The sequence below is a fragment of the Homalodisca vitripennis genome, chromosome 2, assembly GCF_021130785.1.
Source record: "Homalodisca vitripennis isolate AUS2020 chromosome 2, UT_GWSS_2.1, whole genome shotgun sequence".
NCBI classification, from domain to species: Eukaryota; Metazoa; Arthropoda; class Insecta; order Hemiptera; family Cicadellidae; genus Homalodisca; species Homalodisca vitripennis.
Genome location: NC_060208.1, coordinates 39,375,536 through 39,447,624, shown reverse-complemented (window position 1 = coordinate 39,447,624; position 72,089 = coordinate 39,375,536). Strand labels below are relative to the sequence as shown.

At 33.0% G+C, this 72,089-nt stretch overlaps 1 protein-coding gene across 1 annotated transcript; it reads right to left on the bottom strand.

Annotated features, from left to right (window-relative positions):
* Positions 1-15,028: 15,028 nt before the first annotated feature.
* Positions 15,029-35,543, bottom strand: LOC124355594 (nose resistant to fluoxetine protein 6-like). The gene is made up of 10 exons (XM_046806756.1): positions 34,851-35,543; positions 32,862-33,043; positions 30,749-30,909; positions 28,789-28,948; positions 25,724-25,917; positions 25,277-25,418; positions 22,722-22,911; positions 22,154-22,296; positions 18,736-18,841; positions 15,029-15,110 (listed from the first exon to the last, which is right to left on the bottom strand). Exons 1-10 carry the CDS (start codon positions 34,930-34,932, stop codon positions 15,094-15,096), a joined length of 1,377 nt encoding a protein of 458 aa, XP_046662712.1. The 5' UTR covers positions 34,933-35,543; the 3' UTR covers positions 15,029-15,093.
* Positions 35,544-72,089: the final 36,546 nt, after the last annotated feature.

The window sequence follows — 72,089 nt, the reverse complement described above, 5'->3', positions numbered from 1 at the left end:
CTAAAAGCAATCTTGACCGTTAAGCACCTAACTATGTTTTTCTTTAAATTAATCCAAGAACTATTTTTAGAAAGATATTCATCATCAACTGCGCAAACTATGGTGGAGGTTGAAATAGGAGGCCATCGACAGGGTTCAAATATGACATTATTATTTTTCTCAACTACTGTACATAAACCCTTCCACAGTTTCCAACAAAACCAATTTCGAATATCCTTCATGTTCACATTTACAAAACACGTTAAAGTACAATACGTTCCTCCCAATCCTGGTTCACTATATCCGTTTTTGTTACTTTAAATACTGTAAATAAGCTCTCTTGCAATTACAAAACATGATAAAGTGCAATAGATTCCTTCAAATCCTGTTTCACTATATCCGTTTTTGTTACTTTAAATACTGTAAATAAGCTCTCTTGCAATTACAAAACATGATAAAGTGCAATATGTTCCTTCAAATCCTGGTTCACTATATACGTTTTTGTTACTTTAAATACTGTAAATAAGCTCTCTTGCAATTACAAAACATGATAAAGTGCAATAGGTTCCTTCAAATCCTGGTTCACTATATCCGTTTTTGTTACTTTATATACTGTAAATAAGCTATGTTACAATTACAAAACATGTTAAAGTACAATAGCTTTCTTTAAATCCTGGTTCACTATATCCGTTTTAGTTACTTAAAATGCTGTAAATAAGCCCTCTCACAGTTCCCAAGAAAACCAACCTTGAATATCATTCATGTTCAAATTTACAATGGTATTTATTAAAGAATACATTAACTGGTCAGAATCTTTCATGTATGTTATATATAATGCACATTATATAATGCTGCATGTAACGAATATTTTTGTCACTCTGCGGTGCCATAAATTTATTTTTATTGCTTTTACTTACTGTAAGGAAAACTAATATTTCTTTAACTTCAACGCACAAAAAGTGAGAGTATTGCGGAAAACCCCCTTGACCTGTGTTAGATTTTCAAGAGTTAATATTTTACACAGGACAGATCTAGATTGACCTATAACTAGATATTCCCCCACTCCCCCGATAAAAGTGACCCAATCCAACAGTATGTTGACCTTGTGGGAGCCCTTAACGAAGATGCTACTCCTGAGTCATGTCGTGCTGTGTGTGCAGACAGGTGAATACGACTTCGGTGAGTGGTATTAAACTGGCAATATCAAACTTTCTAGCCATTCTGTTTCATAACAAAACTAGTTTGTCTACATATCATGTATTAAATCTCTAGTTAATCTCTGTCCTACGAGCCAGAGTCACTCTTTATTTCATTCTTTATTCTTGCACAGGTACTGTTAATATATGCGTCAAAAGAAATAGTAAATACATAATAGTCGTGTTGGATTACAAATTTAAGGTTAAGAAACCTTTTTGAGGTAACTTGTGAAGATGAGGTGCCAGACAAGGATGAAAGAGACAAGGTTCAAAATCATAATGAGATACGACGAAAGAGCAATGTTTTTTTATAATATAGCTGTTGATGAATAAATCTAGGTATAGTATTGGTAAGAATTTCATAAGTAATATAACTTACCAATGTTTAGACAGCACGATTGGAAGACCTGAAATAAAATGGAATTTATTAATTTAAGACTTTTATTTCATTACAAAGCCTTGTTAGCACAACATGTATTTTATTAGTTATTCCTAAGGACAAGATAATACTTTTTTAAGATTATTTCTCAGATCACTGTAATTTCGTTTATTTCTGAGAATTTTAGAAACTGTAACACTCATCTCATTAATAAATCACAGTTACTGATGTATTATATAAAATTTGGTGTTTAATACATACATTAGGTTTAACTATTTTGTATTTTTCCATGGGACTAGAATTAATATTTTAATCTGTGACATTTTATATTAATTTGAAAAATATTTTACAAATGTGGTGCTGTTACACCTGACTAGAGTGTTTTAACTTATATAAAAGTATCTACAAAGAAGGCCGAGAAACAAACAAAGTGTAATTTATTAGAAAATAACTTTTATCTACAGCAAAAAGGGACAGCCATGGGAACAAGAATGGCTCCTTCTTATGCTAATCTTGTGATGGGCAAGCTTGACCATGATTTTCTAGAAACACAAATATACAAACCCATATTTTGGAAACGTTACATTGACGATATCTTCATGATATGCACATATAGTAACGAACAATTACAACATTTTTTACAATCACTGAATACTTTATGCAACTTAAAATTTACGTGGGAGATATCTGATACAATTTTGAGTTTCCTGGATATAGATATTTTTATTGAAAATTAGAAGTTGAAAACTAAGATCAATATCAAAAACACCAACACATTTCAATATCTACATTATGACAGTTGTCATCCGTCCCATGTCAAAAAAGCCATTCCAAAGAGTTTAGCTAAAAGAGCCCAAAATTTATGCAGTGAGAAATATTACTTAGAACAATATATTGATAATTTATTATCAGCATTTTCCAAAAGGGGTTATCCACGCAAACCTTTAAACAACAAACTGAACACTAAATCACTATCAATTGGAACAAATAAATCTAAATTTGACAATAATGATCCTAAGTTTTTAACAAAATACCACCCAGGACTTTTAAAAATTAACAATATACTTCGAGTAGCATACAGTTTATTGGACAGCTCTGCTTCAACTAAAAACATTTTCAAATACATTCCAAAAATAAGATTTAGAAAACCACCAGTTTTGAAAGATATTTTAGTCCATCCAAAATTGCCTAAGCACAAAGACCAAGAAAACATGACAGTTGGGTCACATACTTGCAATAAACCCTGGTGTTTAGTTTGCAACATGTGCTCTACTTCAAAAACATTTACAAGCAGTTCTATACAAAAATCATACAGTATATTTGAAGACTTAACATGCGAATCAAAAAATATTGTTTACCAAATTCAGTGCAATTTATGCCCTAAAGAATCTATTGGCTCAACGATAAATACTCTCAGAACAAGGATGACAGGGCACAGGTATGCATATAAACATAAAAAGACAGAGCAACCTGTAGTGGTACATGGCTTAATACATAATTTAAATTTTGAAGAAATATATTCAGTAAAACCAATTAGAAAAATATCAGAAAATTTAAGTACACACAGCCTTAGAACCATGGAACAAGCCCATCAACTCGTCACTAAATCAAAATTTCCAAGTGGATTAAATTTAAGGTGACTTAGTCAACAAAGTGAATTAATAAAATTAAATCATATGTTTACCATTGTACATAATTCATTCTTAATTTTCATTTTCTGTGTTGATGTTTTATGTTAGTCTGTTCTTATAGCCCTATTTATATTTTTGTAATTTCCTGAAGACGGCTTAAGACGAAATATAGAAACTGTTTAATATATTTGAAGAATTCTTATTGAAGATTAATATATATTATATATATATATATAATATATATTTATTATATATATATATATATATATATATATATATATATATAATAATATATATATATATATATATATATATATATATATATATATATATATATATAAAAGCAAGTGAGAGATCCGGGTTCGAGTCCCGGCGGAGCAAGTACTTTTTGCGATTCAATGTTTATTGAAATTAAATAAGGCTATTGCCATTTATACAAATTTAATGTAAATAAAGTCATTTGACAGGTATTTGGTCTTCCGATCATATGTTAGTTTGGTTATTTAAACACATATGTGAAAGAAACAGCCAAATACAAAATAATTGAATCGTAAAAAGTGAGGGCTCTGTGGTGTAATGGTAGCACATTCACCCGGCAAGTGAGAGATCCGGGTTCGAGTCCCGGCGGAGCAAGTACTTTTTGCGATTCAATGTTTATTGAAATTATATATATATATATATATATATATATATATATATATAATTTCAATATATATATATATATATATATATATATATATATGCCTACATTACTCCATTTCTTTTGAAACTTTGAATATTTCCAGATTCCTACTGATTATTCTCATATAGATATATAAAAAATTTGTATTTATGACGCCTAATAGTATACTGTATAATAACAATATAAGTATACTGTAACATTCTTTGAATTTATAGTAAACTTTAGATAGATACATTTTATCTATACTACTTAATACATCCTAAAATGTACACTAAATAGTATATTTTTCTAAAACATTGATTTCTTTTATCTGGATTTTTTTTACTCTGCAAAGTTGCAGAAAGGGTTGATATAAGAATTTTTAGTACCGTTATGCTTACTCTATACTTTTAAATTATAAATTCAAATAAACTCTACATAGTAAGTAAGTTAACTAAATATAAGGTTTTGATATGAAAAAACAATGTTTGCACAAAACTCCTGATTACATTTAAGAGGCTATTTTATATAATAATATATGGACTCTGTAATACAAAATTAGAGCCCAGAGTGGCGTATCTTGGTCGATTCTTTAAACTATAAATAATTTAAGGACAATCGGTAGAATAGTTTACTCGTGAACGTAATAAACTTCATTTCGCATTTATAAAGTTATTAAGATTGAAAGAGAATTTTTCTTGAGAAATATCAAAAATCCAATCTGATTAATGATTTTTTTTGTATCGGGTTTAGTAGGTATTCCTACTATTACGATTAGGTACTATAAGTATTATAGGGAATACCTACAAATCATGTACGGGAACCCTTTTCAAGATTACTTCATGGCTGGCTGCGTGTATTAATCCGTGTATTAATGCTACTTTTCCAGGATACTAAGAGTCAGTAAGGCAACCCTTTTTTGTGTGAAGGACAACATGGACGGACGCAGAGACGGCATTCTGCAATTTGCTTCGTAGCATTATCTCTACCACATTTTCTGCGGAGACATCACTGATAAGCGTTATATTGTGTTAGGCGCAATGCCCGCACTCGAGAAACGAATAGAGAACGTCATCATCGTATTCCGTACAGTACGATCACTGAAGGGACCAAACCTTCCCTATCTTAGTGAAGGCACTTCCTAAAGTAGCCGTGTCCCATCTGTTACTGACACAGGTAGAAGATACTCTCCCCGTGGTTGTCGTTCAACAAAGCGTTTAGGTGTCTGATGAGATGAAAGATACAACAACCGCCGTTACACTCATCCCGCATTTGCTGCCATAGTGGCATGGCTTCTCTGCTCGTTGATCTAGATGCTCCCTCTGCTTAGAGGCATGAGAAAGATCATCAGTATCTCAACAGTGAACAGGTTGAGGTGAATGTCTTAAGCTACAACTTAGAGTCTCTGTCTGTTCCCGCACTTTGCGTTTTTCAGGATCATTCCTCCAGTGGCCGTCTTAGAATTTGTCACACCTAGGTACCGGATTCCTTCTTCGAGCAGACTTATCACTTCAAGAATTTCGGCGTAAGTCCTGCCAATACTAGGTTGTATCTGTACTATCTGACTCTTGGGTGTTGAGGGCTTAAAAAGGGCTGATAAAACCTGTTTATCAAAATATATAACTTGTAATAAACGTTTTTTGAAAACATAAATAATGTTACATTAACTGATAAGAATTAAGTAATAGCTTTTTAATTTCAAAAAGCAGAATGAGTTGAGTAAGTCAAAAGATTATCGTATAATTATTCGTTCATGTAATTGTATTACATCCTTGCATGACCATATTAAAATATTTAATGAACTGAATATAATTATGAGTTTGATAATTTATACGTTAGACAATTTTTGATGGAGTGTAAAAATAGTTAGTGAATGATGATAAAATATTTATAAATTATTTTTGTAAAATTAATGAAAAAAACTTTTAAATCTTCAAGGGTTGCAAATATTTAAAGACGGTTCAGAGTTAAATTAACAAAGAGCACAATTTAGTTTTGAACATTCGAAAATATATAAACATAATAATTACCAGAACTGAATTACAAATTATATTTGATTATGTTTTTTAATTATTTATCATTGTAGTACATAAGATTGTATATTTGTACTTTTAGAATAGTTTTTCATTCTTTACATTGTCTAATTAGTTTCTAGTAATCACTCTATTTTGTACAATAGTCTGGTATACGTATTTTAGTTTGGTTGTAGTATTGTTTGTAGTCTTGTGCAGACGTCACGGTGCAGTCTGTTGACTTTTTGTTTTAAGTTTTTTTTTATGGGAGACCAAGTTATAAACTGTTTATTTGTGTATTGTTTATCTGTTAAACTGACCAGCTACTTGTTTTTGGTCAGTGACTTCCTAAGTTTTTCATTTATCGTAAATATAAATGTAAATGGTAGAAAAAAATTATAAATATGCTATAACAACCGATGTAACGTTTAAGACTGTATTTTTGATTCCTTGGAGACCGTCCATCTGAGGAAGTAGCATATCTCTGAATATGCGCTAAATTATATTTTTGCGCTCAGTTAATTTGTACCAGGTTTAGTGGCTCTATCTTAATCTTTTAAAAAATTATTAACAGTAGCCGGACTTGTATACCAGTATTTATTGTAAATTCAAGCCATCTTTAACTGATTGCAATTCCAGCTAAGTGGTCCGTTTTAGAGCAACTTTGGAGCAGTGTACTCTACTAATTTTATGTGCTCTACTAACCTTAAAATTTTTGTGTATAACAATCTATGCTTAAATTTAAGATTTGATTTAGACTCTTTGTTGACCGTCCCCAGTATGATAGAAAACACTGATATTTGATAAAAATTTCATTTTTTTTGGTATGTGTAAATATTTGTTGCGTTATCTGCTGTTGTAAACAAAATTCGTTCCTGGACATTTTATGGACCACGTACATTTTAAATGCAAAATTATTTACTGTTTTCCAAATAATCAGATACAGCCAGCTATAGTTATAAGACATCAAATGCTTTTTAGATGTAAGAACTTAAAACTAGTTTTTTGCAATAATAATAAAAGATAGAAGGTAATTAATCAATTCATTGCATACCATATTAAGAAATATTGATAGATATCCAAGGTACATCTTGCAGTATTACAAGATCTATATCCTTAAGTTTACATAGGTGATCACTGTATTATGTCCACACTTTAGAGATGTACGAACAGTATGCTACAGGAAACAGAACTGTTAATGTCTATGTGTTTGTGTACTTTGTATGTTTGATTTAAGTAACAGACTATGATAAGAAAATAATAAGAAGAGTATGTTACGTACATACCATATCTTGGTACAGAGTTTTTCTTCTGATTTTGTGTTATATTGTAACGGTAGCAAATATGAAATAAAAGTTATTTTGCTATTGTAATATCACCGCTAAAATAACGTTAATCTGATAATTAGAAAATTCATTATTAATATGAAACATTATGTTTTTTTTTTTCAATGAGCCTCTTTGTTCTTAAGACCTTGTAATAAAAATCTTTGCCAGTTTTACCAATATAAGAGCTATCTTATTCACTACAGTTAGTTTTGTTTACTCCACATTTTTAAAATTCTTGTTTGTGATCGTTTTCTTTACTATATTCTTAATGAGTTTAAATTAGTTTGCCAAACATGAAATCATGGATTTAACCCATTTAAAAGAATGTAAATCAAAGTTATCATAATTTAAATGTAGTGACTAACATATAGTATTGGGTACGATTAAAGCACTCATCTTAATATTCATTTAATAAATCTAATTGTTTTGGAAATAACTTTTGCTTTGTTAGTTTAATTACAGTAAAAAAATTATTCCATACATGCAGAGCTTTCATTTCAGCATACTAACGCAATAAAAAATATATTGACATATTTTAATTCTAGGTTACTCGTTATGTACAGTTAAAGTTCTTTAAAAAAGTAAAAAAGTGCTTCGCCCAGAAAAAACTATGCTTTTTAAAAAATATTAATTTTTTATGTTTGTTTATTTTTTAAATAACTTTTTTATGATGTCGCTTTGTAAGTTCTCTAAATAGCTAGTTTGTGAATGTTTATCTCAGTTAAAATAACTTTGAATGTAACTTAAGCTTGAGCCGGGGCTCAGTTTGAATGTTTTTGTCTTACCTTTCCCACCTCGGCCACTCTTGTCAGTCGGTGGGGGAGTCTCTCCATCAAGTATTGATTTTCTGCCTGGTTGGACTGATTGGTCGAGGTCAGCTGGTTGACCTTGACTAGTTTACCGACCAGCTGTTCACCGGCACCGGCACTGGCACCGGCTACTGTTCGGAGCGGTCAGGCACGTTCGGAGAAGCTACTGTGTTTCTGGCTGTTCTCTGCTCTTCCCGTTTCCCCATGGCTGGCTAACTCCACTACTTTCGGCAGGTAATTGTCTTTTTCACCCTCTTTACTTAGTTAGTTGGCGGTTTTTCTCTCCCTCCCAGACACATATTTTCGTAGCTTAGTTAATAGTAGTTTATATATTATTTTGTAACTTGTGTTCCTCGTGTACGTTGTTCGTGTCGCAAAGTGTTCCTTCCTGTCTATCGTACGTTCAAAATTGTTAATTTATTAACTATGCCAGTTAAGTTTATACTTTCGCTCTTGTGCTTTCTAACTGATCCGTTCGGCGAACGGAAATTATTTATTCCGTGTACACACTTTGTCTTTATTTAGTGTAAGCAAGACGGTACAGACTTTGCAAATTTTTGTTACCTCGTGTTTTGTGTTGCGTGCAAAATTGGGTGGCAACATTCATGATTTCAATTTTATTATTTAATTATTGGCTTTATAGTAGCGTGAACGGAGTATAATTTAATTATTGTTATTTGGGAAATAATGTATTGTTATCATTTGTAAATTACATAATTATTATTACATTACAATTAATATTCTATAATGATTAAATACAGTGATTTATTGTTACAAGTAATAATTAACAAGCTGAATAATTTAGTATGGCTGTTCTAGCCTAGAAATAAATGTTTAAATATTTGAAAATTTGTTTTGTACATAATATTTAATATTGTCACCAAGTAGTGTATTTTATAATACTTGGTGTCTTGAGCTATTTTTAGGAAATAGTCTTTGATACTTAAAAGGTACTGTTAGTTACAGATGGTTATTTTTAGTTGTTAAATTTAAATATTTTATATATACTTTGTGGCAAACATAATTAAGTTTTTATTATTTCTCAGGTTGCAATAACATTTTTCTAAATATCTACTGGTTATGTTGGGATTCTATAGGGTCCCCGTGAGTGCCGTCAACAGACTGGTGCGGCGAGTCTGCCCAATGGTAACAATACTGAAACCAAAATGGAATGCCCGCGCCCTGCCAGGGCTACTGTACCGGCATCCAACCGGAGCGCCTGTATTCATCTTGAACAAGGTTGGATCAAAAATGTTTTTTTTTCTTCTTCTTATACCACTTGAGAGGATTGGCTTGTATGGAGCGCTGCCAGATGTTAGATCTGGAGGAGGGCCAGTATATTAGCCAGTGTTTATTTAGTTTAGTTACATGAACTGAAGGGGAGGATTTCATCTTTAATTCGGATTCGTGGAGGCAACTAAGCCCCCGCCTCCTTCGAAAATTGGCTTTAAATATTTTTTTTAATTTTAGGCTATAAACTTGAAATCAAATTACTTTTTTTAAATTAGTGGGCCTAGAAATTCTACATCCTTTTCCCTCCCCTCAGTTCATAAAAAAATTACCTGTTAACATTTTTATATTTACTATTGCCGTACCTGAAATTGTTATTTATATATCAAATTTCTATATTATATTATTTATTTATTATGTTATTGTTTCTATTTATTATGTTATTGTCTATATTGGAATTTTATCTATTGTTATTTAGTTTGTAAGTTACACGGTGCACCGTGGTGCTGCAGTTAATTGTATTTTGCATGGAAATATTTGCCACCTACTAATTATATCATGTACTCGAAATCTTGTCTCGCTTTTTGTCTCTTCCCACTAGTGGCATGTGATTGTTTTTTTTCTTTGCTCCGAGTTTGGGAGGGGCGCGCTTCCGAGACCTCCTGTCTATTTTCGCTAACTCGGGACAAAATGGTAGCAGAGCGTGGTTTCGTGTTTTACCCTCTGCGGGCCAGGGGTTTTTGTTTTGCCACTGGTGGTGAGAGGAATGAGTTGGAGTTGGTAGATTGTGACTTCCTGCGCCTGTACCGTCTCGCTGTGCTATTTTCCGCCGATCGACAGGAAGTGTGTGAACTTGTTTATTATTTTCTGATTATTGTTACTTGTGTGTTTTTGTTATACTTTGTCATCGTTGTTTGTTTTTCCTGGTTTTGTTCTGGTACGGCGTAGTGTTTTGTTGCGGTATTTTGGTTTCGCTGCCGTGTTTCGTGGACGGCAGGAATTCTGGGGACCCTGCTGAGAGTGTTGTTTCACTGCATTCACTTGTAGCCTTAGTTTTTGCTTAGTTAGTCGTTGACTTCGAGTCAATGTGTTGTTTGTTAGTTTTTTGTTACTCATTGTTATCATGCCTGTCTCTCTGGTGCCTGAATACTTGTTGAAGGAGGATCTCCATTTTGAGTTGTTGGCTCGTGGGCTTACTCCGGGTTCCGACTGCGAGTCCATGCGGAAGCAACTGCGTGATAATATGGAACTGGACACGACCTGGCCTAGAGATTTGACGTTCCAGAAGCAGAGGCCTATTTTGGAGGCTAAGTTGGAGACGTTTGAGAATAGTCAGGAGGACTGGTTGGAGTCGCCGCCTACTGGCCGAGAGAGGGCTAGGTATTTGTCCCGGCTTACCCATCCACATATGAGGCTGTCGCTACTTAGAGCCAAGCTTACCAGTTCTGGTGATAAGGAGTGGTTGGAGGAACGCGTCACCTTGGTTGACGGCCTGCTGACTGTACTCGAGAGGGACGAGGGGGCAAAGGCTCCTGAAAAAACTTTGTCTGCGATTTACTCTGCTGCGGCTGTTAAGGGTGAATGCCGGATCCCTGGGTCAGTTGTTGCTGATTTTTATGAGGGCGTGGCGTCGGGGGTGTCTGGTGTGGACGGGGTCCGGGGGCCTGTGACCCAAATGCCTGCTGGATCTGGAGGACTGGGGACTGTGGTGACGGGATCCTTTGTTCAGTAACACAAGCTTCCAAACCCACTTACCCCGTTGCTGCAGCGACTACCTACGGTGGATGGTCTAGATACTGAAGCTTTGCTGCGATTTCTATCTGAGATCCTGCGACTGCATGACTTGCCTGGTCTTCAGGGAGCGAGCTTCCTGCATGTCATCTCTCCGTTTTGAATGCCACCTTTGGGTGACTGTCTGGTTCGAGTTCTCCAGAGGGGTGGTACCCTGGAGGATTTTCATAGGGAGGCATTGGATTTCTTTGTTCCTGGTCCGTTGAGGGAACGTCTCCGTGTGGAGAAATTCTTTAGGCCTCAGGGCAACGAAGAGAGTTTTGAAAAGTTTGTGGCCAAGGTGAGGGACACTGATAGGATGTTAAGGCTCGATATCCCTGAAGGTACTGTGGTCACCACCATTCTTGAGGGTCTCAATCCTGAAGAGAGGTCCCGTCTAGTTTTTGCTGGTCGCCCTTCCACCTTTTCTGAACTGGACCGTCTGTGCATTGCTTCGCGCAGCGTGCAGTTTGCTGACCGGCAGAGGGCGGAGAGGAACAATCATCGTTCCATCCAGACCTCCAGGGCTGTCACGGCCGAACAGAATCCCGTGGATGGGCCACATCACTCTGGTGGGCTTCGTCTACCCATCTGCTATGCCTGTGGTGAACGAGGTCATACTCGTCGGGAGTGTCCTAGAAGATATCGCACTGGTCCAAAAAACTAGATCAAAGGGGGGTTTTATCTGAAGTTCCCCCGAGGTCTAAGAAAAAATTTCAAAAATATAGTACCTGTGCGAAAAATTTGATTAATAGTTTGGACACTATGAGCCTAGCAGAAAAGGGAAACCTACGGCTTAGGACAGCATCTTCGGTGTGGCCTTATATCAATATCTTAGTGGGAGACTCAGTGCATAAGGCCCTAGTTGATTCCGGGTCAGCCTGTAGCCTCATCTCTTCCCGTCTTTTTGAAGCCAATTTAAGGTTAGGTTTGGTGAAGCACACCGAGGAGTCTTCTTTAACTTGCTGGACTGCTTCTAATTCCCCTCTTCCAATTTCGAGGAAGGCTTCAATCAAGTTTAAGGTTGAATGTTTTTCATGGGTGTGGAGCTTCCTTGTGGCCCAGGACCTGAGCATGGACTGTATTTTGGGGGCGGATTTTATTCAAAAGACTGGTTTGGTGCTGGATCTTCAGGCGGGCCAGTCTTATTTCAAATTCAATCGGCTAGTGTCAGTCCCCTTTTCTAATAATTTCAAATCGACACCGCAGGTTGGTGAGGTGGAGTGTGAGGAAGGTTCTGCCCCTGGGGACCCGTTCGGTCACTTGGATGAGGAGCAAGCTGGGGTTCTCCGTGAGCTTTGCTCAAGATTTCCGGAGGTCCTCACACCCAAGCTCGGTTCTACCCATCTTATTGAATATGAAATTCGTCTGACTGACACTCAGCCAGTACGCTCCCACCCATACAAGTTGGCTCCTCCAAAGATGGAGGTTATGCGTGGTATCATCAAGGATCTCTTGGATCAAGGAGTTATTGAGCCCTCAAACTCATCGTATGCCAGTCCAGCGTTCTTGGTTCCAAAGCCTAATGGAAAAAATCGTATGGTGGTCGACCTAAGAAAACTTAATGCCAAGATTGAAATAGAGAAATAGAGGCACTGAGCCTCTCCCCGATCTCCATTCTGCTTTTGATTGGTTCGGTAAGGCCAAATTTTTCACTATATTTGATTTGAACCAAGCCTATCATCAGATTCCGTTGAAGAAGGAATCACGTCCTCTCACGGCCTTCTGTGTTCCGTGGAATTGTATCAGTACCGATCTGTGCCGATGGGGCTAGCTGTGGGAACCCAAACGTTAACTAGGTTGCTTGACTCGATCTTCCACGATGTGAAGTTCAGGTATGTCTTTAATTATCTTGATGACCTTCTGGTCTACAGTGAGTCTTTCACGGAACAAGTTAAACACCTTGAGGAGGTATTGGTTAGGTTGGGTAGGGCTGGCCTTACAGTCAATCCGGAAAAGGTGTCTTACGCCAAGTCTAAAATATCGTTTCTTGGTCAGAAATATGACTTTCGTGAAGAGGAAAATTTTCGCTAACTCGGGACAAAATTTAACAAAGTGGGTGTTTTATACAAAAATTTAACTTTACCAGCTGGGTTCATTTGGACCAGCAATACACCACGACTAAGTGCAAATTATAGTATCATGGTTTTAAATTTCATTAAATCAAATAGCTGAATACGTCATTTAAGGGTCTTCTGGATATGGGGCAATCGCTGAATAAAATAAGCTACTAGCCTTTAGTATCCCTGTCAATCGGGAGCTACAAGAACTGCACATTTTCCAGGCTAATTTTGACTAAAAATAAAAATTTATTATAGTTGGCACCAAATCTACACGTTTACTAATGTTATCACAACTTTTATCTGTAGAACTTGTGCATACTGTAAAAAGATTGTGACGACAAACCTCATGATATGATGTTCGTACCATCAATGATAGAAATGTACTTGTAAAATTGATTCTTCATATTGATTATGTATTTATATTCTTATAGTATAAATTTCCAACGAATATTTCATAGTAACTATTGATTAAACACTCGCACATTTTGCTCTAGGAGGTATCTCGATCATAGTTCTGAAACTGTAACATATGGTTTCAATCTTATTGAAATAATTGTTCATTTATATTTTTGTTATGACTTACACGGGTATTTTAAATAAAGGTGATTAGTAATTCATAAATATTTATTTACACTTACATAAAATTTAATAAAAAAGTATAAATAAACAAACTAAAACAATAAAATAAGACAATATTTATATACTTAATGAAATATTATAACATTTAGAATTAGTTTTAATGGCTTTTTCCTCCTGTATTTTTTTTAAATTTTTTTACAATGTTAAATCGGTCTGAATTGAGCATAGTGAGATATAGTTTGAGCATAGAATCCTCAATATCTGTTTTCTGTTAATCCTACATAATGCTTCGTTATTTGTTCATTAATAAGCCAAAATACAAGAGATTATTTTCTTAAAAGTTCAATAAATAATTTATTGAATATGAAATGTTCAACGATATGCGTGTGTATTAATCGATTGAAAAAAGCAGAGCCAAATCCCAAGACCAAAACTTATGCAGGATTCTAAATTTATTGGTTTTTCTCCACAAAAGTGCCTATATAGTTTCCACAGAAATGACAGTATTATTTAAGAAAATGTACATGCAGACGTTTCCATGTCTTAGCATATGGAGTAATGAATAAACCACAAACAAACTGTATTAAACACACACACACACACACACACACACACACACACACACACACACACACACACACACACACACACATATAATATATATACACACACATACATAGCACTTTGCAACGTAAATTTTATAAATTTTTATGAAATATGAATTATATAAACCCTTTTACAAATTATTCGTACCGAATGTCATATCCACGTTCTTGTTTTTACACATTCAAGTACTACAGAGGATATTGTACTAGAATCAAATTAAAATTCAAAAATCTGTTTCTAACGAACGATTTTGAATTTAAGCGCTAATTTGTTTACGCTTGAATATTCTTTATAGTAGTTTACTATAAAGCCTGAAACTAGAGTAGTTGAATAGTATAATGCCGGAGGGAAGAGATTGGGAATTATTGTAAGTTATGATAGAAGATTATACTAAGTTTAACATTGCATTTTCGATATTAAGTCAACCAGTACGACTGATTATCTTAATATTGTGCTGACTTTGAATCTTACAGAACACTCAACGTTGACACACTATTACACTACTATCAGTATCAATACATTCAGGTCCTAGCATTTTCAGGACATATAGGGTGACTGATATCTGAATTATACATTTTCAGTGTTATGCCAGTTCTAACCAAAAGTATAAAGCCACCATATCCATAACGGTAACAGCATCATGGCAATCATGACTTGACTGTAAAGGTACATCTTCACAACTTTTTAACTAACGTTCCTCTTACCAAGCATCCTTAATCTTAACTTTGTAACGTAACCTTAAAAAGTGAAAGGAAAAGTAAATCAAATTAATTTACAGGACGAAATAATAAGAACATTAATATATTTTCCAATTTTTAGCAGAATAAATTTCTTAGAGCCAATTTCGTCTTCATTTCGTGCTTTTGCCTAAAACAGAAAATCATGTTTAAATTAGTTAATCAAAGCAATTCATCATTATTGATTTTATACGTCATCAAACTATCACTTTGGTATGTTAGATTATTAGGGCACCACTGAGGGCCGTTTTGTCACTTTGAATTGTTTTATATTATTATTTTGACCTAGGTTAGATAGATGTTATTCTTTATCATATTTGGTTAAAGAGAATAGTTTCATAAATTGCGTGTAAAACAGTGAGGAACGTCTAGTAGTGCATATATAAAATACAATGAGTTCTAATATTTACTGTACATTTAAAATCTCTTATGGACTCTATCTTAATTGCCTTTAGATATAATAAGGCTTCTCAGAGCTTTGTATGTAAATCAATTTATCATATAAGAAATAAGGCAAAACAAATTATCTATCGAACAAATATACTAACACCGTAATATTGCAATAGCTATAAATATACACTTTAAACATCCAAAATCCTACGAAACCGCACCTAAATTCTAGTACTATATAAATACCACTGTATTTATAGTAATGCACTTTCTGCAGTGGGTAAAAATACAATAAAGTTACTTTATAAAATACGTTTTTAATAGTAACACGTAGCTAAACTGTCCTAATCCTATAATAAGTCTGTTTTGTATAAAAATTGTATTAATATTGTCTTAATTAAATTTGTTTTCATTAGCGTGACATTACCTTTGTGATTACCTCTAGAAATTTATGGAAGTGTTTATATAATATAAAGCATTGTTTACGAGTATTATATTACATAGTTGATTAAAGCAAAACGAAAATTATGTCGTGAATGAATATACAATATAAATACAATAGGTTATTGCCTTTATATGTTGATACAACTGTACCTATATTATTAATTACAAGCAACTTAGACAGTAGTTTTGAGAGTAAAAAAACGTGTTAGATCACTGATTGAAATAATACTTATTCATCCATTTAATTTTTACTCTGCTCTTCCTTTTAATAGACCATAGGCCTCTGCGAGGTACTTATCAAATAGAATATGAACGAGGCAATGAATTACAACATATATTTACTGGTAATCAATTATTGTTTACCAGTAGAATTTTACCATATAATTATTCTGCGGCTAAGTGTTTCCATCCCACATCAATTCTAACTTACATCCGATGACCAAAGTGATAAGCCGAGTTAGTATTGGCACTGTTTGTATTTATTTATTTACATTCCCACGGTATAACAATTTTGCAAAATTACAATACTTAAGATGACTAGAACAGTAATAAATTCTCATAAAAAACAGTACAGTATGAAAAATAAAGTTCAGCAATTGACCATGCCTACGACATATTGAAATAAACAGATATAACAAAGATAAAACTAAAACAATGTGAAACATAACGAAAGTGGTACCAATAACAATAGTGCAATAACAATAACAAGCAGTGATATAACAAGTAATAAAAAATAATGATACAACAATAACAATAATGATAACAGTAATAGACTAAATCATCAAAGATAACAATTGAGCAACTATTAATGTAATACTGTGCGGGACTCGGCAAGCTCACTCTGACTCAAATGTCTCCAGCCTCGCTGTCAACACAGCACGTCTCAAAGCTCCCAGTCGATTGCAGAAAAAGTCTACTTCACTGCACACCTGGTTGCCAAGCCGAAGTATTCTTGGGATAGAGCTGAACTGGAGATAGTTGCGGTTTAAGTGGCTCAGCTCGAAGAGGCGGCGCGACCTTGTGGCAGAAGGGAGACGAAGGCAATTCGCTCCAAAAGAGGGTGGCAGACTACCACAAAGTTGAGAATCTTATAATGAAAGAGAACATCTGCAACCTCCCTTCTAACGACCAGTAGATGTAGCCGAAGCAAGTTCAGAGTCCTATCAGGCTCTCTCCCGTGCAAATACCTAAGGAATTTATTTTGCACGGACTGCAGTCTGTCAATGAGGCCCACTTGGTAAGGAGACCAAACAACTGAAGCGTACTCGAGCAGCTGGAGGACAAGGGACTTGTAGAGGAGTAGAGTATTAGAGCCGAGGCCTTGCCTAGCAGTTCTCATAATCAGCCCCATCATACCAGACGCTCGGCAGCATAATTGGTATGATACTGCCGGTTTATGGAGACTGTAGCCAAAAGAGGAGTCGAAAACTATTGCAAGATGTTTGATGGATGTACAATGATCAAGAAGCTTGTCATCAAAGGAGTAGTTGAAATCAATTGTGGAGGTGGTTCTTTTGAATGTCATAAGCTTGGTCTTGCTGGTATTAACAAACATCCCGTAGCACTGACACCATTTCGATATACAGTTAAGAGCTTGCTGAAGATGTTCGCAGTCTGCGCTGGAGGACACTTCAAGAAAAAGTTTTATGTCGTCAGCAAACAGTAAGAAAGGAACTGTGGTGACCTCCTTGATGTCATTAATAAATATGGAAAATAAAAGCGGGCCAAGGTGGGAACCCTGGAGGCACACCAGAAGATAAGACAAAGGCGTCAGAAGTCTGATTTGCAAAGCGAACCACCAGATTGCGGTCGGTAAGATAGCTACGGAACCATGCATGCATAGTTCCCAAGACACCACAGCCCTCAAGTTTATTAAGTAGGTGATTGTGGCTGATCCTGTCGAACGCCTTGCTAAAATCAATGTAAACAGCATCAACTTGGCTCCCACGACTGAAAGCCTCAAGAACATAACTTTGGAACACTATAAGATTAGTCACGGTGGATCTCCCCGCCATGAAGCCATGCTGTTCTTCAATGAAGATGTTCCTAAAGAGCGGCTGAAGGATGTCCAGTACCAAACCCTGGAATACCTTGCCCAACACTGAGAGGATCACAATCGGCCGGTAATTAGTTATGTTCTGTGTGTCACCAGATTTGAAAATGGGTACATCGTAACCCTCCTTCAGGATTTCAGGAAAAACTCCATTGGCCAGGCTCAAGTTAAACAAAAAGAGAGGGATGGGGGCTAATTCGGCGCGGCAATGATTCAGGACTCCAGGAGTAATGTTATCTGGGCCGCATCCCTTAGAAGTGTCGAGAGCTTTCAGCCTTTTATTGATTGTTTCAGCAGTAACTAAGACCTCGGAAAAGGTAAAAGGAGTCTCATATGGCTTTGTTGGTGGTGAACTGTTGTCAGCAGGCGCATACACCGAAGAGAAGAATGTGCTGAACATATTACACATCGTTCCTGGATGGGAAGACACTGAGTCACCGAAGTTCCTCTCACTCGGAACAGAAGATTTTCGTCTTAAATCGTTGACAAGCTCCAAAAGACTTTTACATTAGATGAGATAGCTGAGTCAACAAAGTGGACGTATTTAGCCTTAGAAGCTCCAGAAAGGATCTTACATTGATCACGCCCACTGCTAAATGCACAGTAGTCGAAGTCCTTGAGGGTTTTCTTCTACTGTGCATGCAATATTTTCTTGAAGACAACCATGTCTTTTAACTCCTTGGTAAACCATTTTGGAAACGGGGAGCTCCCAACTCTCTTCAAGGGGGAATTTAGTTAGTTTTCAATTTTCTGGATAATATTTTCTTGTGTGAATACAAATGTAGACTATTCAAGTTTATTAGGGTTTAATCACTACTACATAGTATGTTTGCTACTTTTCTTTACTATACTTTAAGTGTGTACTTACCGGAGAGCAGGTAGGATGCTAATCTACTACACGGAGCTTCCACAGTAAGGTAACAGACGAAAGCCAGGGCGGAGCTGATCATCAGGTCTCCATTTAAAAGGTATAACTGGAAGGAGTGTAGTAGTTTTTGTACTAATATATGTAATATAGAGAGTTTTATTTATTCATTGACACATCCTACTTCCTCACTCTCTCTCCTCTCTCCTCTCTCCCTCCCTCTATTTCTCATTGTATAAAATAATCGTCCATAAACAGATGAATTGCATAGTACAAGAAGCGTGTTTAGTTTTAGACACTCCTTCCAAAGATATTGGGGACACTTTATGGGTTTTTTAAATTTAAATCATGTATAGATTCTCTAACTTAAAAATCATCTTTTGAGGAAAACATAATATTTAACCGCTAATTTGGTTAATTATGGCAGATAAATAAAATCGCTATATAGTGTTTTAATCTCTCTGTTGCTACTACTCTCACTGCTGTATATTCGATTTATCCTTTGTTTAAAGGTTATTTTAAACGATGGAAGGATTTTAAAGGAAACAGGATTTTCCAGACAGGAAAAGAGGAAATCAGTAACACTACGTTTCGAGATCTGTAATCTGATCTCTTCTTCAGGTATAACTACCTAATACATATTTACAAACTAGGTTACAATAAACAATTAATACCAAAGCGTTGTGGCACGCCTAAGTCAGGAATCACAACCACCATGTTGTTTGTCAACTTCACTAACTATAAAAACATGAACTTAATAAAAAACTGTACACAACACTAATCATTAAAAATGAACTACAGAATACAGGTCACAATACGTCTGCATTCGTCTACTAATCACCTACGACTGACCAAGGGTACTAGCCAACCAATTGCAATCGTCGCGGCAGACAAAAACAACATGGCGGAAATAAAAAGGAAGGGGGACAGGAATGGGCCCTTTTTAAATATTGGTTCATGCTAGATGAACTTCTTAAAACCACATTGTGACTCCGCATTGGTTTATTACAAATATCAGATCCGTTAAAAACTGTTGGTTTTATTTTTAGTTAATTTTTTTAGAATTGGCAACTAAAGCGGCCTAATCTCGACTGATGGTTGACTGATTGGTTGGTCTGCCTATTTAATGTATGTTGCCTCAATTAATTTCCTTTTGAAGGAATGTAGTTCACGATGTATTATGTTGGCTTCATCCCAATTCATATGATGGTCTTCTGACCAACAACGGTGTGCAATTTTTGACTTTTCTGTGAAACGCTTTCTTGTGTTTTCTTTGTGCTCCTTTATCCTTATGTTTGGTGGCATCGCCTATGTATTCCCTATTGCAACTACATTTTATACTGTAAACACACTGTTTGGAATCCTGTCTGTCACTTTTTTAGAGCAGTGCGTGTTTTAAACGCGGTTCTAATGTTATACTTTTTACCTACTCTTCTAATTTTCTCCGATAATCCCGGCACATAAGGGATTGACATAAACTCAAATTTATTACATTTCTGTTTTTATGACTCAGGAATGATTCTTCCGGTTCTTTTGCACTTATTTATTACTAATTGATAGTATCCATTGCTTCTGAGATCCGATTCATCTTTCTAAAATTCCTCCTCACCAGAAGAATCATTCCTGAGTCAGAAAAACAGAATTGTGATACCTTTGCGTTTATGTCAATCCCCTTTGCACTTATTTATTACTTATTGATGGTATCCATTGCTTCTGAGATCTGATTCAACTTTCTTAAATTCCTCCTCACGATCATTCCTGAGTCAGAAAAAGGAGAATCTTTTCAGGAGGGGGCTGTGTCTTTTATGAGAATAAGTAGGCCAGGAAGAAAAGTTATTTTGAATGAGCTGTTTATCAAAGTGATGAGTTAACGGCTTTTTTACCCTAATCCATTAATATTGAAATAACTTATCGTGGTTACAATTGCATAATAACGTGTTATATTTTTTTCAAAAACAATACAGAAGGAAACTTTCCGGATAAGTAAGGGTTATGTTCATGGAGTGATTTAATTAACAAGAATATTTGGTCAACCAAACTAAAACTTTCTCCATATCCATATATAAAAAAGAGCTGTATTGGAGATAGGACTTACTGCCCTAGTGTATTTATATTTAACCGAACTTAAATTGATATCCCATATCTCATGAAGTAAGGCGTTCCGTAAGATTTAACTATAATCACAGGATCATATTACCTACTAGCCTACGATCACCAAAACTACGTTCAATAACCGTAAAATTGGTTTGAATTAATTAAAAAAAATTGTCGCCATATTTCCTAATATAGTTTTTAATTTTCATTTAGAAATAATATAAATTGGAAATTTATCTCAATGCCACTCGTTACAGACTATGGCGACTACAAATTACATCGGTTATATAAAATTCAAACCCATATTATTACATAATTTGGGAATTTTATGAAAAAACACGTAGTCATTCAACGATATAAGATATATATATAAAACAATTCTCATTCTGTTTTATTATCTTATAAAGTATTGATTTATACAAAAAAAAATTATAACTAAAAAAAAGCACCCGATATTTGGTACTGCATCCCTTTTAAAATGAAAATACTTAAACAAAGCCAGTATTAATTATATGCGTTTTATATCTAAAATGGGAAATATTTGTATATGTGTTTCTATAAATTGCTTTGGATATGTCTTTCTTCACATAACATGCTTCTTGATTAGTTACATAAATCTGCTCCGTTGAATTTAGCTTCCCCAAAGTTTATAGGTGGTAATTTCGGTTGTGATGTAAAATTCTGCATTATAGTGGCCTTTTAAGAACAAGATGTGGAATACTTTTAGAAATAACTTTGTAAATATTGAATATTAAAGCATTTTGTAAGATATTTAAAAATATTATAAATCTTGTAGAGGCGAGAAAATTGTTTTATCATTACTTTTTTGTCATCACAATCTTTCTTTTTTCCATTTTTACTATTAAGGTTTCAATCATTAAGCAGTATCTTTGTTTCAACACCTTAGCAGGATACCTCTTATACATACGTGTACAGTATTTATTTCTTTTTATGTTTAGCTCTCTGCATAATTTTTTGCTCGTGTGATCATGCTTTATGTATTGATTTTGATATATATATATATATATATATATATATATATATAAAAATAATAACAACAATCATAGTAAATATATTGCAGTGTTGGTATGTTCAACATTAATTTGTTATTTATAAATACTGTCTAATAATATTTTTATTGACTCTACTATTACTAAATAGTTCAAGTGCCTGGATACAGTAAAATTATGGATGAACTACTTCATTTTGTATAGCCTCCGATTTGTATGATATAAAGTCATAATTTCAAAAGATATATTATACAATGAAAACACAAAAATTCTAGTAATAGTACTATTTTTTTAGATAATTTCCGATATAAACTCACCATATCAATGAAGCTATAAACTACGGGGTCCTGAATACTGTACACTTGACCGTACACGAAAATAATGTGTATAAGGAATACACAATACGTTAGTTTACCGAGAGGTCGGAAGACAGTCCATGATAGGAACCGGTTTACGAGACCTGTAAAAAGAACGAGATTAAGCTATTTAAAATGAAATGTACTCTTTATATTACATTTACAGAAATTGAAAAACTACTACATATTAAACACTACTCTCATTTTATACTCTTGCACTGGTTATTATAATATCCCATCGAATGTTATTTCTATAAGACTTTAAATAAAAATTCATAGGTATGACAATGTTGATTAGAATATATGCTTAAGTGCAGCAATAAAATAACTAATATAATATTATGGGCAATCTTCAATTTGTGTTCCTTATAAGAGAACTAATAGTTGAACAAATACGATATATTTAGATTTATTTTGATTTGACATCAATTACTTTACAATAATTAAGTCATGCTTAAGTAAAAATGACACAGGTACGTAATAGAATACAGATGAGTATATTAACCATTGTTCTCCTACTCGTACGTACCGCCATGACCTAAGGAGCAAGCGAATATGATCCAGCCCACTGCGGCACAATACACAGGCCTCTGGAAGCCAAGGTAGAGAGGGTCGAGCCAAGGGGAGAACTTGTGGTTAGGGTCACATACAATAGCAGTGACGAGGACGAAGCCAATTAACATCAATACTGAGGTCGTCCATCCCAGCCACCAGAACCTCTAAGTGTTATTATTATCAAAATTGTAATCAGTTTAGTATTAAACTAATGACTATTTTTCAATGTTGTTTTATTTGATACTGAGTAGCAACTGTGTAAAACAAGATACAGTATGTTTACATTTTAATGGGATAAAGTCTTTTTCCGTGTGTTAAGTAAATGTTGTGAGACATTTCCGAGACAATATTTGCCTTAACATTATGTAGTAGTTTAGAAGCCAATGCGATATGGTATGGCATATGTTTGAGGTTTCCTCGATCAGGTATCAATATATTGTATTTATGAGTTACTCATTTCCTTCCTACACACTTAATTAATGTTCCAGAATATACAATTTTACAAAAGAATATTTATACTAACGTTAGTATTATATAATGGTTAGATTCAGTTTGACATGATTGTGTGCCCCACAGACCCACATATACGATTTCAGCTTGCTTTTGTAGAGTAATAACTCTGTTGAACTGTGTTTTTAATGTTAAGGACCAAACTAAAATGCCATAGTTCAATAAGTCTCAATTGAGGAGGGGTACAGTATTTGCATTATATACCCACTAGCCCCGTTTTATGAGGCAGTATTATAGGGAAGTTTTAAATGCAATTATAGAATTTGTACAGTCAATTTCTTTTCATAAGCTTTACATAGATATATAATTTTCAGCATGGATACAGGAAATAATGTCAATTATAATTACTCGTAAGAATTGTTAATCATTTAAATATTCGCAAAATGAATAGCCCGGTTTATGAGGAAGCATTTCAGGGTAGTTTCAAATGCAATTACAGAATTCGGACTCTTTACATTAGGGGAAAATTTGTTATAGATTTTGAGAGTTGAACAATAAGGACCCTGCTCGAATAGTTGTAATCAGTGTATGGAGTATGTTACAATAGTGCAGTGCTAGATCTTTTTTTAAAGAGTTAAATTAGGTTTAAATAGTAATAAGGTTTCTAGAATATATAGATATGGTAAAGAATAAATGTTATGGTTGTTAAAAACTGGTTTACAGTATTTTCGGTTTTCAATTTTGAACATAATTGTAGTGATACATTTCTGAGTTTTGAAAAAATGTTGTTTGATAACATCGAATTTCCTCAAAATACTACCCCATATCCCATACCTCGGATGTTAGTAAACATAACCATTGTAAACTGCTTTCACAGTATATAAATTAGCCTCATGAGAAATAATTCTGAATGAGAAACATGCTGAATTTAACTTCTTTTGTATAAAAACCAAGTGTCCGTGCCATGATAATGAATGATCTACAACTAAGCTCAAACATTTATATGAGGATGTTACTTTAATATTAGTTCCTTTATACTTAATACACGTGCTTGCCGATTGGTGTGTTGGAAATATTATTAATTGGCTTTTATTTTCATTGAGCAGTAGTCAATTTTCTGAAAACCATTGTCCTGCCTCGTCATTTGTTTGATTTATCCTATTCTGTAAATAATGCAGAGTTTCAGTTTTGATAGAAAAAGTGGTTTCATCAGCAAACAGAACTACGGATGATTTAGTTATGCCATATGGAAAATCGTTCACAAATAAGTAGTGAACCCAGCATTGAGCTCTGGGGAACGCCACTATCACTGAGTTGGCTGTGAGAAGAAACTTACTGAAGTCCTATTTTTAGCTGTGAACTTTTTTATTAGTAAAATATGAAAATAATACTGGGCCTCTTAAACGACAAAATTCTAGTATCTTTAATAATATACCGAGTTTGGCACGGAAAAATTCTTTTAAAGGTCACAGAAAAGGGACGCAACATTATGCTTTTTGCCACTTGAACTTAAAATTATGTCAAAGAATTCAAAAATTGCCAAGGCTGTGATTTATTGATGTTTTTGCATTGATTTCAATTGTTATAGGTGAAATAGGGGTAGTTTATTATGTTATATGTGCCTTAATTGTATGTGCATTTGTATATATTTGAATATCATTTCGAGACTTGTGTAAAAGTGGTCCTGCAACCACACATTGCATCGACACTGTATTCGGGAAACATGGATTAGTAACATTATCTTCACTGCTACAACATCGCTCAATACATTTAGCAAGACATCATTACCTTGCCAATGTAAACCATGGCGTGTTTATTATTTTTCCATATCATAAAACCACTGTCAATGTTATGAATAACACGATTATAAAGATCCAATTTGTCTTTTTTTTAGCACCTGTTTGGTTTATGGTGATTACTATTTGGAATGTAATTGTAAGAATTATGCTTATATAACACGTAATAATTACAAGATATATTTAATTAAATAATGTGTTTCAAATTTCGATAGCGATAAAATCTAGAATTTTTTTAAATGTTTTGTTTACTCAATCTAAAAAATCATTCTTACTCTCTTACCTTTGATGGGATAAAATCATGCTTTTTAATCTTGACTTGGAAGAGGAAGTACCCCAAGGCGAGACCCATACAGAATGATGGTACTCTGTAGTGGATACCGTAGTAGTTGGAACCGTCGTTAAGCACTGTGTTGCGATCTGTTCTAATGTTAAGTCAAAAAAATATAAGACCCTTAATTAATAGGATGAAAATAGCTTGATAATATTCAGTACATTTCAGAATTTTTCAATACATACATAAGAATAATAAGCTAAAATTTAATATTAAACTTTTATTTAAATGCTGATCTTGTTTCACTACACCACATTTTCTCGTCTTAATTTATTTTTATCCAAAGCTTAACCGAAAATATGAATTAAAAATTAATAGAACCTTAATACAAATATAATAAACTTGAGTAGTTATATATTACTAAATTAAAATTCTAAATTAGGCTACACTACTTACACATAACGTATAATATTTCCTGTCCCTATATGTTTCACATAAGAATTAACAGTTGCAGCCAGGGACGAAACTAGTGACGCAGTAGCTAGCAGCAGGAAGCCAATTTTTGGTTTTCTATGCAGGGGCAACAAGAACAACGGAGACAGCAGGTAGAACTGGAAATCCAAGGCGACGTAATAGCTCTGTTCTACACACTGAAAGGTGAAAAATCCAATTATTTCAATGTTTTAATCACTGCGGATCTAAGCGTGTTATATCCAATTATGAAAAACCAAGATGATTGAAATAAGTGGCTCATTGTAAGTTACGACATGGCCGTCTATTTTCATAAGCGGTTAAACCACTTGTAATGATTGCGCTTGGAATAAAAATGTAAATGTTTGAAGTTTTTGGACGTGATTAAAAAAAACTAATTTGAACATGGAATAATATAAAATGTAGCAACAATCTACATACAATGATTACAAAAATTATAAATTAACGATGGAAATTTGTTCTAACGCCTTATGATTTAGATGGTTAATAGGGTCTCAGAGAATTCCCATATTTCAATTTTACATAAAATAGAATACTAAACTTGCAATATATCCTCTTCAACAAGTATCAAAACACTTTAAGAATTAATGAAGAATGATAATACATAATCAATCTGTTCAATAAACTTGAATTCATCTTTCAGTCATGAATGAAAAATAATATACGAATAAAATAGAATATGGCCTTTGAGATTAAACTTGTAGGTCGTGAGGTAAGTGTCCCTTCCTACCCAATCATTGTCTGTCTCTCCTTTGTACCGTAGCAAATTTTCTCGAGGAACAAATATTCGCTTAATGGACAAACTAAAGGCAGTGACAATGCAGCCAGTGGAAACTGTCGCGATAAACAGCGACGACAGTATGCCTGGCTGGGGCCTGCTGACTGTGAGGTCAGCAGTTTTTGTACTGGAACGTCACCTGGGAACCACATTTATTTTGTGTCAGCTGAGCTGTAATAGCTAAACGTAATTAAATAGTCATGGCATATTATGATTATAGCATGTTGCTAGTGGCTATTTAGTTTTTTCTAATTGAATGTTAAAAGATAAATATCTTATTATTTTAAATTTGGCTAGTCAATTTATTATTTTATTTTACTCTGAAATTTAACTAATTTACTAAAAAAAAGTTTTTTTTTACTATATTCTTATAGAATTTTCATAACTTATCACTCTAAAAATTTCTGACTAACCAAAAAATAGGTGCTCATGTGCCAAGGAATAAATTATAAGTAGATATTCCTCCCTAGTGCCTGATTATATTTTTTGGTCTAAAATGTTTAATAACCATTTTTCATAAACGATATAACGTTTTCCGTCTTCTGTCTGCAACTGGCACAGTCTTGTTGGACTTTTTTTAGGTTTGGAGTTATCGATGGACATTGATAGAGTGTTAAGAAACTTTATTTTGATTGAGATCAAAGATTGAGTCCTGGCTAATTTTAGGTTGAATATCAGTCTAATTTTATGGAACATTTTTCTTCCTACAGCGGAAATACTTAGATCGAAAGGGAGAATATACTACTACGTCGGTGTTTGGTTGCAAATTAGTGTCAACGTGCTTTTGAATCAGTGGGCTCGTTTTATCCAATATAAAGAGTTCTGTATTTTTCTTTTTAATCGCGGCCACTAGTGAGGTATCTTTGTATATCTTTGTATACGTATAGCTCAACGACACCTACGGCTGATTGTTCACTGGTCCCAGAATTTTCAATAGGTTGGGTTTGTAATTTCACGAGGACGGAGATCTTTCTTGGTTATGGAGATGAAAACATATGGAAATATCCTGTGGAAATTCAGTAGATTCAAGGCTCTTCGTCACCTTATAGATAAAGCTGATACAAATGTTGGAATACTCTCTTATCTGCAACCGGGTGCGGAATTAGTACATGTAATTTGATAAGAGACGAGACCCGGTATCATTCGTAGAATGTTTGCAGGAGGTGATCCTATCGTACTCAAAGTCGAGGGAATATGTTTTAAAAGCTTACCAAAGTTGCTGGCTAGACTGGTGTTGCTGTTTTACAGGAAAACCGAGACCATCAACCAGATTTTGATAATAAAGACGCCTTCTAGAGATTTCCGCTAATCCATGGACTGTCACTAAGGAATTCAGCTTGAACGATGAATACTTTCTTGAAAATACTATAGTGGAGAAGTGATCTACGCCCTATATACTAATACGCTGTGTTTTATCAAAGCTACTAAAAGGTCTCTGTCAGGGTTGAGCCACGTCATTACCGTTTTCGCTTTTTCCTGGAATTGGCTTCTTCCAAGGTGAAGGTGATGTATTTGGTCTTCTGGGGCTTTCTTTTAGCTTCATATAGAAGAGATGATTGTCCCAGGACTGGAACCTAGGGTATTTATCTGAATGATATTTTGCTGGTTTCAGAACAATTTTCGCTAACTTGAGAGGCTTGCCTACAGCTGAACAGAGAGGAGCCATTTTTGCAACGCTCTGCTAAATTATCACGGTTAAGTTATCGGTAATTCAGTGATATCAGCATATTCGTAGATATTAAGAGAGATAAAAAATTCCTCTACGAATAAGAACATTGATAAATAAATTTTAACTGTAATCTTTTTAAATATAGAATTACAAAGTTTTCTGATATTTTACTACTTTTTCAAAAAAACCACCGTCAATTATAAAAATAAAATAAAATATGGCATATAATAGTTTATACAAGACAATCCTAAGGCTGAAGATTAATTTATAACAAGTATTGGAGACTCACTATCTTATCTCACTACTTATTTGTAAAAGTTAAAATATGTTACAACTCTCTTCCAGAATAACACAAACACTCTATGTCAATTTATTAAATTCCAAAAGTTGGATCTGAAGGTTTATAGAAATTTAAAACTTAACAATACAACAAATCCAACAGACTCATAGACCAATACCGAAGTTTATTTTGCCTGTTTAGTTGAAGCTTTTAATTGTGGACAACAACGAACAATTTAAACATAAATTCTAATAAAGCTTTTAACCTGGCCTATGAGTTCACAAAATAAACGATAATATTACCTTTGGGTCAATGTAGTTTGTAACATGAAGAAGCCCAGCCCACCAATTTTTATTACATTGTTCTTCTTCTTCGACCATCGTATACCATATAGGCCCTTGTCCTTGGTGTATCAGGAGAGTAGAATAATATAGTATCACACAGGCCAACATAGGAGTTAACCTGGACAAGAAGCATTTTAAATACGTTGTACAAAGATTGTGACTATACATTACCATATATATTATATATTTTATATTTAATATGTGATTCAAGATAAATGTATTGTCTAGATCACCCTTGCTCATCGTTAGATTTTAGTGAGGCCGTCTTTCTCACGGAAGGGTATGGATTCCCTTATATCCACTTTATCTCCCCAATGCCAGTGACTAATGATGTGAACTTTTTACGCTCTTTGTGATTAAACCAGCCTAAAACCTTGTCGACCATGTGGGAGCTCTCCAGTAAGATGCGACATCTCAGTCGTTGTGTTCGGTACGCATTTCTTACTATAACTGAAAATTCTACCCCTTTATTTAGCGTTTCTCTAACGTTCCTTCCCATTTGAATTTAGTTTTAAATTCCTTTTAGCCAATTTTTTTACTGTAGTTTGTATTCCTCTTTATAACAGTCTTACTTGACCTTTTATTTTTTAAGTTATTAGTGAATTATACACACACGTGGTTATGGTGCATCTTAATACTTAGCTTATTTACCCGGTTCTTCGTACTCTTTTCTGCTTTTATGATAGCATCACTTCTTATCATTTGATCAATTTTACTAATAGGAGTTAGTAAAGAGTGAGTCAGTGAGTGATTGAGTGATTGAAGTCTTTTATAAATACACGTATAATCATAAATGTATATGGCTGACGTATTCAACAATGACTTGTTCTACACAGACCTATTTATAATTAATAAAAAATAAAACTAAGGGAAAATAAATATTATAAAAGTATAATTTTTTACAAAAGTGTTAATAAAATTCCAAAACCTTTTTTTCAGATATTTAAACAAAATAGGTTTTATAAGTTGTGTAAATTCAGCTGTAAACTTTTATTTGTAATCCTAAATAATTATAAACTATTAATATAAAAAATATTCATAAAAAGTCATATAGAAACTTATTTATTTGTAACAATAAACCCAAAACACTCTTGTGTCAAAAGCAAAATGTTCAAAATTATATGATATGTGTAATACATATAACTTAAGAGTCTTATATTAAAGGTAATCAAAATGAAAAATTCACACAACCAGCAAAATATACGAGTATATGTTGCTATTTAATCATACGTTTATGGTTATCGTCTACGTGTAAATTATATCGTAAATCCAGTGTTTATATTTTCCACTGTGGTTGATGCAAGAAATATATAATTATTCAAGTTTACTTAAGAAGGCCGTGTCTTTATTTATTTTTAGTGTAACAAGTGACAACGAGAATAATGAAATTGTCCACTTCCACCAAAATTATAAGGCAAAGACCAAATGATTAAAATTATAGTACAACCCTACAGTTAGGTAGAGAAATATTAATCATATGTCGATATTAAATCATACGTTTACTTTAAATCCCAAAATTTATCTAAAATATACATTCTATTATTGTAAAAACTTACAATTATTCAAGTTTCTTTAATGAAGACGATGTTATTATATATTATTTGTGTAAAAGCCATAATAACTTGCTTGACTCTTTTATCTTTCACAAATTAATGGACATCAAGTATCTAGTTATTGTTATTGGGCTTCAACTGATGTTATTATTAATTTTGGTACGAGCTATAAACAAAGTAATTCTACTCGAGGACCTATGATATATCATTAATGTTATTTAGAATATATATTAGAATTTTCATGTTACTATCTATGACTTCATTTAAAGATTAAGTTATGAAATTTAACTGTTAATGCTTATTACAAATGAATTGCAGTCAACGTACTTACCATTCTATTTGGAACGATTTTAAAATACTCTTACCTAAAATATCTTTCCATATAGAATTTAATAACATTAAATTCGATATTTTTAAGACGCTTCCGAAAGAAGTTATAAGCCAATACAATTCCACTGATTAGGATGAAACCATCTACAGATAAATCACCCAGATCGAGGGTTACCGGTAACATTGTATAAAAAACCTGAAAAATAAGTATTATTATTTATTGTTTTACTATTCGAATTATTGTTAATATATAACTGTTGTAATACCGGCCAACTTTCTTATGTATGATATAACTAAAACTAATTACATAATTGTAACGTAACAATGTGGGAATTAACAACTTTTAAGTTGGGTAACTCAACAAAATATGATATATAAAATATTTATATCACGTTCATGTATCAAAATATGTTCATGAATTTCTATAACACTATTAAACATATTCCAACGTTGATAAATAACTATTTATCCTCGTAAAAATTTGTACCTAATCTAATTCTTCTAATTTCCAAATGTAACGAAATCGTTCTTTATAATATTAGCAAACTTTCTATTCCTTTAGTAAGAAATTTAAATGGTCCTTATTATCATATCCCTGAGATCCTTGATCATTATTATTTTATAAAGGAGACGCTATATATAATTAAGTTTAGTCACTACAGTTATCCTTTATTGACTAGAGTTCGAATTAGATTTATACACAATTTTCTTTAACCCAAGTCCTTCTTAATAGAAATAAAAAAAATTCGTAATGTCAATATAAAATACACAGGAAGCTCAAACTAGAACTAGTATGGGAATGATATCCCATTATCTCCTAAAGATGGAAAACAATTGTAAAAAACTAAGATCCCTGAATACACAGTAGAAAATCTTCAAAAATTACTCCTTGAGTACTGCCGATCTAATTTTACCTTCGTACCAAATGAAAAATTATACTTTTCAAATGTTATTTGTAACGATACGAGGTTTATAATAACACACTTTAAAACCATTAAAAATTAATCATCATCAACTGCATCAGGTGGATAAGTATATAAATCACACTTTTTCTAAAATAATTACGCACTCCTTACACCCTAAACTATAATAAACAATGATAAATAATAATTGAGTAACGTTTCTGTGAAGGTTTTGAATTGTTATATGATTAATGGTGCATTTATAAATAATATATACAAGTATATGATATATACTACTAGCCAACAAGTCAAATAAAAATTCAAAGTATAACACTATCATTAGAAATATTTTACAGAAAAAGCTAAATGCAGTGGGATGATTTTTACCCTTTGGAGTGGTTATATTCAGAAATGACTGCCATGAAGTCTAGACTATGTGTTACTGAGCAAGTCTAATCAAATTCGGTTAGTTACGAGGTAATGCCTAACCATCACAAACAACAAACTTCTCATTGTAATTACTATCCAAAAACGTTTGCTAGGTCACACTAACTATGATAAAGTCAATAATTTATGACGGATAGCTACTGGTTTTGTTATTCAGGTACGGTATTACATAAATTAAGATTATCGAAGACAACTTATAAATTCTGTCTTGCCTACAGTAGGGCTCAGACATACCTCTTGTACAATATACAAAAGGTTTACCTCTCCCATTGAAGTGAAGTGTGCACGTAGTGTACAGAAAATGCTAACAGAGTACCCCTTTCAAATGTGCCGACAGCCGATTCTGGGAAGGGTGAATACCTGTATGTGACTCTTTAGAACATAAGTCGTTAATAACGCGATAACCCTTCTTCTTTAACTCGTCCTCTTTAGTGAAAACTAAAACACTCTTGATAGTATATTCATCGATCTGAACCTCTAGTAGTCCGCGGCCTCCCACTTAGGCTCTTCACAACCTTGTATAAAATAGTTTTCAAAACTAATTTTCCACATAAATGATCTATCATTTGAACGTTTGATAAAATAATAACAAAAATGAATGTATTACAAGATTTATATTTGTTTTATTTGTCTGAGTCTATATAGTATTCAAGTAGTGACATTATAACCTGGCAAATTATACGTAAGGAATTCAATGAAATGTTTCATAGTTACTTCAATAGCCTATAATCAATACCCTATTACCTAATAGTTTAGAGTCTAATAGTAAACTTCGAATTAGTTCCTAATTAGTTCTTACTTCATACATGTCTCTAACATTAAATTTGGAACAAAGCCAAATTAATGTATCAGCTCGATGAATATATACAACTGTCATTATGAAGATGACTCTGAGCCCATTGAGACAAGAGATCTCATCATCTGAACTCCTAGTGTCCATCAGGCTTTGGAAGTTGCTCGCGAGAGAGAACGCTTTGAACACTGAAATTAGAGAGCAAATATTCTTTACAGACATTCTTTAGTAACTTTTTATTATTTTATAATAAAGCAGGGATTTGTACGTGAAGGAAACAGGATTTTTTCGGACATTTGCCATCGTTCAGTGAAACAAGAAAACAGTAACACTACGTTTCGAGATCTGCAATCTGATCTCTTCTTCAGGTAAAGAACTAATCTAATACATAATTACAAACTAGGTTAAAATAAACAAATCTTACTAAAGCGTTGTGGCACGCCTAAGTCAGGAATCACAACCTACATGTTGTTGTCAACTTCACTAACACTAAAGATTTGTTTATTTTAACCTAGTTTGTAATTATGTATTAGGTTAGTTCTTTACCTGAAGAAGAGATCAGATTGCAGATCTCGAAACGTAGTGTTACTGTTTTCTTGTTTCACTGAACGATGGCAAATGTCCGAAAAAATCCTGTTTCCTTCACAATCCTTCCATCGTCAAAAATAACCTTTAAACAAAGGATTTGTACGTGTTCCTTTTTTGGACTTATGAATTATGTTTCTAATTTTTAATTGAGTTTGTTATCTAAAATAAGCTGAAAATCTTATAAAACCATTTCCAGAACTCTGTCTATAATGCTTAACGAGAATAACTACAAATTGCCTATAAACAAATAAGTTTTCAATAAAGCATTCAGAGAATTTTGTTTAAAATACATATATAAGTAGTTTCAATAAAACGGAATAGTTTTCTTTTAAAATCTTTTTTATGAAGAAACATGCATAACTAAAAAATATGAAAATCACGCGTTGCTAAAGTAGAAAAGGTCGTTTATAGTACACAGCTTGGTTGCTAGAAGCGCTTACCTGCATAATTCGACTAGTTTTTCTAGTTTCAATTTAAGATATTATACAATTTTCCATTTTCATTGTCGAGTGGTAGTTTTATGCTGAGTTTTACATTTTCATAGCTCAACAGAGTGAGAAGGATGTATTTTTATCTGTGATTTCCATGTAATAATTTTATTACATTTTTGATTTAACTACTGTTTGTGAATAATATTTTTAACAAGAGAAACATACTGCACAAATTTGCAAACGAGGGATGTATAGATATGCATTCTGTGTTCGGGTTCTGTAATGGCAGTGCTAGAAAAGTTGATGAGGAATACGGTGTACGATTTCCTAATCGAATTGTTCAACAAAAAGGTATTTATTGATATACATAACAAACTGAGAGAAGCCTAGTCATTTGTATTAAATTTCGGGACGGAAAATTTACAGTCCTGAACAGATATTGCATATGGTACTGCGATGTCCTTCAAATAGTACACTAAAATTATTTGCGAATATACACATTCCACATGTCAGCGTATAGAGTATATTACGTTGTGAACCTTTATATCCTTGCCATCGTCAGGGATAGAAGTAATTATTGCAAATAGTTATTTGATAATAATACATCACATATTAAAGTACTTTGGAAGCAACAGGTGATCCAAATTTCTACACATAAGGAACTGTTATTTCGATTGCATTTTTATGGGGAGTAAACATACAGTATATATTTAAATAAAAATCGTAAGTTTACAATATTTTTTAAATGTTTATTTTACATATATTTAAGCTCCAAGGTTCAATAGAATAAATAATTTTATTGTAATATATTTAAAAGAGACCTCTAAAGAACAAATAAACTATTAATTTGAGCTAATTAAAATTTAAAAGTCTATATGTATATTGTACTTACAAAACAAGAGCGATATATTTTGGTTTTTAAAGAATCGATTTTCTTATGTAAACTAGTTGTTTTATAAATAATAACGTAACTAACCTGGGTTCTTCTTGTTCCTGCTGCTGTAGAACGTGCTTGTAGCTACGAAAATTGCGAGAAAAGTAAAAAAAGACCTAAACATTTCCAACGCAGATTATTGTTTGATTTTGGACAAATATAAATAAAGGTAATTTTATTGCATAATTACTGCTACATTAAAGTGTATGTATAAAAAAACAATGTTAAATTTTGTGACAAATGAATTCTGTCACTGTTGCTTGAAACTTAATTTAAGTGAAAACTCAAATTAAAACATATATTAACTCTTAGAGATCGTTTTTTAAATTATGTGATTACCCTCTCAGCTCGAGGGAACACAATGGGAGGTTAGCAAGACTCACCGATTGGCTCTCCGCAATTTTCCAGTTTAGCTCGGGAGGCCAATACGGGTGGCCGACTTTATTCATTACTTGCAGCACCTAACATAACAAAGATCGTATAGATTTCTTTTTTAATCCGTGTGCCATTGCCACTGTAGCTGTCCAAGTGTAGTATGTGTCGCAGGGACTCACATGTTTTTATTTATGAGTACGTGGGTAGCGATCACGGGATTACCCAAGCTGAGTATATCATTACTTCCACTTATTTATATAGCTTTTTTCCAAAAAAGGATCCTACACCTTTATCACAATTTGGATATCTTGGTTAACCCTCTTATATTCCCGATACTGAAATTGTCAGTTGTCTCCTCACTTCCTTTTTACAATATCTCTCTTCTGTCTATCATCCTCTCTATAATTCTCACTTCTCCACCTTGCCCTTTTTCCAACATTCTTCTTCCTAGAGATATTGTCTCAAGTTTTATCGACACTGTAGATAATGGTCTTGGGAGTGCCCAACTTCTGGGGGGGGGACCTCGGACCTCTCCTGGCGGTTGGACGTGTGAATTCGTTTTGCAGATGGGTAGCTTCGACCGAGATCAGGAACTAGTCAATTTGATCCCTGATCAGTTAGTGCGACATAAACATAGAGGTTATACTTTGCATTGCCACGGACCAGACCCTGTCCGTCTGTGTATTCCGGGTTGGTAAATGCGAAGACCAAGCCTCATGGATCTAGGTAGGCCATTTTGTGTCCCAGGGTACACCCTTTCCTTATTACTTTGGCCTGGCCCTTATGCACGAAGCTCACGTAAATTCGTGTGGATAAAACAAACATTAGTGGTGAGGACAAGGTGAATACCTGCTGGAGAAGTGTCATGATTGCTCTCTCCTGTGTGGGTCGAGACAGGGGTCAAACCAGAATTACAGGGTTGGAGTAACAATGTCGCCCCTAAGAAACTAGATCGTGACACTGGGGATCGGTAGTGGTAAGGTACTCGAATCTTTCTCAAGAGTGGCCGCCGAACCTGTGAACCCTAAGATGCTCTTTGGTATGAAGATTTTCCATAAGAAGGAGCTCGCTGGATATCTTAAGGTGAATGATGGACGACGTAAATCGGGACGAATAAGAACAGCTCGAACTATCGCGATAAATAACTACTCAGATGTGGGTGGTCTGTCTGACCAATTATAAAGTGTCTTCCATACTGAAATCAAGTGTGGAACATATTGCCGAAAGGGCTAGATGGTTAAATGGATCCACAATGTCGGTCCACAAGGCAGAAGGCGATGGGACAGGAAATGGTAATGGTCATGAAATAAACGAGGGCGGTTGTGTTAAAGGACACAAACACGATACTACTTATTTTCCATCCTTGGGCTCAACAGGAATTAGGGAACGACGGGAGCGCCTGCCTTAATAACAGGGACTCCGATCTCTTTACTTTCGATGGCAGAGGCCGTCATGGACCTCAGCAAGGAGATTTAATGGCAACTTTTAGGCAGACCGAAAGGGAGCCCGAAAAAGAAGAAACGGGAAGCTAGAATAGAAAGAACTGGTAGGAAACACCTTTTACTTAGATCGCCCAAGGTAATACCAACGAGATAAAAAAGAAGACACGTCCGGAGGTATTTTTTATAAGTCTGGCGGCACTTATGCTGACCTGATAGAGCGGATTCTGGTACACGAAAAACATGATGACTAGGGCAAGGAGGTTCAGTCCTTCACTAAAACAAGAACAGAAGGTCTTTTTAAACGCAAACCGTAACGTCTTTAAGTTTGCATTGATAAATGCGTTTGGGGTAAGCGGTTGGATCAATTGCAGAATTCGTTGGAGACTGGAGTTCCTGAAATCCTTTTGATACTTCGGTTTCGGCGAAACGGAACTTGGCTGCTGAACACGATCGTGTTTGTTAAGAGCCACGGTATCTGTCGAGGTTTAATTTGATTGAGTTACGATAAAGTCACTCTCGTCAGCTGCTATTTTACACCCAAAGAATGTTTGATCGATTTACAAGACTAGCTTGACTACTTGGAGGACGTAGATATACCCCCAGATTGTAACGCAAATGCAGTAGAATGGTGAGTGTAAGTGACGGACACTAGTGGTCGAAGCAATTTTGAGATGGCTGCATGGGTTGGTTAGGTGGTCGTGAATTGGAGGACACTTCCACATTCTGGCGGCCAAGATTGCCTTTACCATTCTAGTTATTACTTTTGTGATACAATTACAACAAACAGACATTATAATTGCGGTACAATTATAATGTTTATAATTAACATTAATTTAATTCGAATATCTCTACAGTAGAATCACGGAGTGGAGGGCTTTGTTGGATGAGATTACCGGTTATATCCTTAGTTAAGGAGTTAAGGAAATCCTTTTGATACTTTGGTTTCGGCCAAACGAAACTTGATTGCCGAACACTTGTTAAGAACCACGCTATTTGCCAAGGTTTAATATTATTCAGCTGCGAAAAAGTCACTCTCGTCAGCTGCTATTTTACACCTAAAGATTTCCGAAAAAATCTTGACTATTTGGAGGACGTACCTATACCCGCTTTAATGTGGCCCCAGATTTTAACGCGAAAACAGTAGAATGGTGAGTGTAAGTGACAGACTAAAAATTGGAATCAGTTTTGAAATTACTGCATGAGTTGGTCAGGTGGTCGTGAGTTGGAGGACACTTCCACATTCTGCCGGTCAAGATATGCCTTTACTATTCTGGTTATTACTTTTGTGGCAGAACATCTCTAGCGAAGAATCATGGAATAGAGGGCTTTGCTAAATGTGATTACCATTATTTCACCTTCAGCATCGTTCTAATGAAATTATAAGTTGCGGTCTGGCTAAAACGTTACCAGGCTAGGCGAAGACACGTTAATTTAGATTATCATTAGGGGAAAAGATGCTGGGCTGGAATTGACGAAGGACGGGGAAATTGTAAACTCTGGGATAAAGTTGATCATGAGGGGCTGTGACGTCCGATGCAGAAAAATAGATGCCCGATACACGGTAGAGCTCCAATGTACTGGTGGATTGAGAACGTCGCACTGCTCTTTTGAAGATCCTTCACCTTGAGTTGGAGAATAACTTACGGCCGGTGGAGGTAGAGACAGTTCCCGAGGCTACCGCAGAGGCGTTCCACACAACGAAGCGGACTTTGAAGCAAGGAACAATCAGGATCAAGTGTAATAAGTAAAATGAATTAGGGGAAAATATGAACAAAGATGGATGCTAGTACGTTATGAAACATAAATAACACTATAATATTATTTTATGCTTGTAAATGTGGTAATATTTGAAAATCACTTTCTCCAATCACGTAATGGGTTCAACCTCAAACACTGCAACTCGAATCCAAGGCCGAGTGACCATTACGAGCGTAGACTTTGACCACAGCCGGCTCCCAGTTGTGGTCCAGCGAGTTGAAAAAAGAACTACCTGTAATTTCTCTCGAGATGTGTGAGAGATCACTTAAGGCATTAAGTGCAGGATTAATGCAGCGTCAGGAATTAATGCCTCTAGGAAGATATTATTAGATGTAAAACCAATTTAACTTTAATTTTATAACGTTTCAATATCACTTATAACCGAACTTTTCTAAACCTACATGTGGATTAGAATTATAAAAATGTCTTAATTTCTGTATTGTTCTGAAATTTCTTTAAGTTTTAAATAACTTTACAAAATAAGATTTTATAGAACTCTACCTATTTCCATGCAACTGTTTTATGCATATAATTAAATTTTTCCAAAACTACTAAACAACATTTTATAAATTTCTTCTTAAATGATATAGAACTGCCCTAGTTTGGTCCCACTTAAATAGTTGAAGAATTAAAAAGTATCTGAAAAAGAAAACACAATGAACATTTTACTTATAAAACCACATATAGAAGTCAGAAAATGCAATTTGTAGGGATACTGTTTTCTTACAGTTATCGCACGCCATCTCAGAAACTTCTTGGGAACATATCTTTTCGTGATTGGATTCAGAATGACGTACCTATTGGAGGGAAATTAATAAGTCCATCCTAGAGAAACGGAGCATAACATTTTTAATTTTCCTGATCTCTATGATAAATGAGATAAGCGCGTACAACACCACGCCTCACCTAGCAGGCTTTCCTAAGGTTCTATGTACAGTTTTTAATACTCAACTTAGGGTATTAATCCGTTGAAACCAAAAGATACTGGTTTTTAAGGGTAAGGAGATTTTATATTTTAATCCTAGAATCACAGTTACTTTTTTAACATATAGCAATGTGAAATGTCTAAAATCATATTATCTTTCTTGTTAACATATAAACAATCCGGGTTAGACGTAGGTCACTTACAATTACTTCTTATAACAAATTTCATCAAGGAGAATTATAATCATCGATCCACTACATTTAATTACAAACCCATATTGACTGAGAAATTAAAATATACTATAGATCGTGGAAGGGCCAATATCTGATGTTTACATCTGAAACAGTGTCTAGCCATGTCTTCAATAGTATGCAAAGCTCTTTAAAACATTATGACTACATAGTTACATAATAATGCTAGTACTTACAATGCAAAGTAGTCCTTAAATCGGAGAGGTAGTGGTTCCTCAGTTGAGCATATTACGTTATCTACTACAGTGGCATTGATCTCCGCCAAATTGGTACCAACGTGAACTGCTACATCCGTCTCTGAGCAGCTAGACGGTACACAAAGAGTGTATGCAACGTCGAACGCATGCAATTGTTTTTCCTGAAAAGTAACATAATTATTAAATTGTGTTCAAGAGGCAAAGCAAAACCTCTATTGTATTAACTCGTTTTTATTAAGTTAATATAGATTTAATTCGAAATATTGCTCTAAAAAAAAGATAGTAAATTAAAAATATATAAAATTTAAATATCGTATTCTTTTATGGGTTTGCAAGACGAGAAACTGATTTTCCTACAAAAGGTTAAAGGATTCTACATTTAGCATATTTTTAGTAAAAATTATTAGTATGTAATAAGATCACCAACTTTCACAGTATAACACTTTTCTTTGGCAGTGAATTCTAATCAGTTTTATTACTGTAACTAAATGGTTTTTAAAATATTTAGTACTTTGCTTCATTAAATTCGAAATATGAAGTCTTACAATATAAAAAACTATAAGCAACTTTGGTCAGGTAACAAGTATTCATAAGTATATTGTTGGCAATACTAAGGTAAATGCAGACATTGATCATGATATATTATGTAGGTAAGTAAATATTTTAATATAAAAAACTTATGATAATCATACTAATGTCACATAATAAATAAAGCGTATACATACACGTGTTACTTCAACAAATTCTAACGGGTTTTTGTTTTAAATTTTGAATCTCAAAACAATGGACACTAAAAATTATTTGAGAAGTTTAAAAGTCAAGACATGTCCATTGCCCTTGCTCTTGTTTCAGTTCAGCGTCTTATTAGAATTTTCTGTATGCACCAATTATATTTTACACACGTGATAGAGTTTGTTTTGATTCATTGATTAAACGAATCTACACATATTCAGTTTGGAAAGCACAAGTTTCACTTTTAGAGCCTAGAAATCTTTTACCTGTGTTAGTTATTGCTGGGTCATAATAGCATTTGCATTATTTTCTGATCAAATAAGTATTCAATTACTTTGATCTGAAATATTAGTTCAGTCAAAAAGCGTCTACTTCAGGCGATTGTAACTTATCTGGGAGAAGATATTTTCGGTGCCTTCGTAGAGTTTGATTTTTACTTTGTTAAAGATAATATATTCATAAATAAGTTACAAAAATAAGTTTCCGATCAAATACACTACTTCCGGTCATGAAACCTGAGGGGCTTTGAAATCAGAGAGAAAAAACGGATTTATAAATACCAATTTAATACTCGATTGTAATTGCAGCATTGATAAGTATACAAGGTGTTTGAAAAGTATGGGTACGGCTTAATATTTTATAAACCATCCCAGATAACATCTTTAAACTTTGACAGTGGCATATGGCTAAGTAAACTATTTTTCCTTCCTATTACCATGACATGCTAACCATGGGGGGACGCAATGTGTACCTAAAACAACCCGCCATTTCTGATTGTATAAACCTTTTGAGATGCGGTTTTACGGCATTCAACTCTACTAAGTGAGCTCTTTTAAACGAGGTATCACTCGACCCATGCTTTCATTTAAGATTTCCTTGTTTTCCTCTGTGGGCCGTCCCCCCATGGTTGGCATGTCATGGCAATAGGAAGGAAAAATAGTTTACATGGCCATATGACACTGTGCAAAGTTTAAAGATGTTATCTGCTATGGTTTATAAAATATTAGGCCGTACCCAGACTTTTCAAACACCTTGTATAGCTTCTACACTTCGAGTAAAACTTAAGCAAATTAGGTCATAGTTAAGTTGATAAAAGCCCATAGTAATTTATAATCGAGAATTATAGAACAGATTGTGATATTACTAAAAGAGTTTATACATATTTAATTATGAAAAATCAGTCAGTTATAAAGCGCTAAATTGTCAAAGGTATTTTATTAAAGGTATTTAATCTTTGATACCTTGATTAACACAATATAGAAATACGTGGGTATTTGAAGCCTCTTTTAGTAAAGAGAAATTTACTCCTATTCGTTTCGTGTAACCCATTTCTCGTTTTAGGAGTTTTTGGTGTGAAGTACTCTTTTTATAAATTCTTATCTTTTCATAGTTACTAAAAATTCTATATTAAAGCTTATAGGAAAATGTGATTTTTAAATGAACTTATTAGTTTTATAATATTATTCATTAACAAATTTTTTGAGTTTAAATTTCGTTTAATATTATCTAGTGACGTTCTAAAGATAGGTTTAGGTAACATTCATAGAACCAGGGAAATCTTTTCATAGAACTTTTAATTTTTCAACGAATTGTTTATATATAATAAGAGAAATATATAAAACTACTAAGATTGTAGGTTTGTAAGACACGTTTATTGATTTAGAGCCTAAAGTTTCATCCTGTATTTAAAACATGTCTAATACATGATGCAGGACCCCATTTAAGGAATTACACAACGGTAAGGTTTTCTTGGATATTGAAGGACAAACAAATTTCATCTCAACGAGCTTGAGATTAAAACGAATCCCTTATTCTCAAACATACATTGCCAAATAAATCATGTTTGCAATTATATTGTGCTATAATAACAAGTAATGACATGAAAATTAGTTGTTTAACCATAACATTGCTCAAATGTATATTAGAATATTATCTATAACCGTAAAGAAATTATGAATTAGGCGGTTAAATTATCAAATTATACTTGTTATAAAAAATACATTTAATAAATAATTTCAACAAGAATTGCAGAAGAGGAGCAAGATAGCGCATTATATTAAATACATATATTTATTTAATACTTTATAAAAATGTACGTAAACAAATTATAATAAAATTAAATTTTTCAAATAAGGTAATGCACTCACGTTTATTTTTTTATCGTCGTACATGAATCCTCTTGTTAATACTGTGCAGTATTTTCCCAAGAAGTTTCTGTTGATATCCTTTATTTGAAGACATTGCCTATAGTTCCCTATGATGTGCAACTTAAAGTCTAGCAGTCCCGATCCTAGCTTCCCAGCAGCGTCAACCACTGACAAAGAGCAATGTGTTTTTTTAATATGAAAAACAGGAAGTTAATATTGGTAATATTTTAATTAATAAAGTTCTATTAATATTTAACACTAAATGAATAACACGACGTTAAATATTACATTTTATTAAAGAAACAAATTATAAAGTGGGAAAACATTAAAAGGAATAGCTTTCTTTGAGTAATTTTCCATACCGCGCTGGGAAATGAAATGAAAAACAAGATTTCACTATTGGTTTCTATGTCTAGAATGATACGCCTGCTTTATGAGAGATATACGTAAGAATACGTTTTTAAAACTAAATATTATTTGAAACGTTTTTTTGGTAGTCAATCCATCTTTTTCAAGTGACGATAGTTTAATAACATATAGTATTAAAAGTATAGGTTGAAAAAGCCTATAGGAATCACGTCATTTACATTGCCTATTTTGTATTTCGATGAATCACGTAAAATGAAATCGCCAGAACAGCACGTATAGAAATATTTTTATTTAAAGATTAATTATGTTATTTTAATATGAAATTTTTACAGTTAAGTCTTATATGTTACATAATTTTATTACTGTGTAATTATAGATAGTAATATTCTCAAACAATATCATACTTAGCATTTTCTGACTTAAGACGGTTGTAAGAATATAACTTTGCATTATAATTAATTAACTAACCTGTAATCATTTTAGCTCTGCCAATTTTCAAATTAAAGCTTCTTCAGTAGTCATTATATATCCATGCTATAAATGATTTAAGTTTTGCCAGGATGAATTAAGTTTGAAGATATGAGCGTGTTTAGTTGCCATCGTTAAGTTTTGGAAGTTTTGAAAATAAAAATAATTTATATAGGACATGTATTTGACATAAATATAATTTGTAATATAAATTATTATAAAGAATAATTCTAAATCCCGTAGTCTATTATTAATATTTTCCCACTTGTATCTTGTTACTTAATTTCCTAATATTTCAATAATCCGAAGTATACTTCTAAAATATTGCTAGTTTTACAGCAAATGCCAAGCAGAGCATTATCACTTACTGCGTACTAAGGTAAAGATTGAGAGCTTCCTCTCTCTGCGAGTACTATCTCAGACAGTGTATGATACTAAACTCTACTACTGAAACTTTCCAGGCTAAGTAGGTCTTGCTAGACTACAACTTGTTAATCCCCTGACGAATCACTTAGATAATCCGTCCGTTTCCTAGCGAATCTGTCGAGAAACAGACACTATTACATGTATTGTAAACGATCATCCCGTCTGGGACATTTACTCCAACACTGAGGTTCACCAGCTCGAGTACAGTGGCCCTTACTACCTGAAGAGAGCTAACATCCTGTCAGGTTGTGCTTACACTTTCCAGGTCACCATATGAGATTTTCTCCTGGAATTTAAACTTGAGATTTGTCTACTGCCACGTATATGGCTTACCAAAATCAGAGGAGACCACTCTTTTAGTATTCATTTAAAAACGTGGGAAGGCCTGGTGAGGAAAGGAGTTAATACTACGACGAGTAAAATTTTTTTTGACGTTTTTTCGTTCATTTAGACACAGGTATATAGCAGATTCCAGCTATCGCTGTATTACAGCCAACTCAGTTGGAGTTCGAGAGCTTGTTTTCTCTTCGAGTACCAACTCAGATAGTTTAAGAGACTGCAATTGACTATTGAGACGTTCGTAGCTAAGAAGATAATTCTTGATAGAATATAATTGTTTTATCTCTCCACGAATCTATAGTTTTATCTAGGTAAGTTGCGTGAACTCGTTGTACTACCAAATATGGTGTAGATATATAATTCCTTTACTACAAGAGGTGGAACTTAAGGAAACACTTGGAACAAAGAAGAATGAAAAGGTGATACTTCCGTAATTCAAAAGTAATTTTTTATTAATTGAATCCAAAATGTTTTTCCTTTTTTATTTTTCATTATTAAAATGTAGGAGTACGCTGCACTACGAATAACAGGCTTATATAGAATCGCCGGAAATAAAATCATATCTCCACTGTATACTTAGTAGTTTGAACGTTTGTAAGATAAATTATGGTTGAATAATCCTCATTTATATATTTTTACTGTTACGTTTAACGCTTTTGTAATTTCTTCGTAAAAAAAAACTTAATTTCTGCTCTTGTTTTTAAACTTTTTATTAATTTATTGACGGGTTTACAATTGGAAATAAAATAAACGTCCACAAGTCGTGATAATGTAAACCATTTGGATACTGCAATAGATTATATTCTTGAAACGTGTTTAGCATGTTTCCTCTACACATATAATGTACAATGAAGCAGTACGCCACATCAGGTGCCGCGCAACGGGCTTCGATGGTGGTGCATGGAAACTTGCAAATCTATAGCACATTTCACTCTCGAGATGTCCCGTGATAAGGAAAAAGGATGGAACCTAAAGAAATGTGTAAATTTCCTCATATAGACAAAAATAAGTTTTGTGACCATAATGAGCCTTGGACATCACTGACGCTCGTTCAAATTCCATAGTTTCATAAGCATCATCATAGAAAGCAATATTGTGCAGAGATGAAATTTCACGCAAAATTTAAAGACAACATGTAGGTATCATATTCCTCAAGATATTTTGCTTAGCCCCAATTTTTTTTAATTTAATTAAGAAAGCAGTGTTAAAATAGCAAATAAAGGTTACAATGCATGAGTTCCCTGAAATAAAATTTTTTCATCGAGTTTTAAACTTTGCTTTCCACTGTTTTTCTCTCCAATTTATGGATAAAAGCCACATTTTAAAATCTCAAAAAGCTAATCTCACTGAGTGACTTAACATCATCAATTTGATAATATATAATTGAAGTTTTATGCCAGATAAAATTTTAATCGTCAGTTTTCAAAATATTGCCTGGGGAGATAGACAGATAGATAGACATAGACACAAGAATGTAAATTTTCCATCCGCACGAGTGATAGGTTTTGCTGAAGCTCAGCCAATGATAATAGTTTTCAAAACCTTTCTACCGAGGTTAAATAAGGGTTTCTAATTAAATAAGGGACTGGTTACATTACACATTTCTTTTTTGTTTCTAAAATAAATTTATATCTAAAGACTGAGCAATAAGTGTTTGGTTTCATTAACTTATTTATTTTATCAATGCGTGACAGAAATTTCTTTTCAAAATGTATTCGATCTATTACATAAATTAGAGATTGTATAATTAAGAGATAAATCATAATTTTGCGTCAGCAACTGATAATAACTCACATTCTAATGCTGTGCTGTCACCACGTGTCAAGCCGTCGATTAAGGAGATGCTGTGGTTCCGGCACTCCTCAGACACCGCATGAATGGGGATGAACCATTGTGCTGTCTGGAGCAAAGTGTCAGATAACATCTGGTCAGGCAATGGCAGCAGAAAGCGGCTCGTGTCCGACAATCGCTGAATGACAGCAGGGTCACTACGAGCTCCTATAAACATGAAAATATATTGCACATTCTGTAGATTTGCAATGTACTCATTAAATAAGTTACAATATTAGAATTATATACGTCAACAGCATATGCCTGAAACAAAATTTCTCAGTTTTTTTAAAAATATATTTTGGTTTTGATCTACTACGACCTCATTAGTTATGGTATAATAGCTAAATACAATGACATTCATCTTAAAATCAAATGTTAAATATGAGGATTCATATGTGGGTAATGATTTAGATTACGAAAATGAGAGAGAAACAGATGGAATGTTGTTATATTAGTGTGATAATTAATTAATTCATTAGTTAATTCAATGGCAGCAGAAAGCGGTTCGTATCCGACAATCGCTGTATGACAGCGGGGTTACTATGAGCTTCTGGAAACATGCAAAGATATTCCACATTTTCTAGTTTCACAATGTACTCAAAACATAAATTACAATATTAGATTTACATACGTCAACAAAATACCACTTAAATATAATTTCATAATTTATTTTCTATCCATTAGAACTGTATTGGGTACGACATAGTAGTAAAATAGCATGCAACACATTGGCATTTATCTTACAATCGGATGGTCAAAAATGAATATGTAAATGTTTTAGTTTAGCCAGATAAAAGATGAATACAGTGAATGTTATTTGTGTCTTATAATATAGTTTCGCAGTTATTATTTATTTTAAATGTAATTATTGTAACCATATTGCAGTAAAACATGTAATTTACTTAAGCTGAGAAATACTATACAAAAATGAACATACATTGGTTATATTCATGGAACCCATTCTTATTTTTGAAAAACGATATATGAAAAACCAGTTATTTGAAAATTTATTAATGTACAACACATTATAAAACGGACTGTACAAATTAACGACAAAATATGCACCCGCGGATTGTTAATTCGTATGGTCCCCACAATTTCTTGTTTCAAATTATTTTCTTCCAATCATTTAAGGGATGTATAAAATAAAGTTTGGGCATGTTTAACATAATTGGTAAGAAAAACATTGCACACTATTTTTTTTAATACTTAGATTTAGTTTTATTTGATCAAACTTTTAAAATATTATAAAGCCTGCATACGTATAATCTAAACAATGAATAATTATTGGTATTTGCACCATATCTACAGACTCGCTTGGTTACAATTTGTAAGAAAAATTTAAATCGATTTAAAATATATTTTTAAAATACACTTGTGCATAGTATATAAATTGTTATGATCTTAGAAAATACTAGAATTTAGTTATCTAAAAATCTCTTATCTAAACTTCTGGTTTGGTAATTGGCATGCAGTTTGTTTAAATCCTGCATACACATTTACAGGTATTTCAGGTAAAATATTTCAATAGTTTCGGATTAAAAAGCAACCTTAACCGTGTAAGCACCCTTCCATGTTTTCCTTTAAATTAATACAAGAACTTTTTTTAGAAAGATATTCTTCGTCAACTGCGCGAACTTTGGTGGAGGTTGAGACAGAAGGGTATCAATAGGGTTAAAATATGACATTATTATTTTTTCCTACTACTGTAAATAAACCCTTCCACAGTTTCCAAGAAAACCAATTTCGAATATCGTACGTGTTCGCATTTACAAACCATGATAAGTTACAATACGTCTTTGCAATCAATCTGGATTCTGTATATCCGTTTTTGTTACTTAAAATACCGTAAATAATCCCTCCCAAAGTTTTCAAGAAAACCAATTTTCAATATCCTTCATGTTCACATTTACAAATAAAGATAAGGTACAATACGTTCCTCCCAATCCTGGTTCACTATATCGGTTTAAGTTAGTTCAAATACTGTAAATAAACCCTCTCACAATTCCCAAGGAAATCACTTTTGAATATAATTCGTGATGAAATTTACAATGGTATCTATTAATGAATAAATTAAATGGTCAGAATCTCTCATAGCCGTTATAAATATTGTACATTATTTAATGCTGCATGTAGCGTATACTTTTATCATTCTGCGGTGCCATACATTTATTTTTATTGCTTTTCTTTACTGTAAGGAAAACTAATATTTGTTTAACTTTCAGACACACATAGTGAGGGTATCGCGGAAAACCCCCTTGACCCGCGTTAGATTTTGTAGAGTTAATATTTTGCACAGGAAAGAATTGTACATTTACCTATAACTAACTAATATTACCTCCCTCTCCCCCGATAACAGTGACTTTTAGAGGGAAAATTGATTATAATCTCTGTGGTTTTACCTAAAACCCTGCCTACCAACAGTAAGTTTACCCTGTTGGAGCCTTTAAGGAGGTTCCTGGTTCTGAGTCGTGCCGTACTTCGCGTGCAGAGAGGTGAAGACGACTTCGTTCAGTGGCATCAAACTGGTAATGTCAGACTTCCTGACCATTCTGTTTCATAACAAAACTTATTTGTCTAAATATCATATATCTATAATCTCTATTTAATCACTGTTCTACGACTCTGAGCCACTCTTTACTTCATACTTTACTCTTATACAGGTACAGTGAATATTATGGATCAAAGAAAGTAGAAAATATATAATAGTTGCGTTGCATTACAAATCCAAGGTTAAGAAAGCTTTTTCAATTAACATGTGGAGATAAGGTGCTAGATAAGGATGAAAGAGACAAGGTACACAATCAGGATGAGATACAACGAAAGAGCCAATGTTTTTTCTATATTATAGAAAACTTTTGATGAATAACTCTAGGTATGATATTGGTAAGAATTTTACAAGTTATATAACTATACATCCAAACAGAGTATGTTTACTATTTAGTTATCTTTAGTTATCTTTAAATCATACAATTGTAATTTTGTTATAATATTTACATTATATATTAGTATTATTGTGATTGCAAACTCGAGTAAAGATGGTCTCGGTTCTCACACACAGGCTTTTGCCCATGTGGGTACCTTCTCTTGTATATTATTATCACATGTTTGTATTATATGTAAATGAGATAAATAAATGAAAATGAAAATGAAATGAACTTACCGATGTCTATACAGCAGGATTTGAAAACCTGAAATAAAATAGAATGCATTAATTTAATAATTTAATTTCATTATAAAATTTTGTTAGAAAAAATTATTTTAGTTTTTGTCGTTAAGGACATGATAATACATATTTAATTATTTTTTATAGATTACTGCAATTAAGTTTACTTTTGAGAGTTGGAAAAAATTTTTAACAGAATTTTGTGCTGTTAAACCCGACTAGAGTTCTTTGACTTAAACAACAGTATCAACATATACAAAGAAGACTGAGCAACGAATAAAGTGTAGTATTTTCTGCATTTTTGGTAAGCGCCTTACACACAAAATAGACCTTACACTCCTCACATTTCTACATTACTTTGAAGCCTTTCATTATTTCCATATATCCACTGATTATTCTCATACAGATATAAATATAAAATATTTATATTTATGGCCGTTGTAATTTACTCCAGTCCTACTACATTTTCAACATGGTTGATTTTAATTTTTCCCGATCAAGATAAATATATATATATATGCATGTATGAGAACCGACTAATGTGCAAAGACAACTAAGATGGATACTGTAACCGTCTTTGAATTTATAGTAAACTTTAGATAGATATCTTTTATCTATGCTATTTAATACTTCCTAAACACTTACAGTAAAACGTATATTTTTAGTTAAATTTTTATTTCTTGTATCTAGATATTTCCTTTACTCTGCACGGTTGCAGAAAAGGTTGAAATAAGAAGTGATAGTACAATTATGCTTACTCTATACTTTTAAACTATGAATTTAAATAAACTATACATAGTAAGTAAGTTTACGAAATACAAGATTTTGCTATGACAAAACAATGTTTGCACAATACTCTTGGTTACATTTAACAGGCTCATTAAATTAATAATATATGTTCCCTGTAATACAAATTTACAGACGCGTATCTTATAGGACTTTTCGTACTACAAATAATTTCAGTAAAATCGGTTGGATACTTCACGTTTAAAAACGTCTCAAACTTAATTTCGCATTATTTATAATGTTATTAAGATTTAGAGGGAATGTTTCTTCAGCAATATCGAAAATCCATATGGATTAAAAATTTTCGTTGGTTTCTTAAATGATCCCAAAAATCTTTACATTCTGCAATAAACATCAAATTACATTTTTCTTTTATTTACAAAAAATTCTACAATTTGTATTTCTTATTTTCTTCAAGATTGTGAGACTTTCAAAACCGGTATTCCCTACTACACTCATGGGAATCACGGCAGAGGACCTTTTTCAGGATTACTTCATGGCTGGCCGAGTGTATTGCGGCCTAACAGAGCCATGCTACTTTTCCGGGATCCTAAGGGTCGTTCAGGCAACCCTCTTCTCGTTTCTCGTGATGGAAAACATGGAAGAATGCAGAAACGGCCTTTTATGTGTTTCATCGCAGCATTATCTTCACCACAGTGTTTGCGGAGACATCACAGATAAGCGTTATTTTGTGACCGGTGCAATGCCCGACCTCGAAAAACGAATAATGACCGTCATCGTCTTACTCAGTGCAGTACGCTCACCGACGGGACCCAACCTGCCCTATCTTAGTAAAGCCACTTCCTAAAGTAGCCGTGCCTCATCAGGAACTGAAACAGGTAGGTTAATTTCCCCGTGGCTGTGGTTCTACAATGCGTTGAGGTGTCTGATGAGACGGAAGATATGACTGTCGGTATACTCATCCAATATTTGCCGCCATAGTGGCAAGGTCTCTCTGCTCGCTGTTCTAGATGCTCCCAATGCTCGGATGCAAGACGAAAGATCGTAAGTATCTCAACGGCGAACAGGTTGAGGAGAATGTCTTAGGCTCCAACCTAGAGTCTCTACTTGTTCCCGCACTTTGAGTGTTTCAGGATCACTCCTCCAGTGGCCGTTTTAGAATTCGTCACCCATAGGTACTGGATTCCTTCAACTTGAACTCAAGTTTCATCACTTTCATGATTTCGGCGTAAGTCCTGCCAATACTAGGTTTTATCTATAGTATCAGACTATTGGGCGTTGGGAGCTTATAAAGGGGTGATAAAACCCTTTTATCAGAATATATAACTTTTAGTAAAAGTTTTCTGTGAGCATCAATATTGTTGCCTTAACTGTTACAAATTTAAAAATAGATTTCTAATATTTTTAACCCTTTCAGGGCCAGGACCAAATATGAGATGTTGCAAAATTGTTTCACATATCATATCCGCTTGTGACTAGTCAAAAGTGCCAGGCTAAAATTGGCGATTTTGCAGTCTCTTAGATTACAATTTATAACTTTTCATAAAAATTAGAGAATGACCCAAAAGTTGCACCAAATTACTCGTATAGATATATACTATCAACAAAAAAATATATATATGTAGTTTTAAGTAATTTAAAATTTAAAAAAATGTTTTAATAGATTACATTAAAAAAACATTATTTTTTTTATTTTGTTTGCAAATAACTAAAAAGGGAAAAATAATTTTACAGTGGGAAGCTATTTTATTATATTTTACATTTAGAAAGGAACAACCATACAAAGTTTTGTGTTACTTCTCTCATAAATAAATTTTGTAAGACACATTCTGTATAAATACGCATAATTGTACTTCGCAACAAGTGATAAAGCAACTGACTCTTACACTGCAAGAAACTTAAAAGAAATATTCACATTGTGGATAAACCGGTAAACAGATGATTGTAGGATCCATAAACAGTTTCAATACAGTTAAAAACACTATTTACCAAGAAATATTTACACAATTTTTTTTGAAATTTATTTACACTTTTTCTATTCACAAATATGCCACTTACAATTTCACTCCCGTGAGATCGCAAATTGTCAGTCATTGTAACTACTACACACAATAGCTAAGCACGTAACTACTAACACTACTAATATTTACAACCACAAAATAAAATAATGAAGAAGAATCCAGCATACAATAGTACAATTACACTAAAGCATAAAGAATTAACAACAATAGATCAAGTCAGCTGATAATGTCACGTGACAATTATTACGAAATAAAAATGCATAGACCTCCAAAATAAAAATGATATTCATATTAATTATCTACAAATATACCAGGGAATAAAAAAACATAAAACTTTAATCATTTGACGTCGTATTTATTTAATAAAACGACGAATATCAAGGCGAGTATAAATTGCCACCTGGCACTTTTCAGACGCGATCTATGGCGGCAATATATTGCCGCCTGGCCCGGAAAGGGTTAAACAGAATTAGTTTAGTAATTAAAGAAACTATCACATATTCGTTCATGTAATTGTAAGACATCATTGCAGGACTTTATTTAAATATTTATTGAAGTGGATTATCATTTAAATTTTTATAATTTACACGTTAAACACTTTTTGATGGAATGTATAAATAGTTAGTGAATAATGACAAAATATCAACGAATAATTGCTGTGAAATTATTGAAAAATGTTCTGGCTTGCAAATATATAAAGATGGTTCAAAGTTAAAGTTTGAACGTATATATATATATATATATATATATATATATATATATATATATATACATATATATACGTATATACGTACTATATATATATATATATATATATATATATATATATATATATATATATATATATATATATTGTTGATAGCCATGCATGTTAACACGCAAAATTAAATTAAATTTTTTTATGTGGTTCCACAAAAAAAAGGTTATGGTAAAACGCAGCCCACAATTTGATATGTAAAATTTTTTTGGGATGTATAAGTTCTTTGTTTGTAACTTTGAACTTTAGAACAACAGACATTTCCTCATTATTTTAATTAATTATAAACGTTTTTGCAATTATGCACCTTATATATAAGGAAATGTACTTGTTAATATAAATAAAAATTCATTACTTTCTTTTCAACCCTGTTTTGAGTCTATCCTACAAAATAAAAGTACTATCCATGGTCCAAAACGTGGATTTCTTTATTCATACAGACAAAACCGAGCTAGAAAAGAGCAAACTGGGATTGTATACTCTAATAACAAAAACCTTTAATCTAATGGGTATATGCTTACGGGACTTTTATTTTGATTACTTGGGGACCAACAATCTGAGGAAGTAGCAGATCTCTGAATATGTGCTAAATTAGATTTTTAAGTTCAGTTACTTAGTACCAAGTGTAGTGGCTCTATCTTCAAACTTTTCCAAAAATAATTAACCGTCGCAAGACTCGTATACTAATAGTATTTGAAAATTCAAGCCATATTTAAACTGATTGCAATTCTAGTTCGGTGGTCCGTTTTAGATCGGCGTTGCAGCTATGTAATCTACTAAAGTTTGTTCTCTTCTGACCTTTAATTATATAGATAGGTGCATACCCATGTAGTTTAAGATTTGATTTTGACTTTTTATTGACCGTCCCCAGTATGATAGAAAACACTGGTATTTGATAAAAATTTATTTTTTTAGTACGTATAATGATTTTTTGCTTTATCTTCTGTAGTTAATAAAATAAAATGCCGTTACCGGACATTTTGTGGTCCCTGTACATTTTTAATGCAAAATTTAATTACTGTTTTCCAATAATCAGATACAGCGAGCTATAATTATATGAAATCAAATGCTTTTTAAATGTAACAACTTAAAACTAGTTTTTTTGCAATAATAATAACACTTAGAAGCTACTTAATCAATTATTGGATACCATATTAAGAAGAAGTATTGATAGATATCCAAGGTACATCTTGCAGTATTACAAGATCTATATCCTTTACTTTACATAGGTGATCACTGTATTATTTCCACACTTTAAAAGTGTACGCACAATAGGCTACCGGCAACGGAACTGGTAATGTCTATGTGTTTGTGTACTTTGTTTGTTTGATTTCAGTAACGGGCGGTGATAACAAAATAAAGAGTATGCTACGTACATACCATATCTTGTACCAGAGTTTTGCTTCTGGTTTTGTGTTATATTGTAGAGTTAGCAAAAATATAAAATAAAACCTACTATATTTTCAACGAGTTTAAATTAGTTTGCCAAACATGAAATCATGGATTAAACCCATTTTAATCAAATTAAATAAAAGAGATCATAATTTAAATGTAGTGCCTGAAACACCATATTGGATACGAGTAAAGCACTGTTCTTAGTATCTATTAAATAAATCTAATTGTTATGAAAATAATGTTTGCTTTGTCAGTTAAATTATACTAAGCAAATTATTTCAATACATTTCAACATACTAACGTAATTTAAAAATAAATTTATATATTTTAATTACTAATTTACTCGTTATGTACAGTTACAGTTCTTTAAAAAAGTTTCTTAAAAAAATCGCGCGGGTTCCAAATTTGGCAGAATATAACAGGTTAAAAGTTTTCAAAACAAATACAGAACAACGGCTTCTATACCACTATCCAAAAAATATTCCAACTGTGAAAAATAGATACATTTAAAGTACTCTAGGAGATATGTGTAGAGGTAAGAGCATGCATATCTTAGAACTGTCAAAAGGTTAGAAACTCCTAGAAGACTTTTAGTGAATTATTGGAATTCTCGGGGTAAAACATCCGAACTCCATAACATCTAACAGACGTAACGCCTCTATGAATAGTTAAACTAAGAGTAAGAGTTTATGAGCCTAAGATGCCGGAGCCTAGGAGCTTCCAAAGACCTAAAAGTCCAATTTTCCTATGGACAGGTATTCTATAAATCTGAAAATTTTTAGAATTGAAAAATTCAAAGACGATAGGAGGTGTATGGGATTGAGTTCCAGAGATTTTAGGAATAGGATGTCATATACAACGATTGTTATCCTGAGGATAATTATATGTATGGGGACTGCCATATGCCAGCAGGTTAGGTTAAGGGCTCAACATAGCTATAAGTTCTCAATACCCAAACCTTCACTTTCCTGAGAAGCCGAAAGCTCGTAGGAGCAGAGGCAACATGAAGATGAGATGATTCAATGAAACTAGATGTTTGGAAATTTCTGCAGTTAGGATGTACTATGAATTGATCTTAACTGTAAGAACGGGTAAGGTACCAAGGTTTCGATTGCTTGAAATTTTATAAATTGATTTTTTGAGCCTGAGAGGTCTTGGGGTCTTGGAAGCAGGAAATGCTGTGAGCTATGAGATACCTGAAGATGAGATAAGCTTAAAATGGTCATGTATCTTGAAAGTGCTGGAAATTATTTGTACACATATATACATACATATTATATACATATACAGGGTGACCATTAAGTCTTAGGACGACTTTATAACTCACTAAGCGACATCTCTTAAAACTTATAACTTACAGTAACAGGATATGGCTGCAAAAATTATTGTATCTTGAGTGGAACTGATAAGTAAACTGATAAACAGATAACAGACATTATGGGGAAGTCCAGAGAATGGGAAACCCAGACCTAGAAGCCCTGCTTTCACTTTTCATTTTACTTGCAGCAGGTTTTTCTGATTACATGTAGCACACCGACAAACGGCCGAAAGGAAGCATTTTGAATCTACTTTTAAACGAGTTCACTAAGTATTCCCCTTAATTTCTAACAGCTGCAGTATTAGTTATTTCTTATATAATAATGGTATTAAACATTTTTTTAAACTTTGCACATCGATTTCTTCCGACTGGATCAAACTTTTGAAGTCCGGTCTGCGTCATTGTTTTCAGTTCAAGTAGAAATTTAAAATGATGTACAACTTTACATAGGCTGGCATTAAAGATTTTCTTATAAACCCCGACGGGCCGTCTCCTAAAGTTGAAATCCGACCACCATGAACACAGAAAAGTAGCTTACAATTTCCAGTAACGGTATACCAAAATTTGGTTGCGATATCTCTTGTCGTTTAAAAGTTATAAACTCGTCCTAAGACTTAATGGTCACCCTGTATATATATGTATTTGGTCTTCCGATCGTATACTAGTTTAGTTATTTAAACGTATATGTGACAGATACGGCTCAATAAAAAATAATTGAATCGTAAAAAGTGAGGGCTCTGTGGTGTAACGGTAGCACATTCATTTCCTATTTTGGAATCTTCCCCTGAAACTAGAAATTTATTTTCTAAACCCCCCAAAGTAATTTTTAAAAACCTCCAAATTTACAAAACATTCTCTCTAGACCGAAATAATAATAAAGTATAAGAGCAATCCTAAAGGTAATAATATCAAATGTAACGTGTACAATCCTTGTAATAAACCAAGATGCTGCATTTGTTAGATGGTTAAAAATTTTAATCGTTTAAAAGTAGCACAACTGAAAAAGAATATCCTATTAAAGGTAACATTGATTGCACTACAAAAAACATAATTTATCAACTAACCTGTAAATTCTGTCCCAAAGACTATATTGGAAAAACCATCACTCCATAAAGAGTGAGAATGACCAATCATCGATTTGATGTTGTTCATCGAAATTATGAGAGACCATTATCTGCTCATGCGATTCAACACAATCAAAATAAATTAGAAAATTGCCTCAGCCTAAAAGGAATTTACCATTTAGAGGCAAACCCCAATCAAAATACCAATCTGATAAATATAAGAAATGTTGAAATCACACATCAATGAATTTTAAAATCAAGGCAACCAGATGGGTTGAACCTAAGATGATTCTCTTATCCTTTTTATAACAAAAAAGTTTTAGTTATATGTAAACATTTAGAAATATTCTACACACAGCTGATTGGAATCTTAATCTTAATTGGAACTTCATTTTGGTTATGTCTTTTGTTCTTGGTTTGAGTTCGGTTTATATGTTTTAAATTCAGTGTGGTTCTGATGAAGGGTTCTGTGAACTCGAAAATTAAACATGAGCAGTGAATTTTTGTTTCTGTTTTTGTGTACACTTAAAGTACTTACAAGAGTATTGAAGCCGATTGGCATTACAGAAGATATATATATATATATATATATATATATATATATATATATATATATATATATATTTGTAATTGTGTAATGTGAACAATACTAATAATAATAACTTGTTTTGGGATATTTTTCCATTTTGTGGACTTCAATAATACATTGAGTACTATCTTAAGAAAACAATATTGACTATGATGGTCCATTTTAAACTGAGTGTGTGAAAGAAGTAAGGATCGAGTGAATACTTGCGACAATACTGCGAAGAACATTAACGTTCTGAGTCTTAACAAGTATATTGAGAATTTGTAGAACATTTTCAATATTGTTATTAATATGATTTTTTTAAATATCACTCTAATGTAATTTTTTATTTCTTTAAAAATTTGTTATAAGTTCTTGCATTAATAATATTTATGGGAAAATGGTTTTATATATAATTCTAACTTAATATTTTTATTTATTTAGATATCTGTTACATAACGTACATTTCTCAATAGTACACACTCTATAATAGCGAAATTATTAATTGCATTGAATTGAGAATAGATTGATAGAATAGATTATAACGTTTGGTGTTTACTTAGTACTAATTGTTTTATTTTAAGAAATAGTAGGGTAAACTATTATTTTAAACACGTGAATTGCTGCTTCTCATATCTATTTGTTACTGCATTACTAATTAAAAAGATTATTCTCAATTAAAGAATCAATTGTTGTTATTATTTACTATTCTTATCCTTATATGTAATGTGATGAATGATATTTGGTAATAATTTCTACTGCTGACACTACATTAATAGAAATCACTTTAATTTTTAAAATTTATATTTATAATTTATGTAACTAATGGAGAGTAATAAGCAAAGTATGTTTTAAAGTTTACACAGATGTTAGTACCGAATAATTATCAAATAACTCTCTTAGTCATGTAGCGAAGAAAATGACAACTATTGGATAACACATGCCACTATTTATAATGGAACATATGTTCCTAACTATTGTACATCGTAGACAACAGAAGTAGTTCCATTTGTATGTAGTCGATGGTTTAAAATGTAAGTAGGTCTGGTTATATTAGTCTATATTTAGTTTAAACTATAATTATATCTACGTTTAATGTTTAATGATAGATTTATCATGAATGCTTTATAATGGCAAACACCAAAGGAATGTTTTAGTAAATAAGAATTTCTTCCTAGAGACTAAATTAATTGGCTAAGTATTTGTCTAAATTAAGAATAACTAATTGTAACATGCACTAGTTATGAGCTGTATTACTGCAATGTGAAATAATTTAAGGATATATTTTCTATATTACATTATATAAGATGTTGTTTAAAACATTAAACTGCTGACTGTAAATTTCTTGTATTCTACGAATTGTGTTTCTTAAGATTTGAATAATTGTAATTGATTTCTCGTACATGTAATACTGTAGCTTAATCTTACTTCCACACAATACAATTCTTGGGTTAAGATTCCATTACATACTTTTGAAGTAAAATTAAATTTTGAATGTTACGTCAAAGAAAAACTAACAAATCGTGAAAAAACTTGGTAAACATCTATAATCAATATTTAAAACTCTGAAACTAAGTATACTCTTTTAGCCGGAAGCAGTGGAATACATTTTCAAATATATGGAACAATGATAGAAGTAATTAAATTAGACATTATTTAATCAACTGCATTTATAAATGCAAATTTAGCACATGTTTGACCAAACATACATTTTACTTCTATTCAGTAAGTTTATTATCTTGTACATAAATAATAAAGTAGACATATACTACTACGTCTTATGCCACTTATGGGTCCAAAAACAAGGGTACAACTTACCATTTTTTACAAAACTTGTATTATTAAAAACTTAAAGCCAGTTAGATTTGTCACGTTACTTCTTTATTCAACGGCATTTTGGAAAACTCCAATATTATTCCTTGAATATAAACAGGAGAACAATAAACACCCTTCAACACCCAACCATCCAACCTAATACAGTGAGAAAACTTAGATTACAACAAATAATATTGGTACCTATAAATCGCTATCGGTATGTTGAGGAAAATGCATTATTAAACATTTATATTTAAGCTACACCAGATCAGTATACCTCAAATAAGGTGAAACTATTAATAGGAATATGCATTTAATATTTTACATTGATCGCGGAGGGGGGGCAGCGCTATTTGTAGACAGTATACCTGGTTAAAAAATTGTTCTCAATAATAATATTATACTTAGTTTTGCCTGAATCAAGCATATTGTTAAACGATAAGGGTTTTGTATAGGCAACAGGTAATGGTTTCTATTACTCCTTACATAACACTTTGGAAAGAGTCTTTCCAAACAATGTATAGAGATCCAAAGGTCACTGGAAAATGTCACTTCATATTGTAGTGTCAATGATACTGTACATATGGAGAATATTATGATAATAAATTTATATTCATTACGAAATGGAAACATTGTTAAATATTTCTGTATATGTATTTTCAGTTTTATATACCAATTTCAACCAAAGTCAAGATAACTGCACAGAGTGATTATTGCTTTGCCACATTGGGTGCTCAGCTATGTACATTATTACTATACCATTACTCATATATTTTAAAGTGCCACTGGTAGAAAACTGAAGCAAAAGTGACGTAAATTTAATTAGCACAGCAGAAGTAGGAGTTAACATATTGTGAAATCCTATGTAAGTTACAAAATATGTACATATGTATACAAATTGAACGGAGTGATTATTGGCATTTGGATTGCTTTTTTGACTTTAAAAAGTTTTGTATAAATAAAGATTATATTAATTTCAATAATTTTTTAGTAAAGATAGATACAGATAGTACTAAAAATTATTATTATTTTACTTTTATTTTACAACTGCAACACACAGTAAACGCTACCGACTTTTATTGGAACCTTGATAAAGTCGGTGTCATAAGCTATTGAAATTTTTGAAAAAAGACACAGTATTTAAGATCCCAATAGTTCGAATTAAGAAACAATTCATTTATCACTAATTTTTGTTCAATAAATTTGTAATTATTATCAATAAATTATTATAAATAATAGCTGTATACTGAGTTTTATGTTTCTATATTTCAAAATTATTACAATATAAAAACAATAATTGTCTAATTCCATATTCTCATATATAGCTTAAGCGGGGTTGAGTTTTTTTTTAATAGGTCCAAAACTTTTATAATCAATTATTTATAAAGTACCTTTGGAAACAATGGACTTAACTTCATTTTAAAAATATTTTGCAAGAGTATTCGGTCCATGTTAAAATTGTATAAGATATTGGGTTTACGTTTATCATTCCGAAGCTGGAAGAGCAATAAATAGATTAAGAATCGACTTGAAATCGTCGTCGTAAGAACTTAACATGGCCACTGAATTCGTTATTTTCTTAGGTGACAGGTCCTTTCATTTACAAGAGAAGTACATGTCTGACCATGTTGCTGAGGTTACTATCACATATGAATGTATACCGGAGTTTTTAACAGTTATATCAATTAAAAAAATTACTGTAGACTTATACATTAATATTTGTTATGATAGTAATAAAAACAAGTCGTCACAAATAACTATATATCTAGTATTTTTCCAGGATATGCGAGACGTTTATTCTTCTGATTGTAACGGTTTCCAATGCAGCCCAGAGTTCAATGCTACCCCAACAGACCCTTAGCCTCATCAGGACGGAACGTCTGCTATTAAAACAGATAGAAACAGTTGTTAAACAAACGGAGATAACTATAGCAAGGATTAGAAGGTAATTTAGGATATATAATTATTTAAAATTTAAGTTCAATTAAAAAAATAATATCTAGGGTTCTTAGCTATCTATTACTTTAGCATGAATTACAATAAGGATATGCAATCCAGATCTATAAACCTTTTAGCTTTTAACTCAGAACTAACCTTAATTTTTACTACTATATCTGTAACCGTAAAAGGTTAATGTTACAGGAAGGAATAATCCTGATATTTGTGACTATAAAAATCACGTCGAATCATATTATTATTTGCCAGTTTCAATTATTCTTAGTGCACTAACAAGGAACCTTTTCATGCAGAATTTAAGTGTGTGATCAGAATCAGTTCCACTGGTTCGCGTTTTTGGGCAGACTAATAATTATTATTGCTATTAATTGTCCTGTGTAGTACTGTAATGCATATATGTTTTAAAGAAGGGCATTTGTTGTTCGTGCATGTTCCTGTAATGTGGTTAATGACACAGTAATAGAACAAATATAAGTCGATTATTTTAGCAATCAATAAATATTTCCCAAGTGGTAGTATTCAAATTATAGCTACAATTTGGCATACATAAGACATCAGAATTTGTCAGATACGTCTTTTGTAGTGATTATAGCGAAATATTATTTTAATATAACTAAATGCCTCAGTTCGAATAGCTAAAGATCTAGTGGCTCGTGACAATGATGTGAACAATATTTCTTGAGTTCATTTAAACACTCGCGTGAGATTTCATCAGTGGTAGTTTTGAAATTGTAAGTTCAATTTGACATAAGTTACACATTAATAAAAAATGCCACCTACTCTCGTATTTATAACGGACAAAGACTAGTACTGTACAATGTACCACACTTACATTATAAAAAATATAATAATAATCGAAAATATTTCATGATTATGCTCTATGCATGTAAACATCTGTAAAGAATTAACATTTTGATTTGCATATAATTTGCACATTGTTCTACCAATTAACATATCTACTAAATAGAGTAAATAAATTTTAAGGGTGAATTCCCGGAATGAATTCCTATATAGTCTTAATTAAAAAACCGGGGACACAAAATTAGCCACTGATAATAAGAAATTTAACAAATTTAAAAAAATTGACATTTAATCCTGTAAGAAATTGCGTAAAGATTAATGGGAAGAATGGAAAAAAACCAATGGCGATAAGTACCGACTTGAAGGTAAAGCTATGGTTTAAATAAACTAAAATGTAATAAAGCTATACGAAACAATTTGGATGTAATTTCACGTTAGAACGTAAATATACGTAAATATACACGTTAATATACGTAAATCAAATTTAAAATAATAGTTTTCTTAGTATTTACACTTACATTGTAATTTTATTACTTTGCTAGCAAGGCAGTTTAATTTATATATTTTTCAATAAATATGCTTAAATTCAAGAAGAAATATTATTATAGTGATTTTAATTGTCCATTAAATTTATAACGAATAAATCGGCGGAACTATCGATATTAATGTGCTTATCTAGACATCTAGTGCTTATCTAGATGTCGGCCAGCTCGGATCGCCCTGTGACCGCTCTTATCTGGTGAGGCCTGTCCTGTTCCGCCGTGTCGCCGCCTGTCTACCGTGCGATTACTTTGTGCTGTTTACTCCGTTTTAATATATTTTTTATAAGACATATAAACTAAATTATTATATTAAAATTAATAAATCATGCCAGTGTGTGCAAAGTGTTCCACCGAACTACTCGACACTGCACAAACCTTGACGTGTGCAGAGTGCAAGGGTTTGTTTCACCCGGGTTGTACGCGCATGGAGTCCCTGATGCCTTTAAAAAACTGTCAGTTTCGTAAAAAAGGCCGCCTGGAAGTGCGATTCGTGTGGATCCGAGACTGCTTCTACCGTGAGCCACGATAGCCGCGGAGATCCTGAGCCTACTCTCTCCACGCTGCTGGACGCGTTTCAGTGTCTGGGAAGAACTTGAGTTCGCAAATTTCAGAAGTTAAGTCTTGTATTGCCGGAGTACAGAAGGAGTTAGAGGGAGTCAACGGCACCATCGGGGAGATGCAGGTAACTCTAAATTCTTGTATCAGAAAATGAAGTTAGGAAAGCCGAGTACGCCAAACTGGCACACGAGAATAAGGAAACTGAGTAAGGGGGTAGCCGATCTTCAACAACAAGTGCGTGAAGTTGAGCAATACTCTAGAATAGACAATTTAGAGATTGTTGGGATACCTCTCACACAAGGAGAGAATATATATAGTGTTTCGGTCGTAAGCTAGCCAAGGTGCTAAAGTTAGAGTTTAATAGCCGGGATCTGTCAGTGGCCCATAGACTGCCTTTTGAGGGTTGGGCAAACTCACCCCTCTATTATAGCAAAATTTGTATCACGAGAGGACAAGGTGCAATGGGTGCGTGCGGCGAGGGAGGGTCGCGGGGGGCTTACTGCAGCAGCACTTATTGAGTCCGTGGCCTACCACACCCATCTATATCAACGATCACCTCACACCTCATTTCAAAGATGTTACTTGGACGAGCAAAGAGACACGTAAGAGAGAAGAGGCTTGCCTTCGCCTGGACGCGCGACTGCAGGGTGTTCGCTCGGAAGACTGCTCTCCCGGACTGTCCCCCGACTTTGCTCAGGACCCTGGAGGACTTGGATCAGCTACTGAACTAGAGAGAATGAGTGAGTGATGTAAAGCCAATTTGTATTTTTTCTAACGCAATACATTTTTCCTCCATTAGTTGTACAAATTTGAGCTTGGTGTTTCTCCTCTAATTCTAAAAGTTAAAAAATATTTAATGCAAAGTATAAATAGCGGCTTGTTCGTATATAAAAATATAATTTTAATATTGTATCAGAACCTTCATAATCAGAACAAAATATCCTTGGATGCTAAATATAATAGCTATTTTACTTAGTAATTTTAAACTCAATTATAATATTACAATGATTTTCAATCATTAAAGGTATTTTATATATATACAATTATTCTATTTTTACATATTTTTTAGAAGAGTCTAATGTATATCGTTTTCATTTTGCAGATCTTTCCTTACTTATTTCAATATATTTTACTTGTACTTCCTATTTACTATTTACTATATTGTTAATAAACGTATCTGGTTGTTGTTTACTTGTTGTATTCTAAATTTTTTGTCACTAAATTGGTCTGGTATGAAGTTTAAACAACACTAAAATAGTTAATTCAATATCAAAAGCAATAATGAAACAGTTTTCTCCAAGAAATTATTGTAGGCATACAGTAGGTATTATATTGAACATCTGTAAATAATTAGTTATTAATAAATCTACTAATGTTAATTATTATTTGATAGTTGACTAACTTTAAATACTATAACTTAAGACTTTTTAGTGTAACTATAAGTAACTTTTTTTAGCGGCAGCAGTCTATACGTTATGTTCATTTTTTATAATTCTAATTAATTTCCGTTAAAAATATGTAGGCAATTGTTCGTTTTGTTTTGATTTTTGAATTATGAGTATTTTTACTCTGTTTGGTGACTCTAAGCGATCGGTTATTTTTTTTAGCATTTTACTAGATTAAAGTTTATATTAGACTGTAACCGTACATTTAATTTAAAATGTATAATTCTCGGAAAGTAATAGTATTTTTAAACTTTAGTGTTTTGTCCTGTAAACTATTACTTTCTCCTGGTTGATATATTATTTAATGTCGGTAATAGCAAGCGATTTAAATACTACATTAAACTGATTTTGAAATTTTCATTCCAATCAAAATTTGCTATCGTAATAAGAGTTTTTTAATATAGTTTTAATCAGCTGTCTAGAAACATCACAGCGTTAAGATTAAATGTGAGCTTGTGCACACAGAAACAGCGTAGGCATTTTTAAATACGAATGTGAATGTAAAAATAAAATTTTACTATTTATTTACTTATTTATTATATTATTATTATATTATCTTACAAATGTACTCGGGATGGTTGGCGATGCGGTGGACGTTTGGGTGATGGACGGTGACACACAGACACTTGATGCACTTGACAATTACAGACACATTTTATTGCGAACAATTTGACACACACGATGACATTTTAAACACTTTTTTTTGACAATATCGATACCGACAGGGACATTTTAAAGATGATTCATTTTAACATACGTAGCTATGCTATTACAAAAACATTGACAGTTTATTAATATTTATTGAAAGTTTGTGTATTAAATTTGATATTATTACTCTTACTGAAGCGTGGGATTGACAATGAAAAACGTTTAGTTTCCTTAGAGGGTTATGATATTTACAGTACATCGAAGAATTGGAATAGAAATGACGGAGTGGTTATTTATGTGAATACTGAACTCGCGGGGTTGTACAACAGATTACTTTGGGAGAGGCGACAGGACTGCAACTGAACTTTGAAACTGACGGTCTACCTTACAGTATGCTAGCGGTGTACCGCAGCCCTTCGATGAACTGCAACTTGTTTCTAGATGACTTACAACAGTACTATTCTAAAACTAACGAAAACACAACCTACATTTTTACAGGCGATACCAATATAGATACTTTAATATCATGTAACAATATAAACGAGAAAGACTTATATTTAAATATTCTATGCGGAGCAGGTTTCATAGAATGCATAAATAAACCCACAAGAGTAACAGGACAATCTATAAACTTGTATTGATCATTATTTTTTATAAAAACACTCTGACTGTACGGCTTGTAACTGCAGGCGTTTTAACTACTGGACTTGACTGACCACTAACGCGGTGCTGCCGGGGTGGAGTGTAAAACCCCCCCGCTCCCGTATTAACAGTGACACAGACACTTATCTGGACCAGACACTACTACAGGAACTGTTGGGGGAGCAGTCATGGGACCATGTTCTGCGGCAGGAAGATGTGAACGTTTGCTGTGACCTATTTATACAGTCACTCGAAAATCTTAAAAATTTATCACTTAAAACCGAAAAAGTCTAGTACTCGAAATAAGAAGCTTAAACCATGGATAACTGTAGATTTAATCCAATCAATTAGAAAACGAGACAAAATTAGTAAAATTTTAAAAAGACAACCGTTTAATGATACTCTTAAAAATTATTTTAAAACTTTTAGAAACAAATTGGCAAAAGATATAAAAAACACAAAAAAACAGCTTACTATAGAGATCAAATTATAAATTCGTCAAACAATCCAAAAACGATTTTGGAAAGTTATTAATGAAATAAGCGGTGGATCAGGATCTAAAAGTACATTCCCTATACGAAACTTTCTTCAGGCTTCGGATCAGGGGGGTGGTGACATTAAGACTGTGGGCAAACTCATTTAATGTTTTCTTTTCAAACGTAGGTTCATGTCTTGCAAAGGAGTTGCCGCAGTCGGTCGGCCCGCCCCTGGTGGATGATGCCTCATACAAGGCCGGTCATGTCTTCCAGCTGAACCCGGTCACCGACAGCCAGGTGGAGAGATACGTTGCCGAGATGCGCGGTGGCTCGGCTCCCGGGGTTCGATGGTTTACCAACATCGATTTTAAAAAATAATTTAAAGTACCTTCTTTCACCACTAAAAACATTTGATTAATCTTAGCATTGCTTCGGGAGTTTTTCCAGAAAAATTGAAAACAGCCAAAGTAATTCCCTTGTATAAATCTAATGACAAATCAGATATGAATAATTACAGACCGATCTCGTTACTTAGTGTGCTTGGTAAATTACTGGAGAAGTGCGTAAAAATATCAGTTTCAGAATTATCTTGAAAAACATAATCTTTTGTCGATATCGCAGTTTGGATTTAGGCCAGGTAAAAATACTTCCGACGCACTCTTTGATATTAATAAAATTATAACCGAATATTTAAAGGAAAAATTATAAATCATTACTTGTTTTTATTGATTTAGCCAAAGCTTTTGATTCCATAGATAGAAATTTGTTGTTTAATAAATTGGAATGTATTGGAGTCCGGGGAGTGACCTTAAATTGGTTTAAAAGTTATTTGAGTGGTCGAAATCAAATTGTTAATATTGATAATATTAGTAGTGAACCACTGGAAGTAAAGTACGGCGTGGTTCAAGGAAGTACGCTGGGTCCGTTGTTATTCCTAATCTATATAAATAACTTAGATAAATTGAATATTACGGGAAAGCTTCTCTTGTTCGCTGATGATACGGTTGTAATTTTCAATGGTAAAACTTGGCATGATGTATACGACACCGCTTCTCGAGAATTAAATTTATTATATACATGGTTTTGTGATAATATTTTATCGATGAATGTTGGTTTAAAACTAAATGCTTGCCTATTGCATTACGCACCGCGAGCGAGCCACCGCTGATTTACGGCCTGTTATTGCACTCATGCGGAGACTTGTATAATACTACCTGCAATTGCCAGCTGATTGAGGAGGGTGGGACCAGTATAAGTATCTAGGTGTAATAATTGATTCAAAACTCAGATGGGAGCCTCACATTAATAGTATAAAGTCTAAATTAAGAAAATTTATTTACATATTTTATCAATTAGGCCAAATTCTAAATTATAATGAGATAAAAACAGTTTATTACTCGTATGTACAATCAGTTTTACAGTATGGTATTATCGCTTGGGGAGGGGCTTACAGGACCATATTGGAACCACTAAACGTTATTCAAAAATCTATAATTAAGGCAGCGCTTAATAAACAAAGGCATTATTCATCAACCTTGTTTATTTAGGGAAAATGATATTTTTACAATTAGGCAATTATTTATTAGGAATGTACTGGTCTACACCCTACTCTCATAAAGATGTCGTCCTCACCCCTATTGCTCACGGTTACCCGACCAGGAAACGCTGTGAGTGTGGGGTTGCAGGTCCCTGTCATTAAACTGTCTATTAACCTTACGAATGCCTACTACGTCGCCAACACGCTCTACAGACAATTGCCCTCTGTGATAAGGGACCTGCAGGACGAGCCTGTCAGTGGCTTCAAGCGGCTGGTTACTGCCTGGCTTCGGATGATCGGCCCAGATAATGCTGAATTTCTCCTCACCCCCACTTACCGTTACTAATCATTACCGCTTCTAAACACTACAACTATAGTTAACTACTTCCAATCATAACAAACGTCTACGCTACACCTGTTTTCTCGAAACTTTATAATTTATTAATTATGTTTTAAAAAATTAAGATGTTTTATTTAAACGCTTGCTATATTTATTGATAAGTGTTTTATTCAATTTATGGTTAATATAGTAGTTTATTTTTCTTGTACAAAACATAAGTCGTACTTTAATTCTATTCTTTACTCTTTTTTTCCTTTTTTTAAATTTTAATATTTGTATATGCAAATATGTATGTGTATGTATGTATATATATTTGTGTATATGTGTTGTATATATGTGTGTGTATATATGTATGTGTCTGTAATGTCAAGATGCTTTTATTATTTCATTTTATATACAGTATTTGTTTTTTTATCATTTTTTTTTTGTACACGTCTAGATTGGGCTGGGCAGCACGCACAGACACGTTCTATGTGCTGTCTATTTTCATACTTATATGTGTACAAACTTATTGTTGAATTTGGAAAATAAACTTATATTTGATTTGATTTGATTTGATTTGATTTAATGTACCAAATTCAAAATTGACATGCTGTAAAGTACTAAACCACGCGAAAGTATCTTTCTCTTGCTTTTGAAACATTATAAATAATAGCTAAATAGACATATAATATATAATTTTGTATTTAATAGTATATTTGCCATAGAAATGTTACGTTATCGGCTTTGAGTAGGTTGCCTTTCTTAAAACAATTTTTTCCATACATTTTATTACAGGCTATGAAGTAGATTTTATAAATTTTTCATTAGGTGACTAAATACTAAGAGCTAGAGTAGATGCTTATATGACAATACCACAAACCCAAAAGAGTTGGTGTGTAGTGTAATTTGGATCAAACTCTTAAACAATAATTTTGTTTCCCTACATAAACATTTTTAGTTTATATTCATTCCGTTTCCAATTCCAGCAAATTTAGTATTGAAAACTGTGTCGTCATGAATAAATTAGAGTTAACATTATAAAGGTGTAGGCAGTACCCAGACTCCCAAACTGTCATAAAATTTGTATTATTTACAGTAGACTCACATTTTCTATTCACATGTATCAAAACATTTACAGGACAATGCAGGATCTCGTTAAGGAAATGCCCACAAAGGAAAGAAAATTAAAGTTTCTTGGTCATCCTATAGATGTGTTTTGCTTAGCACGGAGGCTGGACCAACAATGGCCGAAGATTCTAACATTGGTAGAAAATAGTTTCTGTAAGTTAAGAAAAAAATTAGAATGAACATATTAATTTATGTAACAAATAATTAAAACGAGAATAATGTAAATTATATGTAGTGATTCTATTATGGGTACTAATACAAGTAGAAGTAAGGTGTTATATTTTCAGAGATTATTCATAAAAATTGAGCAGCAGGTAAATCTTCCAATGTCCTGAGAATTTCTGCACTTTATTGTTATAAGAATATAATATACTCTAGCTAAAAAACTTACAATATAATTTGAGAAACTTTAAAAACATAATACTGCTCCAAATTAAACAAAAAAGTATATATTTTATCATATTAAATATAAAAAACTCTCATAAAACCAACAAAAATAGCAGGTGATAGATAAATTGCTTCATTTACACGTTGTTTTAGGAATATCAATTTCTGTAACAGAAGTCATGAGACAACAAATAAAAAATAGTTTTATACACTTCTTCATGGGTGGACGCTGTGTCCACGGTCACGGCCTAATATGACCTTATGTGACAGCGAAATTGTGAATATGAGGACAACAGTATGAAACTTTTAAAAGGGCATAAGTTTCCATCGTATGTTTTGTAAAGGTCTTTGTTTACACTAAGTGTCGCGTAACAGCTTTCACTGGGATTGCATTTAAGTTTCTAGTCTAAAGCTAAAACCATTGTCTCGAAACCCTAAGTATATATATATATATATATATATATATATATATATATATATATATATATATATATATATCTACCGGGTGATTCAAAACAATGTATACGCACTTTAAACTATCGTAGCTTTCCCGCTCTACAAGGCTAATGTTATATTTCTTCGCCAGGTGGCAGCATAATCGTCCCTTTATGTTATATTGGTAATTGGAATTTGTAATATCAACATGGCCGACGTACTTTTGAGTTTTGAAGAACGTAAGCAGGTTATTAAGTGGTACTGGAAATTTGAAAATGTAAATGAAGTTCAAAGACAGTGGAGAAGAGATTATGATACAGAACCACCTTCAAGATTAACAATTACACGCATACGAGACAAATTCGAAGTTCATGGAACAGTGTGTGATGTGCATAAAGTCATTCATGTCGACCTCGAACAGATACAAGTGATGAGTCTTCAACGGCAGTCTTGGAACTGTTTCAACGCTCTCCTAACAAATCTTCAAGGCAAGGGGCACGTGAAAGTGATGTAAGTGCTAGCAGCGTGCTACGCATTCTGAAGAGAGGCAAGTATCGTGTTTACATTCCAAGGCTGGTGCAACAGCTAAGTGACGACGATCCAGATCGAAGGTTGCAATTTTGTGAATGGGTTGAGGAGATGGTGATACGTGAAACGGAATTTATGAGTAGCATCATTTGGTCGGATGAAGCCCAATTCAAACTTAATGGAACTGTCAATAGGCACAATTGTGTTTGCTGGGCTGAAGACAATCCTCACATTGCAATTGAAAAAGCTGTAAATTTGCCTGGTGTAAATGTGTGGTGCGGTTTGTCTTCAAGGGGACTCATTGGACCTTTTCGATATGAAGGTACTGTAACTGGAATTAATGACCTAATAATGCTTGCTGATTCCATATTTCCTGCCATTCGTGCATTATATGGTAATGATAATTTTTATTTTCAACAAGATGGTGCCCCGCCGCACTGCCACAGGGACGTACGAGCTTACCTGAATCAAAATTTGCCGGGCCAGTGGATAGGACGCAGGGGGCCAATCGAGTTTCCAGCACGCTCTCCAGACTTTACACCACTGGATTTCTTCTTATGGGGCACAGTAAAAGATGAGGTGTACAAACGTAAACCACGTAACCTAGACATTTTTTGGAATGACATTCAAGCTGTGTGTAGAGAAATCTCATTGGACGTTTTGATACGATGTACAGAATCAGTGGTGACTCGTACTCGGAATTGTGTTGATGCTGCAGGTCACCAATTTGAACAGTATTAACATTTGTTATTTACGTTTCCTTTACATTGGACTTTAAGCTTTCTAATTTCCTGAAATGTTACTTTCTATAAAGGTAAATACATTTATACATTTCTTGAAGCACCGTACCTATATATATATATATATATATATATATATATATATATATATATATATATATATATATATAAACGTATGATCACATAGCAAAGACACTTTTCTACTGGGTAACAAGTATAAATGATTTTAAGTCACGTTTTGACATATATATAAATTAAGTTTCTTGTAAAATTTTAAGTTCAAGGGTGAAATATTCACCGAGATATCCTACCAAATTCACATTTTCTTAAGAGATTTTCAATCATAAAAGTTTCAGTGAGGTTGGAAGGATGCTACAACGCAAGAGTGCGATGGAATCAAATCTTATAACCAACTTTAACAATTAACCCATAACTCAATTTTTAGTGTATGTATAAGCTACATGTCTTGTTCATGTAGAAATGAGATTCGTCCAAAACTTTAAATCTACAAATGAACTTTTTCTCGAATATTTTGGCTCGTGATACTCTCATATATTTTATTTTGTAGTATCATCATATTGTAGTACAATCATATTGTATTATGATTCAGTAGTGGTCAAATGATAAAAGTTCTAGAAAGCCAGTGCTTTTAATAGATCACAAGAATGGGCTGAAACTAAATCTGGTCACCCAATCGTAACATTGAGTTTCTACTATACTTTTTGTGTTTACCACATGAATGTTACATCGCAAAAGACTGTACTTAGTTTTTTTATAATTTTATTCATTCTTTAATTATCTTATAGCCATTACGTTCAACCAATTGGTTCAACCGTTCAACCAGTTCTATGCTGTGGCATACACCATCATCAACCTAGCTTTAAAGCTGTATAGAAGTGAAACTTCTAGCAAGGTTTCAAGCTTATCGCCAGTTTATGATATCTTCCGGACATACATACAGATGGTAATAGATATCAAAGTGAAAACTTTACAGCCGTTTAAGTGATGCTAACGCTTAGCGCA

Bases quoted from the DNA above. Each gene is read 5' to 3' on its own strand.
- LOC124355594 (XM_046806756.1), bottom strand. From the start codon at position 34,932: ATGTTTAGGTCTTTTTTTACTTTTCTCGCAATTTTCGTAGCTACAAGC. The intron at 33,044-34,850 runs GTTAGTTACGTT...CTCTAATTTCAG, and splicing joins CAGGAACAAGAAGAACCCAG to TGTTCAAAGCGTTCTCTCTC. The intron at 25,918-28,788 runs GTAATATTATCG...TTCACCTTTCAG, and splicing joins CAAACTACATTGACCCAAAG to TGTGTAGAACAGAGCTATTA.